Source organism: Molothrus aeneus, chromosome 4 (assembly GCF_037042795.1).
Source record: "Molothrus aeneus isolate 106 chromosome 4, BPBGC_Maene_1.0, whole genome shotgun sequence".
Classification (NCBI taxonomy): Eukaryota; Metazoa; Chordata; class Aves; order Passeriformes; family Icteridae; genus Molothrus; species Molothrus aeneus.
This window is the reverse complement of record NC_089649.1, coordinates 16093159-16164629: the sequence shown is the minus strand read 5'-3', so window position 1 is coordinate 16164629 and position 71471 is coordinate 16093159. Positions and strand designations below refer to the sequence as shown.

General features: G+C 40.0%; 3 protein-coding genes across 7 annotated transcripts in view; 1 reads left to right on the top strand and 2 right to left on the bottom strand.

Annotated features, from left to right (window-relative positions):
• Positions 1–22166, bottom strand: part of ANAPC10 (anaphase promoting complex subunit 10) — a 32245-nt gene extending 10079 nt beyond the window's left edge. For 2 of the 4 annotated variants that reach the window (XM_066547989.1, XM_066547992.1), the window contains exons 1-4: positions 22040–22166; positions 16254–16370; positions 14865–14955; positions 13972–14092 (exon numbers count right to left, since the gene is read on the bottom strand). In XM_066547989.1, the coding sequence (XP_066404086.1) occupies positions 13972–14092; positions 14865–14955; positions 16254–16368 (327 nt within the window). In that variant the 5' untranslated portion in view covers positions 16369–16370; positions 22040–22166. Of the gene's footprint in view, positions 1–13971; positions 14093–14864; positions 14956–16253; positions 16371–18386; positions 18550–21788; positions 21994–22039 lie in introns of those variants that run through there. The other 2 variants (XM_066547991.1, XM_066547990.1) reach the window with 2 other exon arrangements.
• Positions 22167–22174: 8 nt separating this feature from the next.
• ABCE1 (ATP binding cassette subfamily E member 1) lies at positions 22175–40165 on the top strand. 2 transcript variants are annotated; one of them, XM_066547988.1, is made up of 18 exons: positions 22175–22335; positions 29252–29419; positions 29731–29816; positions 30328–30425; positions 30806–30923; positions 32757–32894; positions 33039–33108; positions 34149–34245; positions 35216–35305; positions 35908–36029; positions 36690–36911; positions 37351–37410; positions 37495–37553; positions 37727–37837; positions 37927–38069; positions 38166–38288; positions 39277–39388; positions 39632–40165. In XM_066547988.1, exons 2-18 carry the CDS (start codon positions 29317–29319, stop codon positions 39677–39679), a joined length of 1800 nt encoding a protein of 599 aa, XP_066404085.1. In that variant the 5' UTR covers positions 22175–22335; positions 29252–29316; the 3' UTR covers positions 39680–40165. The 2 variants fall into 2 exon arrangements, with proteins under 2 accessions (XP_066404085.1, XP_066404084.1); XM_066547987.1 differs by lacking the exon at positions 22175–22335 and adding an exon at positions 23029–23149.
• Positions 40166–41801: 1636 nt separating this feature from the next.
• Positions 41802–70748, bottom strand: OTUD4 (OTU deubiquitinase 4). The gene is made up of 23 exons (XM_066547986.1): positions 70637–70748; positions 67183–67658; positions 65569–65652; positions 62646–62696; positions 62293–62339; positions 60512–60584; positions 59974–60055; positions 59598–59742; positions 57645–57702; positions 57140–57257; positions 56847–56911; positions 55054–55154; positions 53520–53644; positions 53222–53402; positions 52295–52463; positions 51354–51474; positions 49525–49580; positions 48816–48974; positions 48178–48316; positions 47099–47178; positions 46909–47023; positions 46171–46211; positions 41802–44437 (listed from the first exon to the last, which is right to left on the bottom strand). Exons 2-23 carry the CDS (start codon positions 67345–67347, stop codon positions 43214–43216), a joined length of 3399 nt encoding a protein of 1132 aa, XP_066404083.1. The 5' UTR covers positions 67348–67658; positions 70637–70748; the 3' UTR covers positions 41802–43213.
• Positions 70749–71471: the final 723 nt, after the last annotated feature.

Here is a 71471-nt window from a genome sequence, read left to right as displayed (position 1 = left end):
AGCTACACAAAGAGAACAGAATCAGATTGAACTGGGGTAGTGGAACATTCTACCGCAAAGTCTGAACATATATTTAAAAAAACATTCTGAAGCTCAGGTGAATTTGCATTACAAATGGAACTGCTGACTGAAGAATAGGACAAAGCAGCTGCCTTTTATGAAAGGCAACAGAACAGGCTCAACTTGATGATTTTGGGGTCTTTTCCAACTTAAATGATTCTATGTTTAACACCACAGAATCTTCCAAGAAAGGGAGTATAGACAGAATTTTCTAGGAGCAAGAAACAAATGCTTTGAACAATGGCCTTATACAAGAGGACCTTAAGGCAAATAGAATGAACACATTAAAACCTAGAAGATAGCAAAGCATAAAGGGAGAAGTCCTATGAATTTTTTTCAGATTAGAACAGCAGGGTACAAGTAGGAACAAAATAAATGTATTCTATGGGTGCACTGCACAAATTGTTTGAAAATGGAAGTAAAGGCTGGAAAACATTTCTGGGAAATAACAAATTTTACAAAGGGGCAGAAGTTTGCAAATTCAATGAAAACTGTATTGCAGATGTCTGCAGTTCCCATTTCTCCTACCTACATAATGGAATGATACTATGTTTGTGTGAAAGTGCAAAAAAAAAAAAAAACCCAGGTCATAATTTACCTTGAAAATTGTTTAGCCATATCCAGGAAATATGTCTAGACATAGCTACAGTTAAATTATACAAAGAAAGTATTTGAAAAAAAAAAATGTGCAAGGAATATTAAAGATGTAAGTGCCTGAAAAGAGGCCACACTGAGTTAATTCTCTATCAAACCATCTCAAATAACTTAGCGGCAATAACCTAGTGACCACATTTCATGCACTTTGCCTCACAGAGAATGCAGAAAATTAATATGGGAAATGAACAAATGTAAAAAAAATGGGAATATCATGATATTTACAGAAAGTCCACAGTAGCAGCAGCCAGCTGCTAGCCCTCAAGCACCCTTTATAGGTGAGGGGAAGAAAGTACATCAAAACCAAAAAAAAACCCCTCATTCCACTCATTGAGAAGGGCTATTACTACACACTGAAGAGAACTAGATTTCTTATCTTCTACTAGAAGACAGGCCCATAAAACTGCATGCTCTAACTTTTTACCTGTTACACAAGACTGTAGTTCCTGAGCTACTTCATTTGTCAGGAAAAGACTGGAACATATTATATACCTGACTGCTACCAAATTAAAAAAAAAAAAAACCCTACTCATTCTTTACTGGCAGGAGGACAAGTTGTTGATTTAAGACACAAAAAGCACTGGGGTTAAGAGAAAGCATTTCTCCTGGTTTCAAAGGAGTGGCTTGTTTCTGAGAATTACAGAGGGTTACCTCTCCCAAAAATCAAGGAATTTAAAGATCCTAAACGTTTGTAAATAATCCCCAAATCCTGCAGAAGTACAGTATGCAAACATTTCTGTGTCTGAATAAAGAGTCCATGGATGCTCAGTAAAGGCAAGTGGGGCAAAACCTGATGAACTTCAAGATTACTCAAGTGTGTTGTAGCACACAATAAGCAAATGCAGAGTAGCATTTCACAGGACCCAGAGAGTAATGCTCAGCTCAAGGAATATTTACTCATTGGAAACAAATCAAAAAGACTGTTGTGAAAACTATTTTGTGCAAATTTAAAACGCAATGCAGAGTCTCATCTCAGAAAGATCCTAAATTCATAAACATGTCTCACTGGAGATATATTTTCATACAAATGAACTTTAAAAGAGAAGAAATATATCTGTCAGAGGTTCAGCTGGATAGTTTTATGTGAGCCAGAATACACTTCCATAAATTTGCAAAGCTGGAATCAGAACTGCTGCCCAATGGAAGCATTTAATTTTACATCTAAACAGAATTTCTTTAATGTACTGGAACAAATGCCATAGAGCTTTTATTTTTGCTTGTGTTTTCTTACAAATCAATAAGAAGGTGTGTCCAAAAAAAACCCAGGAGGCTTTTATCTGTTATTTTATGTGGAGGTCAGACTTGAGACTCTGCTTCTTTCAATTTATGTGAATTTTATTTCTTGACTTCTTTCTGGGAGCCAAAGGTCCCTCAAGTCACCATTCACTCAAAAAATATACAATTTAAAAAGGTATTCAGTGGTGCTATGCACTGTCCCTTGCTGCAACAGCATTTCTGCTACAAACAGCATCTGGAACAGCCTCAGTGCTATATCATACAGATCAAGAACATGAGCTCTGCACCATGACCTGTGTAAGAATCAAAATAAAATTACATCCTAAGTAGGCTTCTAAAAAATGAGGGGGCAGTGGAAAACAAAGCATGAGAATGAGTTAATTAAAAACTTGTTTACCAGCAGGCCTGCTGTGTCCTCTAGAGCTACTGTGGGGTGTCATCTTACTGCTTAGCAAAGTGCAGTCAACAACAAGCAGATGGAACTGGATTGCACATCTATGTGACTTACTGTACATCTACTGTGGCTACATATGCTCCTCTGCTTCATTTATTTCTGCTATGCAAGTAAATCTTTTAACTCCTCATGACAGTATAAAGAAATAGAAGAAAGCCCAGTAATTCCACAATAGAAGTTCCTACCCCACCAGTGCCAGACTTACCAAGAGCTGATTTATGAAAACCTCTTTTACAAATGGTGACCATCATAATCACAACAGAGACCTGGTCAAGGAGAGGGAAGCCTACTTCGAATTTTCACTACATCATTTCTTCTGATACTGAATTGCAACTCTTTTTGAAACAATGAAAAAATAAAACATGATTTGATTTTTACCTTACCAAGGTAAAAATTATGTGCAGCAATACCATCTTGCTAAGTAACAGATTAATCTCAACTAAGAAAAACAAATTACAGTTTTCTGCATTGGCTAGTAGAAATAATCCAAAATATCCTTCATACTCACAGTTGAATTTGACCTCTGACAAATACAGAGTGGGGGAAATAATAATTTAAAAAGACATATTAGGGGCTACGCCACATGATTCACTCAAAAACTGTGACTGAAAACAGTATTCATAAAAAGCTTCAATAAAAACTGTATTTGATAATATTCCTTTGACATGAGACATAAAACACTCCAGAATTCATTCTGAAATAAAAAAGGACTGTTAGATAAACCTACTTTAGGGATTGGATGAAGGCAGATAGAGAGCACAGGCCCTCAAGCCAGACACATATGATACATTACTATTCTCACTCCACCCTCTCCTGCGTGTTTGCATGGAAAATGGAAAAAGTCTGGGAAAGGTTTTTCCGATTCAAACACATGATCTTGGTTATCTTATGACAGATTAAGACAGAGAACAGCCCTCAGAAAGAAATAAATTTATACTTCATATCTCTAGAAACATTTCCATGCACTACTTGAGATAAGGAACAGGATAACAGCACATTCAATCCCTTCCCACCCAATAAAACTCAGCAAAGAATTGAATGTAGACCCTGTGTAGCAGTGTTCTCATCAAAGCTACACACAGACATGTGATCCCTGAGCAAAATAACATTTCAGTAATCACAGGAGCAGCTCTGAAGCAGCAGAGTCTTACAGACCAGAACCCCGGATTTGTTCTAGATCTCTCCCACCTGCCAGGTAGCATTTTCTCCTGAACACTGAGGATTGCTTTAATTTACCACATCAACAGAATTCCTTTCAGCACTACTTTCCTAGTGACACTGTGAATAATCTCAGCTTTCCATTAGAATGTTAGGCTTCAGAATGAAAAAAACAAAAAAGGAAAAACAAAAAAACCAAAAGGCTGATGGTAATTATAAAATGCTCCCATATACCTACACAGAATACACTTGTTCCTTTATTTCTACCTGAATTTATGGAAATTTTTGGTTGTTTCTTTTTAGTGCTGACCTGACAAAGCATCCCGTGCATTTAATGGATTGGGTTTGGATTTTTTTTTTAATCCTAATTAATAGCAATACCTAATAACTTTGCCACAAGGCAGTATGTACTATAAATAGCCAAGTGTGACTGCATTTGTACAGATGCAAATAAAGGTATTATAACATGGAAGCCACACATACAGAGAATAATAAGTGGTGGGCAAATTGGCTCCTATATTCTTCTAAATTGGGGCCACTTCCTCCCCCCACCCTGCTGCCAAACTGCTGGTTTGGCAAAGGGTGGTGAACACAGTCACAGGAGGTTTCCAGCTGCTGGTGCCTACAAGTTGTTCAAGTGAAACAGAAAATGAGGTGTGCTCTGCCAGCTGACCAACACCAGCTGAGATGACAGCATAAAACTTTCTTAGGTATCCAAGAAAATTCCCACTCCTTTCATATCTTTTCTTCTGCTTAAACCAAATTAAATGTTGACTGCTGGCTTTACTCTTTGGAGGATTTTAATACTATGTTAGTAGGAGCACCCAGAAGGATCAGAATCAGTCTTGGATTTGACCTTACTGGATGTATTTAGCACTTCTTAATTTCTGAAAATATCTAGTGCTCCCTCCAAGGATTACTCTCCACAGTTAAGTCTATGAAGGCAATCAGGTAAATCAAAGATGATTGTTTATAATTCACTGACTTTATCCTCCCAATCCTATTTCACAGTGTAGAAAAAATTGCTTAAAGGCAAGAAGTTTCCCAATGGTGAGCAACCTCTCAGAGAGAGGAAAGCAGGAGTGAGTGAGTAGCATCTTACTGTCAGCTTTGACACAAATTTAAGGATATTTTTTACATCCTTTAAGCAAAAGATGGTGGTGTGACTCCCACAATGTTTTCACATTTGGAATCCAAAACCAGAGGAGATAATTTTGGATTACTCAGGCCTTGGGAACTGATAGAATGGGAAAGAGCACGACTATAGAATGCGGTAGGGTAGAAGAAGAAGAAAAATGAGACTGAGAAACAGCTCTTTATTTAACAATTCCAATGCAGGGCCCTTTACTACAGAAGAATATAATTTCCCTTCCAAATACAGGTCTTCTGCACTTTTCCAAGATCTCCTTCCTAACATGCTGCCTTCCTGAGATCAAACAAGCATCCCTTGTTTCACACAGTTTCTTCAATGGTCCCCACCTCCTTGCTCTGCTAAGTAACTGCAAGGTCAGATGTCTAGAGTCCACTTCCCCAAAAGCAAATAAATGATACAGCCAGCCAAAGATTTTCATTTTCCCTAGTTCAAACCTTGAAACCTTATGAAGGAACTCCTTGAAGGAACTCCTTCAAACACCCAAGTAAAAAGCTGCATTAAACAGCTAGCAGGATCTCCATCCTTCTATCCAGGTGCAGAGAGATCAAGCACAAGAGATAAAGTAGATGTTGCTACATGCTCCAGTTTGCAAGTGCACGGTGTCACATGTTTTGTAAACCACAGTTCAAATTAGTTTTGATCAGCTGAGGGGGTTCACCTGACTGAGCACCATAAAGATGTTCTAGATGAGCATCACACTGACACCCACCATAAGCTGTAATGCTGGAGCACTTGTATGTTTGAAAATGCCAACTAGACACCACACTTGCTTTAAAAAAGGAGTGGGGAGGAAGGGAAGGGGTTAAATATTGAATACCAATTGATACCAAGTATGTAAGTGTCTTCTGTCATGCTGTCACCTCCCCCTCCATCCACCTACCTTATTCCTCACTCCCATGTTCAGTCTCAGAGAGAATGCTTAAAGGAAGAGAAGAGCACCCAGATCTTTCTTGTTACAATTTTTATGTTGCCAAATCCCTGCTTGTCTCTCTTTCTTCTGAAACATTAATGATTATCTGCAAGAAGTATCTAGTGAGCGTACACTGGTAAACTGTAATTAGAAATCCCTACCAACTTTGAAAAACCATTGACCAACAAGTATCCCAGTGCACTCTCCAAACACAGAACCTTTATTCCAACAGGAACTTCCAGTAAAAAATGATGTGTGAACAGAGGACACTGATGTTCACACAAGCTTACTGCATACAACCCAGCAGGCAATTTTTCTGGTTTTTTTGGATTATGCCCCAGAGGTGCTGGCACAATGGAATTTCAATACCATAACTGCTTATTTCTCTGTGTGCCAGCCTCTGAAATAACAGGTAAAAAGAAAAAAAAAATACACATAAAACAAACATTCTCTTTTTTAAAATTACAGGAATCACAAAATGAAATGTTTTTAATTCTCTAGTTCAAACGATGTAATTTATAACCATGACACAAATAGAGAAGAAGCACAAAAGAAGGGAAAATACAGAAATAACATAACGTTCCCAAGGTTCAGTTTACAAGGACCTCACACAAAGTTTTTTTTTTGCAACTCTTACTAGAAACAGTATTATTTGCTAAAAATGCAGTAGCTGCCAAAAGCTATGATCCATCTAAAGCAAACACGTTTAAGATGGAAATAGAGTGTTAATGCTGAAGAAAGACAGAATTGAGTATACAAGTTTTCTTTTTAAATTGTGGAAGCAACTGCAGTACAAAGTTAAGTTTGTTTTTCATCTTCCTGAGCAAAAATTGATTGCATTTGCAGATAAGCACCTAAATTAGAGAGAAGTGCATTAAGACAATAACAGAAGTAATCAAATTTCAAACTTTCTAATTAAACCTCTTTTTCCTGCAGAAGGTTATTGGGAATTCAACACTAGCCTTGGTTCACATGATAGAACAATGGGAAAATTTTCCGAATGGTTGAACGCTAACCCTGACAAGTGTGGAGAGCCAACTACAATACATTATATGGTAGCATAACCTGCCACCCACGTTGCTGAGAGAACAGCTTTCAAACACATGCACCGAGCTGTAAAACCACAAAATCCCTTATTACACATTGTCCCTTACTTAAGGTGAAATACACTATTCCCCCCCGCCTCCTTTTACAAATCTTGGTGCGTTTTTTTAAACCTTCATCTCTGAAGTTTATTTAGCAGCTAACTGGACCATTTTTCAGACTTTATTTTCCAAATGCCATTTTTCCTGTTTTGTTTTCTAACCAAAATAAAATCATGTTTTTATAGTACACAGTGAAGCCTGTTGTGTCTTTTACTGTTGTTTTTTTTTTAATACTACTTCCACCTGGGTGACATTATCCAAACTTTTAAAAGGAAATGTCTGATATATGACTAATTCACTTGTGAAGACTTATTTCTGGAGTGAAATATTTTCCTTTTTTTAATGGGAAGATACATGACTCATCACTGGGTAAAGTAAAAAAAAATGGTTCCATCGTGCTTTTTATTGGAAGATCAGATATTCTAATATTTACTGCGATTCTTTTCCACTGTTATGCAATCCGAATATATTCAAAAAGATAAACTGCCACAGCCTGTGTGGTTATAGACCCTGGCATTTATGGAAGTCAACCATTGCTGCAGAATGACAAACACACTCCACCCTCATTACAACATGCTGTAGTTACCAGCCAAACACCTTTGCCTTTTCTGAAAAGGCTACATTATAATAAAAGCAGACCAGCAAAACAAATCATACAGGGGGACCCAAGGGATGGTAAAAGTAGTAACAACTGGTAGAAAGCATAACTCTGAATATGGAAAGTGAGCTACTTAATGACTTGAGGAATGCATACAGCCTCATGCTGCAAAAGGAGCCCACTGAAAACTGCTGGTATGTACAACTTTCTTGGTTAATGATTCCCCCCTCCTGCCCCCTCCCGCTGCACATGTCTGCTGCCTGAATCATTGCATTCCAAGATAGTTAGAGGATATACACAGTTTCTTCAGGGGTTTTCAGTTGCAACTTTGCTGGCAATGGGAATTTTATTTGCAAGTGTTTCTATTCTACTGACAAGGTCAATTAGTCCAAGGAACTATTGGTTGTTCTGTCTGATAGCTCTGTGTATTTATTCAAGCAAGCACTTTTATAACCCACAATTGAATGCAGACAGTTACCCTTGTAAACACAACTGTCCACTGGGATTTTCACTACATTTTGAGCATGTAAAAGAAAAACACGCTTTTCTTCCCTCAGCCTGATAGCATATAAGTTTGATTACAACTTGGAAATTTCAGGCACTGAAGGGCATGAGGGCTACTGTTTTAAATAGATATGATCTACAATCATATCTACATATCATCAATATACATATTTGGACCAATTCCTAGAAGCTAAAGAACACAGAAATCTGACTGATCACTCTAAGAGCTCTAAAAATTTGGTAATGCCATCAAAAGGGAGAAAGATCAGCATCTCTGCTGTATCCAGGCATTAAAAAGCCATGGTTTAAAAGAAACAAAGCTATATGTAGCACTAAGGGCTAAAGGCTACAAAAAGTGTTTTCACAAAAGCCAGAAGCATAATGTGTGTATGTGTGTGTGTGTGTGTGTAAATCAGCTGCAGAAGCTGGTAGAGTTAAAAATAAAATTAGGAAAAAAAACCAAGACTATTCCACAGCTCTAGCTAGAACTTTTGTACATGAGCAGCATGGCCATGCCACTGGCAAAATGTGCAAAGAGGAAAAATGACGGACCCTACTCTCACAGAACTTTTATTAACATATACATGTGCTCCCTTCACCATACAGGTACTCCCTTCATAACAGGATCTTCTTGTGAAAAAGAGATTCTTCATTTATACTAATTAGGAATGGTAAAGGGGTTGGCCTATTGGTACACTGCTCTCCATCATTGAAGACTTCCCTGCATAAATCTTTCAGGCATATAAAGTAGGTAAGAAACTATCACAGAAAACCAGCAATTTTTCCCCTAACTAATACAGTTACTACTCTACAACAGTATTACTACAGTACATACTTCAAAAGAGTGCTAGAGAACATGTTCACCAAAATTTGCAGTTGGTTTTCAATATAAAAAGTTCAAGCATCTGGCTCCTTCCCCTCACACACACTATGTGCAACCTGTTCATGTCCACTAGAGAATTTGTTTAAAGTATTGTCATTAGAATACAATAGTGAAAGCTTGCATCAAAGCCAATGAAAAATTCCCCCATTATGCTGGAGGACAGTTTATCTGCACTGACAACACACAGTTTTAAAAAAATCTGAATTTTTAAGCCACTAGTACCAGAAAGATTTTTACAGAAGTAAAATATTTAAAAAACAAAGATTTAGGGGAAATCTTCGTAAATCCTCCTACAAGAACTTCATGCACAGAAAAGAGATGAAACAAGGTAATCAAACACTTGCTACAGGAAGAGAAGGTGGTGGTGTGACCTAATTGTGGCCTTCCAGTACCTAAGGGAGCCTACAAAAAAGAGGAACAGAGGCATTTTACAAGGGCATGTAACGATAGGACAAGGGGGAATGGCCTTAAACTAAGGTTTAGATTAGATGTTAGCAAGAAATTCTTTACTGTGAGGGTGTTGATTTTCCAATTTCTTTTCCATAGTGGAATTTAAATGAATAATCATGAAAAAGGTTGTAAGTGCAGGAGAGGTTTTCACACATATGTAACACTCAGTGCTTCCATCAGTTCCTAGGCTCTCTGTACTTGAGTTCCCTCGAGGAAAGCTCTGTACTTCATCAACTTCCTGCCTTCCATAGAGCTGTTGCCACATTTTTTCACATGGCTTTTTCTCTGCTTCAGAGAGTAAAGTCAGATTGACAGAATTAAAAATACAGGACCTCTTTAAGGTACCCTTGCCTAATTGAGCCCTTCGAGGGCAAGAAAAGGTTCCTTCATAGATTTGATTCTGAATGCTCAGACACAAAAGAAAAAATATCTTTTATATGTACCACAGCATAAAAGCCATGTTCAGTTTTCCTCTGTAGAAGAGATGCTTATTTCTCTTAAAATACACCTTCATAACAAGGTAAGAAAAATGCTTAACAATTTTATAGTGTCAGGGCCAAAATAATCTTCCAGTGTTCTACTAGCTCTCATGTGGGCCTCCCTATTTGTATACACACATCTCATATGCAGAAAAGGCTATTTCAATACCAGCACTTTTCATGACTGCACAGTAAGCTCTGATCTGATGTCTCACCATTCCACAGTATCAAAGGGCAGGAAAATTGTAATCCTGTTCATAATTTCCACAGTCTGAAGCATATATTAGTTATTTCCACAAACGCATGATGAAAAGGTCATATCACCTACAGTGATGATGATATTGGCAGGGAACAGTGATGTTACATCATTTAATTTGCCTTCTTTTTGTAAAGATGAGTTCATATGAACATCTCAGCTGGGGATCTACAAAATATCCTCTGCTGGGAGGTGGAAATTTGCACAGAGTACAAATGGAAATAACCTTTTTTCTGAAATTTGATTCCTACCCATGACAAGGCTTAATAAGTAACCAATACCAGTGGAGCATTCTACTCCCCTGCTTTGCAGATTTCCACCACCAGTAAACTTTAGATGTACAGAACAGTGCATCTGTGTGCATCCTGATGAAACAAATCCATACTCAGCCAGCATTAACAGCAAGATAACAATCAAAATGAACAACTGGTGTGATGATTGTGCCTACATCCTAGAGACAGACAGGAAAGATTGAAATTCTATAAAATTAAAGTTTACTCAGTCTTTTCTTAGCATCAAGAGTACTTTGCAGAAAGCAGACTGACTATTTTTAATTGACATTCTGAACCCAAGGGTCAGAATTAAGGGTCAGAAATGCCTCTTTTCTTGAGTGGAACATAGAACACAGAGAAATGGTTTCTAACCAAAGTACCTGAAGCTTAGTCAGGAATCTAAAGTAGTAACAGCTCCTTTAGAGTTGTTCCACCTTCAATGGAAAGCAGTTTAAAATGCACCTTAGAGATGTTTGAATAAAGACTCACAAGAATTCATTTCCTTGGCTGATTACCTTGCAGCAGCCCTATGACAAGCCAGGATATCCTCACTCCTCAGGATCTCAGTCTACTCCATGTACAGAAAACAGGTGAAGATTGCTCACTGCTGCATTTCACAACATGTCTGGCTAAGTCCAACCTCTTCACTACAGTCACTGGACAGTAGAGGAGTAAAGGCATTACACTGAGGTCACTTTCTTAACTACCTCTTGGAAAAGCCTCCCAGTTTGGGCATCCCTCCAGTTGGTAATCCCCTCTCTAGTGCAGAATCTCTTCAAACAGTGAAGAAGGAGCCCTGTCCGTGGTGCTCAGGCACAACCCCATGCCACCAGGGAGGCTGCTGTGCTTGCACCTGGTTACACAAACACCAGGCAAGGCCAAAAGGGATAAAAGAGAAACTGAAAACAAACCAGACAGCAGTCCAAAGGAAAAGCAAACAAACAAACAAAAAACTCCAACAAAAACCTAAAACAAAGGCCTCATACTGTTGCCAACAAAGGTGTATTAAGATTAAAGGGCTTTTACCTGAGTCTATGTAAAGATCCTACTTTATAGGCTGACAGCAGAAAGCACTATTAACTACAACATATGTGTATATATATATTATATATGGATTGAGACTATACCATGAAATACCACCTGCACTTAGCATCAAAACACTTTATCTCCTTACAGCAAAATGAACTACTGAACATCTAAGTGTTCTGGAGAGGTAAAATGCAATAGACAGGCGAGCATCACTTGACAAGACCAGAGATCTCTCACAGACAGCATTTCACTCATATCCTTCGCAGTGAGTTATTTTCATATCATGAAAAAGTGTAATAACTTATGTCCTGAGGAGTCTGGATGCTGTTCCAAAAATGTCTCTAGAGACTATCTGGTCCATCCAGACTGTCTGTACCATCATGTGGGAAAACTCCATGACTGCAAATGAGAAAATATTTGCTCTCCAAGCTTGATGGCTGTGATACAATGGCACTTAAGTGCCAGAGGAGAAGGCTGGGTGCACACACCTTAACTGCTGTGAGCAAGGGAATAATCCTGCCAGATTGCAAGGGCTGTTTTCACTCTTACAATGGGGTACAAACGAGGGGGAAGAAACCTCTTATTCTGAAAATAAATTCATTTTAGATTCCAAACAAGATATGCCTACATACTAGAATACAAACTAAAGCTGATCTTATATTTGTGACAAAGTTTAGCTCAACAGCATATTGCATTGTGTTGAAAATAAGACCATTAGGAAAGAAAACACATTCATTACACACTATGAGTTGGGCAAGCATCCATGGAAAAATATAAAATGCTTTAGCCTGATTTTCCACCCAGTTAATCAGTACTGAAGCCAATGGAATCACTGTATAATTAAGCAGATTTCTGTAAAGAGCTCATAACAGTTCACACTGCTTTAATAACCTCCCCATGTGTCAGAGAAGCTGAAGAAAGTTTCGAGACTGAAGGAAAATTCAAGAAACAGTATCAAGCAGTTTAGAATATATGAAAATTGACAGCAACATGTAACATCATGGTGATGACAGTCACAAGCATTTTACAGCATCAGAATATTGTATCTCATTAATAAGAAGCGTGACCATATTTTCTCCTCGGTTTGGAAGTAAAAAAAGCACAAGAGCATGTGTTATGCATAAGAATTACTCTGTCATGCATCATGTTATAGTCACATTCATATACCATAAAAAATGCTAGTAACTTGTTTCATATAGAAGCACCATTTTTAACTACATACATTATGCATAGAATCCCGTGTTTGGCAAGAAAAGAGCTAAAGAAATACTGCCTGATACACTGGAGAAAACTAATACACTTGTTACACATTTTATTGCTTTACAGATCTTTAATACATTAATCACACACATACTCTCAAGAGCAGGAGTTTACCACTGTATGAGAAACTTAAGTTAGGCAGCAAGATGTACAGTGCTGTACTAAGCATGACTACAAAAAGGACAATAATCATTTAGTTATCGAAAGGGCAGATAAAAGTGCAAAAATCAAAGTGATCATTAAGGACAACAATGACATCTAGTGGATACTCGGGAAACTGACCCACAGCCTAACAGGTGAAAGGATCCAGCTGCCCTTCCTCAGATACTGTGCAGCTCCCAAATTGCTATGATACAATTAGGAAGATGGAGAGAATTTACAGCTGATGAAAGTCAAAATAACGTGATGATTTATTTCTTCCAAAAGAATATTTAATTAATTAAAGAAAAATAAAACATGTCAAGAGCCTTCCATTTGATATTTAGGATAAAAGTGTAAGTCAAAACTTGAGAGAACATCACAAATCATCAAAAGGATATAGACAGATACATAATGCTAACAGACATCTCTACTACACTATTTTTTTACTCCCACAGCATCTACAGCTTTGTACTTACAACTTCCTCTTGGGACTTTGGTTTTCAGTCCCAACAATCCAAAGTGAAAAAAATAAAAATCCCAGAAGTAAAGCTTCAAGCCACCATTTAGCACCACCCTTTTCTCATCATCCCAATCCTTCTGTTATTGTAATACTTGCCATATAAGGCTGCTAAGTTAAACCTTCCCAAAATACCAGCCAGTAACTGCTGAGCTCCAGAGAAGAGGAATTTGAAACATGAGGCTACCCTGACCCAGAATGAGCAAAGATACCTGCTTATAAGTAACCCGATCAGTTTCCAAGGTGGACGTCTACCAAGATCATGGATTATTTCAAATCTGCTTTTACTGTTAACCAGAAGGTAGGCAAAACTAAGCACTTAAAGCAATTCAAATCTTACCACAGTTCTGACTAGAAGCATCACCATAAAAATACTGGATTTGATCTTTTTAAAAATAAAACACTAACAAAACACTACAACTCTGTCTCATTCAAAATCTTAAGCCGATCTGAAGAACAGAAAATTGGATTTTGCTTCATATTGTTAAAAAACCCCATCCCATCCAAAATTTTTGCATCTCAATAACTGTTGAGCATTAATAAGAAAAATAATAGAAACAATACTCAAAAGTAAAAATTTATGAACATATTCAATTATAATGATGTTTGGTAAAAAGAATATGATAAAAAATAACAGAAACCAATCTACTAAATTTAAAGATAAAAACTAAAAGCACATATCAAAATAAACCCAGACATTTTCCCCCTACAACACAATGCCATATTTTACCACCAAAAACTGCTTTATTATATCAGATGTCCTAACAAGAGAGAATTGTTTTAAGATAGAACGCAAAGCATCATTGACCTACCCGGATTTCCTGGAGATTATGAAAATTATTTCCTACTCTGACAGAGATCTTGCTTGGAGTGTAACTTTCATCAGATTTGTAGTCTGCATAAATACATAAGGTCTTCACTGTTGTTTTTCTTCTGCAAGAAGCAACACAAGCTATGTAAGCACCATAAAGAAAAATATTTGGGATGAGTTTGGATTTTATATATATATATATATATATATATATATATAATATATATATATATAATCCACAGGTATATTCATTTTCAGAACATTTAAATCCTTAGTTATATATATATATAACTAAGGATTTAAATGTTCTGAAAATGAATATACCTGTGCCTAGTGATTCATAAGAAACTTGCTGTTGAAGAACTAGGTGATTTTCCACATTACATTATGCACACAGTTGATTTTCACCATTCTCCTTTGCTTGCCTTCAGAAATGTCAGTATACCAAGAAACAGATGCCAAATAAGCACTTGTACATAATGAAGCTTAAGTTAGGCTTTTCAAATATGGGCTCTCTTATTACACCAAAGCCTTTTAAAAAAAGTAAATAAAGAAGGGGGACAAACATCTCTTCTCAAGTTTTGTTAAAGAAAAAATACTGAAAGCATCCTACACAGGATGGAATAAAAAAAGGTTTCTCAAACTCAATTGTTAGGTTATGTCACCTTACATGAGTAAATGTGATGTTGTCACAACTGACATACCATTACACATTCATTTTCATTGGTTATTTAGATATTTCGTGATCATAACATTTGAATATCTCATTTTTAGAAATGCTATCTGACTTCCTACCAGTTGGGTAACAGAATCCAGGAATTCTTGCACTTCCTGAATTCCTATCTTATTGAGCAGTACAAAGCACCCTAACCCAGAGGGAGTATATTTTAATACCTAAATTGGATGTTCACCAAATGAGGCTGTGATCCATCTGACTGCCAGTAAGTTTCTAGATTATCATCTCGTAACTGATCCACTCCAAACCCTAAGAAAAAGAAAATGTGATAATCTTGAACATCCCATTTCTGTGATGCAAATGTAGCTCTTCTTCAACTGTTACAAATTAATGTCTCCCAAGTTATAACATATTAGGAAATATGTCTAGACATCCAAGGTGCACCTATGCTTTTCTGACACAAAACTGAAATAGGGGAATCTGCAGAGGTTCAATACTGTTGAGGTCTGTGGGGTGCAAATCCATGTCAACATGTCCTGGAATTTCAAGTGGTTAAGTAGTAATTCATGTTGGTTGCCAAAGAAATAATTAACAGTTAGACTTTTCCACATCTTCTGTAACTTAACTGCTGAACTAATACAAAATCATTAGCAGAGACCACTATAACATTTTAGCCAAATGTAACATTTTCTTTTCAAGTCATGTCCTGAAATATTTTTGCTTTTTCAAGTACTAGCTAGAACAGGCAATAGATGGCAAAACCAGTATTCCTAAAGGTTAATGCCATCACATTTGAAGAACCAACTCCAGCTTTGTATTTTCTAGTCCCTCATTATCCTTTTACTAATTACATCCTTTTATTGATTGTCCAAACTAGCTACAGTTCCAATATAGCAGCAGAAGTTTAATAAAAAATTTCCTTCAGTCTGTTTAAGCAACAAAACCACGAGACTTTTCTTTTCCAATATTCCAGGATTTCAGACCAAAGTCATTCAGCCTGAGCACAATATTGTGACATAAAGGGATCACTAACCCTAGGGTGCAGCAAGACAGCTGATCAATTCCCAACAGATATTTCTGAAATAGCAACTCAAGCACCCCAAAGGGAAAGAATACAGATTTTCAGATATTTTGAGCAGGTATCACTAACTGCCCCTCAGGACCACATGTTTATTTTACTTGCAGGGTTTTAGGGCCACCCTGTAACAGCTGAGCCCACACCAAGTTTCAAAGTTCAAGCAGAACATCTCCCAGCTGCACAGTCATCCTTAGTTAAAAATGGAAGACACCCAGAAAAAATGCCAAAGCATAGAAACAATTTTACTGTACTGGGTGTGATCCTGCTCACATGGCTTAGTTTGTTCACCATGGAAATGAAAAAAAAGATCAATATAAAATATATAAGAGTTCTGTTTAGTTCATATTAGATAGTTCCTCATAGAAGAATTTCTGATACAGTTATAACTTTCATTTTGTAACACATATAGAGAAGGCCACCATTATTTCTAGTAACTACAGCCTACACTACAGCATTTTTACTGCTGTGGATGTCTTTCTTTCAAAACATAAATGTACATTCAACTTTTTACATCATTGTTGTGATTTACCTGGCTTACAGGATGAAAGAGACCAAACTGCTTGTGAGCCTATTTCTCTAACAGTACCAGTCCTCTCTAACTGCTTTGGATCAGCACCAGGTGGGGTCTTGTTTGGGGTGGTCATTTCTAGTGAGAGAAAACAAGTGAGTTAGTTGACATATTTTTAGCTTGATGGGAAAATTAAAGGATTTTGTTCACACAGTCAGTTTAATTCTTTGGCTTCACACTTTTATAACAGCCTACAGAATTTATACATATTCACACATACATTTTTGCATGTCTGTTGAACATTTCATTATATACATAAAGTAATATGTATAAATATCTAGAATATATATGTGCAATCTATGTAAGAGGCTCCACATATGTGTAAATTTTGTGTCCTTAAGAACGCAATACATGCCTGCAACATTCATAAGACATACTTTACTTTATCATTCTCATTTATGCATATAGAGTTAGGGTTTCAGAATTTGGTTTTTACAGTTCTGTTTTTTAAGAAATTAAAATTGCAAATGTCAATTTTAAGGCTAGCAGTACAACTTCATTTTCTCCCACAGATACACTTAAAAGTTCTTTTAATCTACAAATTCAGAAACTAGAGCAAGAGATACTTCTCCCCTAAAATAGGAAATGGGAGCTTAAACAAATTGTATAATTTTTAGTAATTGGTTATAGCCACATTTATTTATGGACCATTTCCTGAACTTTACAACTTCATCTGGAATCATTAACTTGTGACTTGCATTGTTCAAGTAATCACACTCAGCCTCAACACCCAGACTATCACCACATATACAACAACTTAATTAAGCTGGGTTTTGTAAAGTACAGAGCACTTGACTATTTCCTAGGAAGTAGCTTAAAATATTTTTTAAAAATTCCAAAGAAACATAAGTTCTATGAAAAGAACTACATTAAAGCTTAAAATTAACACAGAGCACTAAAGAGTCAGAGAATTAGAGCTGACCTCCCATCCTTTGCTTACATGCATGACACCACATCATGCTCTGCTAATCTCAGAAAAAGTCTTCCAGTGCCTCTCCCAGACAGCAAATAAGGGACTGAGTTAGGCTGGGACCCACAAGATCCACGCCTTACCCACTACAGAACTGAAACCAGGCAGAGACAACATTTTCTATGTATCAGTGAATCTGCAGCTAAAATGTCCCACAGGACATCTGACTTCTCTAGTGCACCAAACACCTTCTATTGGCCCTGGAGTATTTTCTTTAAATTTTGCAAACATAAGGCTTGACACAGATATTTTACCTGCTTTCTCATATACAAGATTGCAGTCCTAACTACCATAAACAAAATCTACAGAAATAATTGCATGTGTAGAAAAATCTAAATACTGACAACAGCAACTGTCACAAAAGGCTTCAGACAAAATCCTTGTTCAAACACCATCCTCTCAAAAGAGATGTTGGACACCACACAGCTAATCCTACAGATATCATATATATATTCACAGACAGATTAATTCTAATGCCATGTAAATAAAAAAAACTTGGAAAAAATTTACAAACATTTAGTTCATAGCTACTTGAAAAACAAACATTCTTCACAAAATGGTTTGGAGTGGTGGAAGGGACCTTCAAAAATCAACTAGTCCACCCCCCATGGTGCACCAAAATTCAAACTATGTTTATTGGGCATTGGGGAGACTATTATCCCAGACTTGTGAATTTTAAAGCTCAATTGACCTTCTAATCCAAACTCTGAGCAATTTTTTTTTACTTTTGTGACAGCGAACTAAAAGAGGTTGAGTTCACTCATTTTAATTCTCAGATTTGCACAGACACCAAAAATACTGTTCTTCCAAAATTTCAACCTCACAAAGCAAAGCTAGATTGTTCACTTGTAATTCAAGTGATCATATCTCAAAAACATCATAGAAAACATCTTTTGAATATTATCACCAGCAAGACTTGACACTCTTTTGACTTCAAGAGAAAATGAATGAAAAACTCCAAATCCCACCCTTAAGGCACGAGGACTATACAAACATTCCATCAAAACCCACCAAAACAAGGTAAATCACAGAAAGTACATTGTTCACTCAGATTACATCACAAACTTGACTATATATGCTTTTAGAAAAAAAAATTACTGGAATTTTCAAAGTATGCAGAATACCTTAAGGCAATGATGTTGAGCTTTCTTATAAGCTTCAGCACACAGAGCAAAGTTCTAAATAGCTTAATAATGCAAGACTTGTATTGCACTGGTTCTCAAAAGTTGGAGGCATTACATTTTGGAGGTCTGAAATACACAGCAAGAAACATCATTCAAGTTCCCTATTGTTTTAAACTGAGCTTATTTTTTTAATCCAACAGGAAAAGATTCTCAAACCCCAAAATTTCAACTCCAAACCACTGCTAGCAAATAAATCAGCCACATATTGTGTACTAGTGATGAGAAAGACTGAACATTTTCAATGGCTGAACTAAATGAGTCAGATTTTCATGAGGGAAGTTCTGCTCAAGAACAATACATTCTTGAGAGAATGTAGCTCCCCAACACTCAGAACTCTAAAACCTGAAAGATGATAGAAGTACTAAGGAAAAATGATGTAGCAACAGGCCTGCTCACTCAAGTAACGCTTCTGGACATTTTACTAGCAGAAGTAAAAGTAACTCATTTTAAATGAGACATCAATACTTAGCTCTAAAAGGAATTTAAGTCACCTAATAAATTTTTTCTTTGCTTTTTTAAGCTGCATAAAAATAAGTAATTTTTTTAGAAGGCCTTCTCCTTGACATGTGCTGAAAAATGGAAAGACACACTGCACCTTTAGAAGCATTGGCTGGAAACCTCTCTGATTTTCAATTCAGTTATTCCAAAAGATCATTAACAGGCTGCTGTTTCCTTATTAACAGCATGAATATATGAACGTCTTCACAACGTGATCAAGGCCACACTTTCATTTTGCCATTTTCACCGCTGTGGTTTGCACATCCTTTGGTCAAGACAAAGCAGCAGCTTTTCCCCCCCTCCTTGAACTCCTCATCCCTCAATCCCTCATCTTTCTCACAGAAGTTCTCTCCTCTCCAGAAAACATTCCAGCCCTGTAACAGCCAACTGAAGATGTTTTAGCAAGCACAGTTTATCAAGAGAGTGAAGTGGATTTAAATGGTTGGACAGTCTGCCTTCCCCAGCCAAACCAGCAGGAGCCACCTGTAAAAGCTGCACACCTGGAAGCAAACCCTTGTGTAAGCACACAACACACCCAAGAGGAGATACTGGAGGATACATCATGGGCCTTTCCTATTGAAGCTCCATAAAAATCCCAGCTCAAGGAAACTTGCAGATTTCAAAGCAGTTTTCCCCTATTAAAACTTGCAATTCCACCACACTGTGTACACAGAACTATTTAAATACACACCTGAAAGGGCCCTTGAGAGACCTGACTGTGCCTGAGAGATGTCTGTCCAGACATTTACTTCTCCCGCAACAGATCTGTGGACAGCCAGCTTCAGGTTTCATCAAACTGAAAGCTAAAGCTTTTCCTTTAGCATCCAAATCAAGAATCACCACCTAAAAACAAGCATCTCTTGATCTACAGAGAACTCAAAGACTTGTTAATCACTGGCCTTTACACAGCAACCCTTCTATTGATGTGAAGGCACTTATCAAATTTGCTCTCAGTTTCCTCTTTCCTAGAGTGTCTATGCCTTTCAAGTTCCCCTCATAAAGTTTAATAAACCTAATATTCTTGCAGAGTCTAGATATCACTGTTATTTAAAAAAATAACCAGACCATTTTAGCTAAGGTCCTTTATCATCTGAGTAATCACTTCCTTTGTCTTTATATTTACTCACACTAGTTAATGTGACAAAGCAACACCTGGGCAGTTGAAACCACATAATTCTCAATTAATATTGGTTTTACTGTGCATTATAGTGCTCAAATGCAGTATAAATGCCCAGTGTTTTCTGGGATACTGTTTGCTGTTCATTGACACCACTTCCACTAACCAGGCCTTTGATTTTTTAATTCCTGTGTTCTCTTCCTCCCTCAGTTCCTGTGAACTGAGCTTAGTTACACTGATTTCCAACCTGCTACCAAGCTTCTCAAGGTGGCTTTTAATTCCAACCCTTAGCTGTACAGTGCTTGCAATCTTTTCAACTTTGTATTCCACATTCCAGGGAACAGTGGAAATACACTCAAAACTGAACTCTCCAGGAGCACATTTCATGACACCACTGTTTAAAAGTGAGTCATTTACAAGTCAGATTCAAAAGCTCTTAAAAAAATCTTTAAATATAATTATTTTCAGAGCACACTTTAAAACCTTGAACAATGGCAGAAATCCTGTAAAACTCAAGGCAGACTCCTCACATTCCCTCCTTATTAAGAGCATTGACTACTGTAAAAACAAAAAAAGTTTAATCCAGACTACTCTCAGCAAGCCAGACTAGAATATTTCCTGGGTGCACGCTGATGTTAATTGTCCTCTATTTACTGACAAATTCCCTTCCCAAACCACCTCCTCAGAATCATTCAGGAGATCAGAGGTCATCTGGCTTTTCTCTCTTTTTTTATTCTTTTAAGAAGTAATACTCTGATTGCATTCCAATCATATAATTTTATTTAGTTTTAGCAAATATCTGACTATAGCCTTTCCAGGAAAATGGAACAAAGGCTGCACTGACTGCTTCAGCATTTTTACAACATCCATAAGACTGTTTTTCTTGTTCTTAACAGAAGGGAATTTCATACCTAAGATTCCCTGATTTTCTTAACTGCACTACTGATTTACAAGCTCTTGTCCCTGCTCTCACTGTCTTTGGCTGGACCCTTGCTCTTCTAAGGCCTTTAAAGATCCGAAGATATATCTGAAGACCACCCTCTCACCATGCTTCCTATTTTTTAATTAGATGGAAGATTAAACATTAAATATTAAAAATATTAATGTTTAATTAATATTTAAAAATCATAGTAACTGCTCAGCAGCACCCTATTTTAACTAGCTCACCTGTACATTTGATCCCTCAGATTATTCTCTCAATCCAACTTTAATAAACTTATTATTTTTACCCTGCCTCCAGTGCATTGCTTTAAGCCTATTAGTGAAAATTACCAGACTTTCATCGTCAAAAATAATTCCATTATAAGGAAAGATAACTAAAAGAATTAAATTAGCAGTTTTACACATATATTTCTAATCAATCTAAAAAAATAATTTTTAATATGTTTTTGGGAAAGCCCAGACTTTCCAAAGTTACCTAGTAAGGCTACAAGCAGTTCCTTAAATGAGGCAAGCACATCTTTACAAGGAGTGTAAAGTGTAAATATTAGGTGGAAGCTGTGGTGAAAACCAAGAGCAACCAGAGGATGAAGCCGCTTTGAAAAACCAACCGGTAGCCATCCCCTCACGACTTGTTTGCAGAACTTTCAATCAATTATATTAGTTATAATTGTAACAATTATGAATAAACATAATGAAAAGTAACCAGGTTTACAACACTGTACTGGGGCCATGGGCCTCAGGCCTAGAAACCGCTTTAGTATCGGAAATGAAGCAGCAGCACCTACTCACGGCACGGGCCCGCCGGATCCCGGCCCGGCTCCGCTCCCCGGCCGCGGGGGCGACGCGAGAGCCCCGCACGCACGGCGGGAGGCGCCCGGCCGGGCATCCCCCACACCCGGCATGAACACGCCGCCTCAGCCAGTCCCGCTTCTACCCGGGCTGCACCTTCTTCTTCTTCTTCTTCTTCTTCTTCTTCTTCCTCCTCCTCCTCCTCCCCTCACGGCCCCGGTAGAGCCACAGCTCCCACCTTTCTCACCTGATCCCGCCGGGAGCGGCCACAGCCGCCGCCGCAGTGGAGGGAACGCAATGCGCGCGCGCCGCCCCGCCCCGCCCGCTCCCCCTCAGGCGCCGGGGCCGCCCCTCACACGGCGCCATGGGCGGGGCGGGGCCGGCGGAGCGCCGCGTCCCGGCTCCTCCGGTGTGGGAGCGAGCCTGGGACGTGCTCGGTATGGAACCCGAGCTCCCGAGGTGGCTTCTAGAGATGCTTCCCCACGGGAAGGAAAGCGCGTAGTCGCAGTGTTTCAGGTGCAGATGACGCGCTGCTCAGGGCAGGTAAAGGCCAGCAAGACCCGGGTGTCGTGGCACCCCTTCTTTAGGAGCAATCCGTGGGCACGATCATTGTTGGGGGTGGTGTCCTAAGTGAGGTGATGGGCTCCCAAAGAGAGTGACAGTTCTGCCCGATGGGAATGAAAGCACGTAGCCCCAGTGTTCCAGGTGCAGAAGACACGCTGCCCAGAGCAGGTAAAGGCTAGCGGGACCATTCTATCTTGGTACCTTTCGCGTTGTATCAATCCCCGGGCGCATCCGATATTAGAGCTCGCTTCCTAATGCCGAAACCGCGGTCGTGAAAGGGAATGGAACACCCTTCCTTGAGAAGAGAAGCACCGGTCTAACTGTTGCTGCTGCCCGTCACAACCTACGCGGCAGAAGCAGAGGCCAGCGAGACCTTTCCGTGCCGGCCCGGGAGCTCCCCTCAGAGCGCGGCCGCCGCTCGCAGGGCGGGCTCGGGGAGCTCGGGAGCCCCGACCCGCCCTGGGAGGCTGCGCTCCCTACGCACGGCCACGCTCTAGGTCTACCGTGGTGAGGAGTACCATCCTTCCCTCCCCTGCTGTCCCTGGAGAGGGCCGCCCTTCCTTCCCTTCTCTTCCTTCCCTTCCCACCCCTCCTCTCCGTGGCGCGGGCCAGGCCCCGCCCCCCGGGCCCGACGGCCATCTTGGCCGGGTGGCGGCGGCGGCGCGAGCACGTTGCGCGCGCGGGCCCGCGCGCGGGATCACCGGACGCCGTTTCCCGGCCGCGGCGCGAGGGCGCCGCGCGCGCTCCTACCCCTCCTGCCCCTGGCCCCGCCGCACCCCCCTCACAGCTCCCGGTAAGCAGCGCCGGGGGGGAATCCCCACCTTCCCGCACGGGAATGGAGGTGGTGGGGAAGGGGCCCCGCTCCTCATGGTGTGCTGCCGGCCTGGGCTCGGCCTGGGCGGCGGCCTCGCCCGTAGCACCGTGGGAGAAGGGTCGGCTCGACCGCGCCCCGCCCGGGCCTCAGGGCCGGAGGCTCCCGGGGATCGGGGCTCGCTGCCGGCGTGAGCACGGCCCGGGCCGGCACTGCCTGCACACGCGGCACGTCATCCCCGACGCCTCGGGTTTTGTGGCAGCCGGGGTCAGAGCGCCGGCCCTGCTGCTGTTCCCGGCCGCGGGTATGGCTCCCTGTGGATGCAGCGCGGGATCCTCGCCTGGCGGCGGTGGCCTGGCTCTGGGAAAGGGAACGCCGGCATTTTGCTCCTATGAAAACTGGGAACTTCCTGCTCGGGCTTGGGGGGAAGGCCGAATTTTGCCTTCTTTTGAGGGAAGCTGATATCCACGTGGGTACTTGTGGGGCGGTGAGGAGATCAAGCCTTCCTGCAGGTGCGATAAGATAACGGAGTAAGGCCGTTTTCTGCGAGGTATGTGTAAAAACAAAAGAAGTCGGCAGAGCTTTTCTTAAGGACCATGGTAGTGTTTCCTGCCTGGAATGCATTTAGATACTTCACCTGCAAGTTCCTGTGACAGTTTTCACGTCCTAATTTAAGTTTCCCTGCTGTGGTTCCTTCCATAAACTGCAGTCCTAAACCAGTGGTCATGAAATACTTTCCTTAGTTTCATTAGATTGCTAATTTACGGGTTCGTTCTCACGCATTTCACTTCATGTTAAGGGGAAATGTTAAAGATTGAGTGATAATTAATACTGCTCAGCACAAGCTAAACACACCCACTCGTTCTGCAGCGTCAGTATACTTGACCATATGCTTTCATGTTAACATATTTTCTTATTCATGACGTGTCTTATGAGTAACATAATGATTTAATACAGTAGGGAAATCTGGGGCATGTCTGAACTTCTTTTTTTACATTGCCTCAGTTTCTTAAATATGAAAACCTTAAGTATGGACTAGTTCTTGTATCATTTACTGTTGCTTCTGCTTTGATACTTACAGATGTAGTGATCTCCCATATGCAGTTGAAAATCTCTTTTACTTTAAATTTCAAATTTTTTTGGGTATTCTAGTTCTTGGCTTTATGTGACTGTATGTAGTCCATTGGCAGTGGAGTTGAGAGGCAGTTCTCAATTGCTTGTTTTCAGTGGCAGCTGCAAATGCTGCTCATCCTCACTTAATTCCACAGCACTTCTCTCTGACGTCTCATGCACTGTAATTTTATGAAGTGTTCACTGGTTTTGTGCAAAGTAACCGAAGATGGCACAATTCTGAACCCAGGCCTTGCCTTCACATCTTTCAATGAATGGTCTCTGGTTCTGTTTCAGTCTTCATTTACTTTTAATGTTTAAATTTTTCTTTGTTTAAGCCTGAAAAATTTAGTGCAATTACAAATTCTTCTCCGTCATAATTGCCTTGACTTAGTAAATTACAATTTTGCTCTAATGCATGAGAAAGAAATAAATATTATTAATGCAAGCACATTGCACATGTTCTATAGATTGTACATTGCTGTTGCCTTCTGTGGCAGATAGCAAGGTCTGCACGTGGACAACTTTTTTTATTTTTGTAATCTGGTGTGTCAGGGTGTGCAGCAGCTGTAGCAGACAGCCTAAGAATGCTGACTTAGAAGGCTTGTGATAACATGTTTGGTGTCTTATTTTTAGACATGTTTCATTTTTTGTATTAAATTACATAATTGAATGTAATGGGCAGTTTTTGGCTTTAATGAATGATACTGACAGGGCCTTTACAACATTTCCTTTTTCTCTAGCCAGCAGTTTTTAGTCATTCTCTCCTTCCTTCACCTGTGTTGTCTGTCCATGCTGGGAATATTTTCTGCTGCCACACCATCATCATTCAATAACTCAAATAGCTCTTTACCCTAGTAGTTAGTTGCAAATTAGTATTTTCATACTCTGTTTTTTATTCTGTTCTTGATATGGAAAGGACAAGCACAGTCATGAAGTCAAATGCTTCTGAGTACCAGTTTCTCCTGCCCCTGAAGTGCTGACTGCACTGCTCGGTTACTGGTGTGCTGTACTGTAACATTGCTGATCTGTGTTCAGTCTCCTGAGAGTTCTACATCTGTTCCTTGCAGTCAGACCATCCTATTCCATATGTTCATTTCAATGCCACTCAGCTAACTGGATGTAAATATGTAACTTGAGTTCAGTCTGGTTTTGGACAGTTTGTTTATTTGTTTCTGAGTTCTAAGTAGATATTATTATTTTCTTTTGTGGACAGCTGTCATTGTAGATGTCAGCACAGTCCTGGAAATATTACAGAAGTTCCCTTTTTTTGTTTCTGAAAATGGTTAAGACCGCTAGAGAGTTTTGGATAAACTGACACCTCTGTCACATAGATGGGAGCAGAGTGGGAGGAGTGTGTGATGTGTGTCTCCATCCTGCTTCATGACTTCTATTCCCCCCACCATGTACTCTAAATGCTTAGTGTACATACTTAATTCACTGACCCCTTCAAAACTGTTCACCACAGATTGGGCATTTTTGTGTAAGTTAGAATTAACTGTAAGTTAGAATGGAACTTACATGGGCATTTTCCCTAGGAAGTTAGAATTAGAAAAATACCCAAACTCGGGCTGTTTCATTGCTTACCAGCCACAGTCTGATTCAGCAGCGAGTGTAAACTTCAGTCTGATTATCCCACCAAGACTGTGGAAAGCTTGCTGAGGAGCTTGGCAAGAATTGCTTGTTTCAAGCCGTGTTTGCCTTGGTGTCTTGGAGCAGCCCCATCCCACTCTCCTGCTGTGGAGCTGCAGGCTAAACCCCGGCTGGAGGGTGGGTGGCTGAGGGGGGGGGCCGGGCTGAGCTTCGAGCAGGGTTTGGGGGGCTGGGGAGGGAGGTTTGGTCCTGGAGCAACCCACCAGGACTGGTTCACTGCTGCCTACAGCTCAGGTGGGAGATCCACAGTGCCCTGTCTGCTCAGGCCATGGAGAAAGGGCCACTTGGCACTTCCCTTGGGAAAACAGAGAGGGAATCATTCACCCCCAAATACTCTTTGTAAACTGCAGGATTTTAGTGAAAGGCATTGGGATGTCTTCCCAAAGAATGTATCTGTATTTGAAGTAATGACAACATCCAGTATCTGTCCCCAAGAAAATTACCCTGACTAAAGCACCTTTATAGCCTTCAAAAATAAGGCTTTCAGTTTGTTGTTTCCTGATGTATTAAAGTGGGAACTGCAGACTCATTATTCCAGGCCTGTTTGCCTGGTCTACAGATGCAATTTCAATGTTCAGCCCTACTTTGTCAATCTGGTCTGACAACACAGAACTGTTGAATCACTTTTAATTTTTTTTTCTTATATTCAGTCATTTATTTGAAAACATCAGCTGTGTTAATAAGACTTTCTGGCTTAGGAAATTTAAAATAGTAAAGGGAAAAAAAGAAACGTAAGTAGAAACCTCCACAATATGGTTGGCAGTGTGAGTGATAGTTACATTCATTTATAGGTGATGAAGAATATCTTTTGACATTAGTTTTAAAATACTTTGGAAACTGAATAAAGGAATAAGACTACCACTTTTTAAAGGAACCACTTAAAATGTTGGTACCTATGGCAGTAATGGATTTAAGGATGCAATAACATCAGCTTTTCTGACTTTTGCTGTTGGGTGTCCATCTTCCAGATATTGCAGTAGTAGCTGGAGGATTCCTTCCAATTGAAGTTTATAGAAGGGTAGAATTTAACATGATGTGTGCCATACACCCATTTTATTCTTCTTCCTTCATGAGTCTGCAAGTCACAACCTTTCTTCCTCCAATAGCCATATGTAGTAAATATAGTCTGTGAACCACTGCAGGATGCTTTGGTTTGGTGAAGCAGAGATGAGCTGGGCATCCAAAAAAAACCTTCCCTTAATTAGACATGTTGGAATCCTTTGGATGCAGCTGCACCTTTGCACTGTATGGAAGCCTGAAGTATTTCCAGACTCCTTCCCAGTTTTATCATTGTACTACTGATACTGCATTGAAATGATTTTGAGCATGCATCATCTGTAGGGCTGCCATCCCTTTGTTTAGTGAGATGGAAATGTTTTGTACTTTATGGCATTTATTTTTACAACAACAAAAAAAAAAGTCATTTGCAATATCTTAAAATCTTCCAAGGGCCTCATAAGTCAGTCGTCTTTGTTCTGGAGCTGGAGGGAGAGTTGCCCTTAGGTGTGTCTTGTTCATAGGAAGATAAAAGTCATTATTATTTTCATTATTTTGAGTGAATATAGTAAAGGAAATAGAAATATACTTTAAAACACATTCCACCTTTTTTTGGCTATCAAGACTTAAATTTAAAATTCTCTGCCCTCCCTCCATTTGCTGCAGCTGTACAAAGTCCCATTGCAATCCAGTACTTGTCGATGTACATTACAAAGAACAAAGAGTGGCTTATAGAGAGGAATACAAGTCATAATTTCAGTTCTTTGCATGCATTTGTTTGTGATTTCAGGAATATTTAATCATCTTGTCCTCCACAGAATTATAGAGTTTTTTAGGTTGGAAAAGACCTCTAAGATTATTGAGTCCAACCATTAACCCAGCTCTGGCTCCTACCCTGTGTCCCTGAGGGCTACATCTACATGTCTTTTAAATACCTCCAGGGATGGTGACTCAGCCACTTCCCTGAGCTGCCTGTTGCAATGCTTGTCCACCTTTCAGCAGAGAAGACAGCTTCCCTGACATCCAGTCTAAACCTCCCCTGCTGAGATCTGAGGCTGTTTCCTCTTGTCCTGTGTCCTCTTATTTTGAAGAAGAGCCTGACTCCCCTCCTTGCTATACCCTCCTTTCAGACAGGTGTAGAGAGTGAGAGGGGCTCTCTTGAGCCTCCCTTCCTGGACTAAACATCCACAGCTCCCCCAGCTGTTCCTCAGAGCGGTGCTCCAGACCCTTCCCCAGCTCCACTGCCCTTCCTGGGCTCGCTCCAGCCCCTCAGTGACTTTCTTTAGTGAGGGGCCCAGAGCAGGACACAGCACCCAAGGAGTGGCCCCCCCAAGTCCAGGGGGACAATCCCTGCCCTGGTCCTGCTGGCCACACTGCTGCTGATCCAGGCCAGGATGCCGCTGGCCTTCTTGGCCACCTGGGCACAGCTGGCTTGTGTTCAGTCACTGTCACCGGCCATGCCCAGGTCCTTTTCCACCAGGCAGTTTTCCTTACACTCTTCCCCAGCCTGTGGCACTGCCTGGGGTGGCTGTGACCCAAGGGCAGGACCCAGCGCTTGGCCTTACTGATCCTCATGATCCCCATGGATCCAGCTTGGCTAGATCCCTTTGTGGAGCCTTTCTATGTTCTTTATAAAGAATTTTACTTACTTTTATTTAAATCTATTATAGGCATTGATACCATATTAGGAAATTAAGAAGGTAACTGTAGTTATTCAGATACTAATGAAACTCAAGATTAAATAATCAAACATCATCATGAATGGCTGCTCATATTGCCTGGTTTACTTTTTATACTCAGTTAAAAATTTTCACTTTGAAAACTGGTTTACATTTTACACTGTTTTAATCCTTTAATACAGAATATTGGCATACAGTTGGTAAATGTATATTCAATCATATCCTTAGAGTAGTAGTTGTAGTCACAATTTGTCAATGTGAACAAGGGTGCTTTATAGTAGGTAACTTGTAAAACTAAAATTTGGAGCTGTATAGATCCTTATGTCCTTACTACAGTGTGCTTTTTTGGAAACAAATCCATTTTAAGATAAATCGCAATTTTATTTCTACACTGGAAAAATAGTAATGGGACAGAAAGATGATGTTAAAAAATTTGTGCAGTTATCTACACATCAGTATCCTTGTTATTTGTATCTCTAGCTCTGCTGTTTGCCATGTTGCATAAAGGAGGAAAAGAAATAATTTTGCATTTTTCATCTCTCCACTCCACTAGCAATAACTTAGGTTAGATATGTCTGTTACCTGTGCTGTCAGTAACCTGATCTCTTACGGGTTTTTTTTCTTTTGTTTTTTTCTTTTCTTTAAGGTCTGGAAGACTCCCACTACTCCTTCTTATAATTGGTGTATGTGTTTAACCCTAAATTGTGCATTATGGCCGACAAATTAACAAGAATTGCTATAGTCAACCATGACAAATGTAAGCCAAAGAAATGTCGTCAGGAATGCAAGAAGAGTTGTCCTGTGGTTCGAATGGGTAAGAGATACAATGTAACAAAGTGTTGAAGCAATTGGATTTTAAACTTTTAAATCAGTTCTACTCTGTAGAATGAGCTTTTTATAACTGATAGATTTTTGTATATCATTCAAGCTTTTTTTTTCATAAAGCTTTTAGAAATATCACTAAAAGCATGAACAATTCCTAGTAATAATGACACTTTTCAAGCCTTTGGATAATCTGAATCTTCAGTGAACGTTCATCAGTTACAAGGTCCTCTGAAATTTAGTAGGCAGGAATTTGGATTCACCAGAAACTGGACTGATCTTATCTTAATTTTTTTTCACCAGGAAAACTTTGCATAGAAGTCACATCACAGAACAAAATAGCATGGATTTCAGAAACACTTTGTATTGGTTGTGGTATTTGCATCAAGGTAAAAATAAAACTGCTTTATTTAAAGTGCTAAATTTTCCTTATTTTGTTATTACATTTAGCAATGCATACTGTAACTTCAAAAAGCAGTTTTCTTTCCTGGATTAATCAGACCAAGTTGACTTACTGTTTATAGAAAGTGAAGAACTGTGTCACTTGACTGAACTGGTTGGGTTGCAAGGTGTGGGTTTTATTTGTGGCTTTGTTTTTTGCTTGGCCTTGTTTGGGTTTTTTGTTTGTGTCTGTAGACACCTAGCAGCAGAAAGATGTTTTTTGTGAAAGGTGTAGAATACATGTGCTGTGCCTTATTTGTATTGTAGACTGACAGTCTAAACTGCAGACTACTAATTTGAAAAATGTGGCACAGAACTTCCTTGGCAGGTCGACCATGTAAAGGAAATTTGGTAGAGGTCCATTTAAAAATACAAATGCACAGCTGGGTGCAGTACAAAACATAGGCTTTTGTTAATAAATTGTGTGCACTAATAATCTATAATTTATTTCAATTCCAGAAATGTCCTTTTGGAGCCTTGTCAATTGTTAACTTACCTAGCAACCTGGAGAAAGAAACAACACATAGATACTGTGCCAATGCCTTCAAACTTCACAGGTATTTTATTTTTCAAATATCAAAGAGACAAAAAAATTGATAGTGTAAACATAGTGCACGTCAAAGTGTTCTTGGTTCTTACCCCAGTAGCTTCCTTTTAGAATGTTAGTTAAATTGTTCTTATTAAAAAGTATTATAATTAAATAAATTAGTGTTAGGGATTATTTTACAGAGCCCCTATTTAAAAACAGACTGTCCTTAAGTATTTCTTATGCTCTTCAATTTTTAAGGAACTTGATATGATTTGGGTTAGATATTTGCAAATTAACAAAGGCTGTAGTAATCAGAAGGTCTGAAAATGGGTTGCAGCATTTACTTGCCCACTAAGTGTTGGTGTGTGATGGATAAATGTAACACAAACTTATCAATGTTTTGTACAGGTTGCCTATCCCTCGTCCAGGTGAAGTACTGGGATTGGTTGGAACCAATGGTATTGGAAAATCAACTGCCTTGAAAATTTTAGCAGGAAAACAGAAGCCAAATCTTGGAAAATATGATGTATGTATCAGCAATAAAAAAGAGTTAGCATTTTAGGTAGCTGTTTATTTTTTTGGACTGAATGTTTGTATCTGTGAATGGGATAGATTTGTGGGGTTGTTGGCACTTTGATATTGACAGCCAGTGACCTACTCCACACAGCACCAGTAGTAGACGGTTATTGCTAACAATTTGCCTTCTTGCAAATTGTGTATATCTCTCAAGAAAGATAAGGGAACTAATTGTGATTGTAATTCACAAAAGATAAAAATCAGAGGTTGGTTTCTTGAAGTCATACTTATGGGCTTGGGGTTTTTTTAATACCAGTCTTTAAAAAACATCACGTTTTTCTCCCTGCATAATTTACCTGTTCCCATCAGAAATTTCCATAGCCCAAGTACTGGAGTTTCTTCTAAGTTTCCTTTGTTTTTATCTGAACAGCTCAAGTGTCTATGAGCACTTACTGTGTATCCTTGGGACCTCTTAGGCATTTTTATCTTTGATTCTTCTTTGATTCTTTTGAGGAAGATTTCTCATAGAGTATGTTGTTATTGTAAGTTGTGGTTGAAGGTATATCCCACTGTACACTTGAATACCGAGCTCTGAAAAATCCTTAGTTTCTTCACGTTGCTAGTTATGTAGAAATAAGACTTTTTGAGAATGAGACTTAAAACTTGTAGTCTGCTGGTATTCATAGGAGTTCATAATCCATTTTCCTATGTGTTTCCTCCAAGTCAAACTGCAGCCAGTGAGCAAAATATTTTACAAGGGCTTCTTTACCTAGCACCACTCCAAAGAGTGAATACATTAGAGAAAGGGCATAAATAATGACTATTAGGACTCCTTTTATCAGTATTTCAGATGTTACAGATGGCATGGGGACAATTGAATTCTGGTGAACACTTTTGTCCTTCAGGAAGCGTTTGTAAGAACAAGTGTGTTGGTACTTTCTTCAGCAGTTTCTTTACCTGAAAGAGTAATGTTTTAATAAACTGCTCAGTCATGGCTGCTACCTAAAGGTGCAAAGAAATAGTCATTCTCTTTCAAGTTTGGTTTATATTATTTTGTGGACTTCTTGTTTCAGGTGGTAGTATTGCAGAAATAGCAAAACTTTTGACTTTCTGAATGTGTACTTAATTGAATTACCATGCTTCCAAAATCAGACTTTGCTGTGAAGGAGCCATATCAGTATGACCACAGAAACACGTGGTATGAATTGAATCTTCCATGTTGCTTCTGCTCTAAAACTGATGAAGCATTTCCTCTGTGTATTTGCTTGGTTTGGAAATATGACTGTGTCAGTCTGATCCATACTGTTTATCATCAAAGTAATTAACTCAGCACCCCTCAGAGTAGTACAGTGTGCAAGGGGGAACTTTTTCCTGGGTGATTGCTCTGAACAGTTCCTTTATTTTCAATTTGTCATTTTTCCTTTCTTTTTTTTTTCCTTCTATTTCCTTGAAAATGTTTGCTAGAAGCAGAGAAAATTACCAGTTTTGTTGCATCTTCTGTGCTAGTTCGTGCTTTTATCATTCCAGTCCTTTTCCTTTGGATTAGCTGTATCAGATAGCTAACAAGTGTGGTTACATTAATCCATGCTGTCATTTACCCCATGAAGTTGTTTCAGTTCAGTAGCTTCTTAGCTGTGCAAATTTTAATTTTTTTTGGAAGAGTAGTGAAACCTGGAAAAAGAAGGTCTCTCTAAACTTTGTTTTTGGAATGCTTTTGCAGATTTTTTTGGTTTGTTCTCTTACAAGCATATTCTATTTGCCTTATTGATTGGAATTTGAAATTAGGGCTCCTCACTATGTTTTTAAATGGTATAAGTAAACCCAGGCTTTAATTTTGTCACAGGATCCACCTGACTGGCAAGAAATTTTGACTTACTTCCGAGGATCTGAATTACAGAACTATTTTACCAAGATCCTGGAAGATGACCTTAAAGCTATCATTAAACCTCAGTACGTGGACCAGATCCCTAAAGCTGCAAAGGTGAGACATTTCATGAGTTAATAGAAAGCTGGGAGCTTCTTCTGTAGTACTTCTTATGTGTTTAAAGGTTTTATTTAGCAGCATAACTCAGAACTGTTTGAAATTTTTAATGTTGGTTGGGGTTTTTTATTATTTATCATACAGGGAACAGTGGGATCAATTCTGGATAGGAAGGATGAAACCAAGACACAAACTGTTGTGTGTCAGCAGCTTGGTAAGTAATTTTGTACAGTCAAAATTTGAGAAGTTCATATTTACTGAAACAATCAAGTTACCACAATATGATAGAGCATGTAAATTATGCCAACTCAAAGAGAGAAAAAGTGCTTTAGTGTAAATCCCAGGGCATGCTGTAATATAAATAACACAAATAATACTTTCTGGTGGCAAACTAGTTGATACATTCTAGTTAACAGAATTTAATGCAGTTTCTGTTTCATAGTAGAAAGTGCTTATTTTTAAATCCGGAAAAATCCCACTTAACATCTGCTGCTCTTGCTTGCTCACAAATATGGCAAAATCTGAGCATCCTCCCTTCTACACTGCATGTAAAAAATGTTATCTTAATATTCCACACTCCCCCCAAAGCTTGTATGTATCTAATTTTAGGGGGAGTAACACTGACTTCTGAGATTAATACAATTAATAAGAACATCTGCATAGTCCAGCCCTAGTAATGTTTTGTAGGTGTTTTGTATTTAGTTGTTACTAAATTCACTATGGGATTGTTTTTGGTAGAACTGGGTAGTGAAGGTGAGGCTGCCATTGTGCCACCAAGAATGTGGTCTTTGAGTCCCACTTAATTTATTAATGACACAACCTATTCTTGAAATGTGTACATTAAGCTGCTTAGAAAATACCTGCTTCACCCATCTCCTGTAGGGTTTGAGGGACTTGATTTTCCTGAAAATCAGAACTCTCCAGGCAAGCCTGACAAGAAGCACTTTCAGAACTGGTATAGTTTCTTTTTAGGGCCAGAATCTTCACCAGTGTGGTGGAGAAAGAATAGAAATATAATTCTTCCGCACAACAGGAAGCAGCCATGCAGCTAATGCTGCAGAGAAGCCAGAGCTTGCTGTGACTTAGTATTAGCAGTATGATACTGGTGCTGTATAAAGTGAAAGCTTATTGTCCTTCTGTTCTCTTTCCCTCTCTCTAGGATGTTTGCTATGTTATTACATGTTTCTGTAGGTAATCAAAACATGGATTGTTCTGTTGGTTATCACATACCTAAAATTAATCACTTATTTGCAGACTTAACACATCTGAAAGAAAGAAATGTTGAGGACCTTTCAGGAGGAGAACTTCAGAGATTTGCTTGTGCAGTTGTTTGCATTCAGAAGGCTGATATGTATGTTAAATTTACTTCTGTTACACATTGCTTCTAATAATCTGTCTCAGAATATGGTCCTCAAATTTACACTTATTCTTAACAATAATCTTTTGTATGAAATATTGAAGAATATTTAAAAATTATTAAATAATGTTTTAAATTATTTTTTAAAAATTTCCAGCTCATCAGCTGAAAGCCATTTTTACTTCATGTTTAATCTCTGGATTCTGTATACTTTCATTTATTGAGTGGAAATAGCTGATTTCAGAAGGCAGTGTTAGATTTCAGCATCCCACCCTCATAACCTCTCCCTAATGCAATCTAAATGTATCCTGTTGGACAGCACACCTCCCTTAGCTTCTCAGAATGAGAACGGTACAGCTGCTTCCCCACCTCTTAGAACTTTTAGTCCCTCCTCTCCTGTCTTTGCAAGCAGGAAATTACTGTCTAATCTTTGTTATTTCCTGACTCCTTGGGACCAACAAAGCAAGACCAGAAGAGTTACAGGGTTTTGGATTTCTTTTTCATGAATTTTTGGTTGGTTGGTTTTGTTCACTTGGGCTGCTGTTTTTTGTTTGGTTGGTGGGAATTTCAAGTGGATTTCCTTGTTCAGTGTGCTCTTTTTGGAAAATGTCCTTTTTCCAGTCTTCTGAAGTATTTTTGCACTTTTTAGTTCATTTAGTTAAATTTAAGGTAATTTAAATTTAAGTTAGTGGATGGGAATCCTAACTACTGATTCTTGTAACTTTTGATAACTTTGATAACTTTGTCAGAACTTTTGGGAAAGTAATACTTAACTCACTTTCACATGGCAGTCTACAGAGAATAAAGGCAGGTGTGCACAATTCTCATTTTTTGTCTCCCTTTCTCAGTATAAATAATGATTCTTTTTTATTTCCATTTACTTAATGGTTGTAATGTTAATATTATGTTTGAGTAAATAGAAAGCTTGCATTCACTAAGACTTCACTCTTCCTTTTGGGATTAGCTTCATGTTTGATGAACCTTCCAGCTACTTGGATGTCAAGCAGCGCTTGAAGGCTGCCATTACCATCCGGTCCCTCATAAACCCTGACAGGTAAATACAAGCTTCAGCTGTTTCACCAGACTGTAGTAATGCATGACTGCTTACAGAGGGAAGAAGCATCCAGTCCATCCCCTCAGAAGTGCTCACTCCTCAGTATGGCACACTAACAGATGTTTCAGATATTCCATGTCTGTAATATTCTATTCTTTTGCATTTTGGAAACTTATTTCCTGTAGTTTCTGGTCCCATTTCAAAATTCTGTAATAAGGATAGGAAAACATTGGTGGTTACTTTTCACCTGAATATTGCTGTTTCATCCCTTTCTCACAAAGATTTTTTTCTTAAAATGTGCTAAATATTTTTCACTCAAATCAATCAACATCCTTCCACTTAATGTACATAAAGAATCTGCCAGTTCATGCTGAAGATGGACTTTAAATTTATCATTCACGAGTTTTTGGACAGTTTAAAAAATGCTGGTGAGGGATAGAGGGATATGAACTCTCTCCTTCTTTAGTATAAAGTGAAGAAATCATATTAACTAAAAATCATGTTGATAGCTCTTGTTTATGCAAGACTAGATTAAGAAAAAAAGAAAGAAAAAATATTTTGCATTGAGATAAAAAAAGCATCTCTCTGGCTTTGTTTTTCAGGTACATTATTGTTGTAGAGCATGATCTAAGTGTATTAGATTATCTCTCTGACTTTATCTGCTGCCTGTATGGAGTGCCAAGTGCTTATGGTGTTGTTACCATGCCTTTCAGCGTAAGAGAAGGTAATTCTTGCCATATTGCTCTTTTTAAACTTTCCCCAAAAAAAGACAGCAAAATGCCAGTTATCTGCTATATAAACATGTCCTCATCCCGTCACAGTTCAGCAATGAAAAAACTGTTTGATTTTTTGCAGAATTTCTGTGTAAAATGATACTTAATTTGTAACTCAACCCAAAAGCCTTCATTTTCACTTGCTGTGGACATAATTTTGATACTTGCAGGTGTTTTGTAAACAGTGGAGTTACACAAAAGACCCTGTAAGTAGTAAAGGGCAGGAGAGAAGTTGAACACTACATACCTCTGTGCTGTGCAACCACACAGTAGTGTTCAACTGAATTGACCCCACTTGTAGTACTGAGACTCAGTAAAAACTAGCTTTGAGAGAGTGGGCCCAACAGCAGGAGTTCCTTTAAACTCCACACACATCACTAACAGTGGCTTTTCAGAAAGAGCTGCTCCAGCCATTCTGTAGTTTAGTAAGGCTCTTCTTCATTCAGTTTGCAATGTGCACACCTTAAAAGAGGAGGTCTTGTTGCTTCTTTTAAAGCATTAAAAATCCAGTATTCTCATTATCAGAATGGAATTTGCAGCCAGGAATTGAAATTCGTCTTGTTTTACTTTGTTGCAGACCTTTCTAATGATCTTTTTTCCTCCCATCATAGGCATAAACATCTTCCTAGATGGCTATGTTCCAACAGAAAATCTAAGGTTTCGAGATGCATCTCTGGTATTTAAGGTAGCCGAGACAGCTAATGAAGAAGAGGTTAAAAAGATGTGTATGTACAAATATCCAGGAATGAAGAAAAAGATGGGAGAGTTTGAACTATCCATAGTAGCTGGAGAATTCACCGATTCTGAAATTATGGTGATGTTAGGGGAAAATGGTAAGTGCAATTTTTGTTGGAAACTACTTCTCCAGCCCTGAATATGCTCCTAAAGCCCTTCTTCACTTTGGGAGGAGCCAGGCTTCACAATTACTGGGTTTGAGTCAGGTTGAGCTGCTTGTTGCCTGGTGAAGATATCACAGCATGAGCCCCCTGAGTAGGAAGAATGTAAAGTTACTGAGTGTTAACAGTGCCACCGTGTTGTGTTTGTTACCTACCCTGTTTTAAAAACTTAGGTGTCAGTTTTAAGCTGTCTCTTCCATTTGGAAAAGCAAGTAGTAGCAAGTGCTGGAAGATAATATAGGAATTCTCAAAGCAGTATAATTTTAAAACATATTCTTTATTAAATAGTCTTAGTTGTTGTTGTATCAGTGATTTGTTAGGGGTCTAAATTACTAAAAAGTGATTAATGTGTAACTTGTATTTTATTGTATTTCAGGAACTGGCAAAACAACATTTATCCGAATGCTTGCAGGAAGACTTACACCTGATGAAGGAGGTAATGTGTTACACCCAAGATAAAACCTATTTTAAGGATACTGGAAATTCTCTTGTTTACATTATTAATTTTGTCTTTTTATAGGTGAGGTCCCAGTCCTAAATGTCAGCTACAAACCACAGAAAATCAGCCCTAAATCTACGGTACATTTCAGCCTTATTTATTAAGTATCATGTTTGCTACAAAACACAAGTATAGAAATTATTTTATGCCTATTTTGTAGCTGTATCTATTTAGATAGATTTTTTTATTACTCTGTTCCTGCTTGTTTTCTTGTGGTGCATAAAACTGAATGGCAACATTTTCCTTTTGCTAGGGAAGTGTCCGTCAGCTGCTGCACGAGAAGATCAGAGATGCCTATACACACCCCCAGTTTGTAACTGACGTGATGAAACCTCTTCAGATAGAAAACATCATTGACCAGGAGGTACTAATTGCTTAAATCAACATCCTCATTGTCTTAACTCTCAGCCTGTACCTGAACTAAGCCTGGCCTTGTTTCCCCCGCCCCACCAGGTTCAGACGCTGTCTGGTGGTGAGCTGCAGCGTGTAGCGTTAGCCCTTTGTCTGGGTAAACCTGCAGATGTGTATCTGATTGATGAGCCCTCAGCTTACCTGGACTCTGAACAGCGTCTGATGGCTGCCAGAGTCATTAAACGGTGAGTGCATGTGCTGGGCAAGGAGCCAAAATTTGCAGTACTATTACAATGAGTTCACATTACTCTCTCTTCTTTTCTTCTTTTCCCTCATTTCAGTTTCATTCTCCATGCTAAAAAAACAGCTTTTGTGGTAGAACATGATTTTATCATGGCTACATATCTTGCTGATCGTGTGATTGTTTTTGATGGCATTCCTTCCAAGAACACACTGGCAAACAGGTAAGAGATTCATTGGGATTGCTAAGCAAGATTGTCATCCCTGCCTGTGGAAATTAAAGCTGCATCCAGGACTGTCCTGAGGGTTCTGACTTTTGTTTTGAATCATGGAACAGCAAATGGGATTGATCCTTACCTACAGGCTACCTAAACCACAGTTGGGGCAGGGTTGAGGAACATAACCAAACCCTCAAAAACTAGACCAGCCTTAAGCAATTGCATGATGGCTAAATAACAATAATCACAAGAGATCAAGGAATGAAAAAAGTACCAACTGTAAACTACCCTTCTGAAAATAACTTCCAGCTGCCGTAGACGAAAGCAGTGTACTAATGGTACTTGTATGCAGATGTAGTGAAGGACAAGTCTCAATGCCAGCATCAGTGTGCATTGCTTTACTCTTTCAGAGGTGTCCCTTTTGATGTCTACTTTTGTTCCTGTTAGTAATTTCATGTAGATTACAGAGACTTTTTGATGAGCAGCCTTATCAGAAAACAGGCTTTTAGAACACTGAGTGCTTGGCACAAGCTAGATGAAATAATAAACACACTGTCTGCCATGGCAATCCCCTGCTACCCTGGCTGGGGTAGCCAGGTGGTATTCCCTTCCAAGAACACACATGTTGGAATGCAAAAATCACACTCATTCATGGATATTGAGAAAGTTATGTTTTGGGTTGGGTTTTTGTTTCCTTGAATGTAAGCACACACATGTGCTTGTAATGCACATGTTTCCTTGAATGTAAGCACACATACAAAATAAAAAGAAAGAAAAGGTCACAGCTGGAAGCCACAATGAGACACTACTCTCATCTTTCAGCAGCATCTGAGGTAGGGTTTGACTAAAAATGTAGCATGTCATGGTATGTCAAATACAGCTTACATTTGCATTTCCAGACCTGAGTGAGCTCAGGATGGAGATCAAAGTTGCCTGTAATCATATGATATTAAACTTCTGAAAATATGACTAAAATATTCTTCTGTCTCAACAGTCCACAGACTCTCTTGGCTGGAATGAATAAGTTTTTATCTCAGCTTGAAATCACTTTTAGAAGAGACCCCAACAATTACAGACCAAGAATAAATAAACTCAATTCCATCAAGGTAAGAGAGGACCACCTTTGCAGTACAGGAGCTATGATTGTTTGATAGGAAGCCAGATTTTAAAATATGGAACAAAAGGAAGATTGACAGGGTAGTTCTACTGTGCTGGAAAAACAGCATGTGAAACTAGTAAGAGTAATAAGGGAAGCAGAAAGGATTTTAGATAAGTGTCTTTTATTTCAGTTATGTTCAAGTCTGCCAAAGACTGCTTCAAGTAATGGTGACCTTTTTTCTCTTCCCAAGGATGTGGAACAGAAGAAGAGTGGAAACTACTTCTTCCTGGATGACTAAATATTGAATCCCAGCATCTTTTTAACTGGCATCTAGACATGCGTATTGGAATCTAAACAGCTGTGATGAGATGGCTCAGATCAGGTTTTAGAACAATTAATCTTTTGGAGCTTAAAATCTCTTGCTGCATTTAACATCTGAGATAGTAGCAGTAAACATCCTAGTCTGAGTAAAACTGCCACTTTCTATATTTTGGTGACTCAGCCCTATTTTCAGTGTAATAATTTCAAAATAGACCACCTTGAAATTGTGCAAATGGGTCTCCTGATTTTTCAAAATTTAAGGGAGGTTTTCCATTCAATATATCCTACTCATGTACCAAGTACTGACTGAACTTCCTCATTTTAAAATAAATCTTTGAAGCTGTTTTCTGTATAAGAGGGAAGTTTACTAAGAATGTCATGCTACAAGACCGACTCCTCTTTTAAAAAGTTTGAATCTCTCTGGCTGAGGGTTTAAAAAATAAAATACCCACGTAACTTGTGACACTGCAGAATTTCTTCAATTACTAATTCAGAAGTGTGTATAATTATTAATGTCACACACCCTTTTCTCACACTACGCCTTTTTTTAATCATCCGTCCCTGTGCATGTTCTCAGATCTAGGGATATGAAAATAATCAGTGAAATAATCCTAAAGAGAATATAAACATTCTTTCCATCTATCCAACTCACTCTTCCATTAAGTTTTCATAAGACTAAGATGCAGGAATCACTTTTCCCTAAAGTAAAAAGCTTTGATCCTTACTATAACAAAAAAGAAAAAAAATTGAATAAACATTGTTTAAAAACTTCCCTATGCAATAAGGTCCTTTGGGAACTAGAAGGAAAATTTAAATATTCCTGCTTACTTAAGCAGACATACAAAAAACAACTTTCAGCTATGTGTCATAAAGGAAGGAAGGGTATTTTCTTTTAAACAGTTCTCTGCCTTCACTGGCATGTGAAAAACATGATGAGAAAACATGGCTTTGTTCCTTGTTTACATTTTTGCCTCAGAAGCTACAGAAAGGAGTGGAGGTAATTTGTGGGTTTTTGCCATTCTGTGTGTTAGCAACATGGTTATTTCATAACCTTGGTGGTACTGAGCATTATATCCACACTGCCTCTCTCTGTCTGTAACAGCAGCGCACCTGTACTACAGCAGCAGAGGGACTCTGAAGAAGTGCAGGTACTGAGTACAGCCCTACACAACCATGCTGGTCAGACAAAACTTCCAAAGGCTGTCTAAACTTGTTCTCCTCTGCACAGCTTAACTCCCTTTGGACTGGAGTTGTGCAATCTTCTCTGAATCAGTTGTGATAAGGATAAGGTAAAGATGTGGTTCAGCTGTGTGTCATGCAGCTGAATATTACATATATTAACAGGAGGATCCTGCAATTAAAACATCCTGCCACAGGCCAGAGGTTGGCCAATCAGTCTACTACTACTCCTTCAGCAAGAGAGGAAACCAGACTTACTTGATCAGCGTTGGAGAAAATACACCTACACCTTCCAGTCCTTCACTGTCCTAGAGTAGCAAGGCAGTGTAGGGCCCAGGCGAAAGTTGTTTTTTAAATGCAACTTCTAAAAGCACATCCCTCCCAGTTACTGCCATGCCTCTCTTCCCCAGTGTTTCCCAACAGCTTTCTGTAAGGAAGTGTTACTGGCTTCATTCTTGCAACAAAGCTTGTGCTGAACTACCTGCTCTAGGTCAGAATGAGTAGTTCAGTGACTGCTGCACAAATTTAGGGTAGAGCTAGAGTTTCAAATTCACCAGTAAACTCAACATGCAGCCTTCTTTATGATTTTGAAAGGAGTTGAAATAAACAGAGAATCTCAATGGTAGCAACAGTTAAATGCTTCAGTGCTTACTTCGTTCTCCACCTGAAAAAGTGAAGATTGCCTCTTTTGAAATCCTGAATGAAAAAGTATTTAGATTAAAAAAAGAAAAACCAAAAAGCCTCCAGCATGACTCCTACAAACAAAAACTCCAAAATCAGTTTATGGCTTCTTTTTGTTTGCTGCCTGCCATATGCTGGTCATCATTCTACTGCCTACTACAATTGGCCCTGTAAGAACAACATTTCATTTAATGCCATTGCAACAGGTTTAAATACATACATATAATTTAGAAAGCAAGTGAAAAGACAAAACATTTATTTTAATTAGGGTTTTATACATAGCATGCATCTGAAAACAAACTCTTTATCATGTAACTATCACTCTGGTATCTGCACCAAGGGTGTACAATCTCAGACACAATGAATGGGTACCGTCACCTACACTACTGTATACAGAGATATAAAAATATACACAACAGTTCAATTTTACAGAGCAACAGAGCTGAGTGAATACTGTGCACACTGCACTCTCCGAGCCTGGACAGCTGAACATCCAGACTGCAAAGGCAACAGGAACACTGCGGAGATCGTAACTGGGCTCAGAAGAAACAGCATCAGAACTCTGACACAGTGTAAAAATATAAGGCAGAAGCCACTTTCTTCTGAATTGTAGGGAAGAGCAGAGCACACTGAGACTCTCCATTCTTGCTTTTAAAAGTAGTTCCAGCAAGGAGTTGTACATGCAAAAAACATCAACAGTGCAACAACAAAAGAATACTGAACAGTAGCTCAATCGTACAAACTTAAAAAAATGTAACATGTACTTTATGCATCTCCTCACAAAATATCTAGGATTTGTCAGTGCATTAGTGTTAAAGTGGCATTAAAAAAACTTCTGCTATTATAACAGATGCAGAATTATTTTGGAAATGCATAGCATCTACATTTTTATTGTCTTTGTAATTATTCAGTTGGCATAGGCACCATTCTAGTCACACCAGCATTAAGAAGAATTCATGGTGGAAACAGCCATTCTTATCAGTTCATACACAGGTATTCTTGACCGCTTGTCTTGATTTTGATTTCAACAAATAAATGCTTTTTAAAATTCAAAAATATACCCTATGATTATGAAAAGAACTATGTACAACATACCTAAGACACAGGGTTAGCTGGCTGCCATACGTGTAACACACAAGAGAAACATTCAAGTTTGACAGATACTTTTTTCTTTTTGAGATGAAAGGCCTTTGGGTTGGAAGCATATCAGAGACAACAGTGCAGTAGGCTGAGAATTCCTTTAGCTCAGTTCAGAACTAAGGCATTTTATGATAAAATATACATTTATATTTGGTGCAATGTTACTGTCAATTTTAGAATCTAGATCACATCAAATGCTGTCATTTGTCACTCTAGTAAACGCACATACCCATCTTCTATCACAAACGGAAACCTTTGTGGGGAAAAAAATTATCAAACACTAAACCTATTTTTTTTTCCTAATTTGACATTGAAGAAAAACTGCTAAGCCAAACAAATTCTAGAATCCCCCCCCAAGAACCCTATGGTAGGACTTGACATCCTCCTAGTCTTTACTTGCCAAAAATTAGCCCAAAATTAAACATCATTGAACTTCACTAAAAAGAAATTAAGATTTTAAACTGCTACTTCAAATTACTTTTTGCTTTAATTTTCCAATTATCCACTCATTTTATGCTTGCTGCCCCCTCTGATTATCTCCCAGTGCTGCCCTTCTCCTGTCGTTCCTATATGGCTGCCCTCTAAAGTTTCTCTGATACTGGTAGCCGTCATCTCTGCTTCTGCTGGGTGGTCCTTTCCAGGCCTCCTCATTTCTTTGGAACTGGTATCCTCCCCTGCTGGAATAACCCCTGTCAGGTCTGGGCCTTCTGCCTCCTCCGTAAGTCTGGTTATAGAACTGCTTGGACCTGCCACTCCTCAGCATGTCGGAAACCTCAGTGTCATCTTCAGAGCTCTCCTCCCTCGTTCTCTGGGCCCTGCTTTCCGGCTGCACGTTCCCAGCGCCCTTGGACTCTCTCCCTTTAGCAGGCCTCTCCTTCCGGCCGGGAGTGCCGGGTTTCAGTTCGTTTTTGGGAGGTTCTGCCAGCAGTGCCTGTGTGCTGGGCCCTGCCGTCGGCCTCTCTGGGCCCTGTGTCTGTGGAGGGCGATGCTGCTGCCCGGCTGCTTTCTGCTTAGGAGCAGCAGGACAGGTTTGCTCCAGCTGAGGTGCCCTGGCTGAAGTGTCTTTTGGGGTCCCTGCAGCAGCCACTGGGAATGGGACGGTATTGGAGACGCTGCCACTGTTGGTCTTCTGGAGCTGCTCTGCACAGTTCACTCCAGGAACTGGAGGGCTGCATTCTTTGCCCACGTACATGCTGGCAGAGGTGCCAGCTGCTGCCTCTTTGTCCTCAGGAGACAAGACAAGGTTAGGTCTTGCTACTGAATTCTCAATGAAACCCTGAACTGGGTACCCATACCAGAAGTGAGGAAAGAAAGGAGGCGCTATTGGAACAGCTCCTAGGAAGTGATTGTGTCCAAAGGGAGGCTGCGGGAACATATTTTTCCCTCTCAGGGACTCCTCATAGTTGGCATGAAGAGCCTGCGCTGGATTCTCCGGTTCGACACAGACCTGTCCTTGACTTTCCGTCACCTGAGCTGAAGGTATGATCAGAGGCAGTGATGGAGATCTGTCAACCTGTGGAATCTGACCATTGGACCTGGCCTCGGTCTGGACAGCAAAGTGCCTGTTTGGTCGTGCAGTTTCGTTTTCGTTCTGAGCAGGAGCAGCCTCCTGGAACCATGGGTTGTGCGGATACACAGGAAGGGACACGTTTGGGTACATTCTACAAGCAGCTAAATAGGCCTGGTGCAGGGGGTACAGGTAAGAATGGGGCGCCCACATGGGACAACTGTATGCCTGCAAGACAGCAGGGAAAAAAAGATTTAAATCAGTTATTTGGTCTTTTGAATGTTCAGAGAGACATAAAAGCACATCAGTCATTTACCATTTCAAAACAATATAGGAGATAAAAGTGAATTTTCTTTACAGTGACTGCCCTCCAATCTAAATCATACGACTCTAGGATGGTGTTCTTGTTTTTTGTTTTCCTTCCAAATTCAGTTGAAATGGGCAACAGTTATGACCAGTAAGAAAACTTATAGTATAGATAAGTATAGATATAGAAATCTACTATATCTATACTTATCTATATCTATATCTTATACTATATCTATTACTATATATAGTATAGATTTCTATATGGTTAAAGACATAAAGCTTGACTTAGTAAGTCATACTCTAGCTATGTTTTTGAAGAGAAACATTTCAAACTCATTTTCCAGAATCACACTTACTAATTGGCAATTTTTTCTACTAGACCTCACTTTGCAAAGGCCACTACACTGAAGTTGTCCACCTCAGGTGGTGACCCTTTCCCTTTTCTCTACCTCCATGTTAATGAACTGGACTCTGTAGAGACAGTTCCTGGAGCAAACCACCCTGGAAAGCCTATGCAGACCTCCTCTGCAGGAGCCCCTTCCCTCTCAATGTGCAGGGGAAGGGTGCGGGCAGGGCAGGGGCTGGAGCAGAGCAGCAGACAATGCTGAGGGCATTTCCCGGGCCTGCTGTGCCCTGTGACACCAGCAGGGCAGCACAGCCACTAGAACCTGGGCTGGGACCAGCAGATGGTGCTGAAGCACCAAACGACAGGCGAGAACCTAAATTATCCACAGCAGCAGTAAGGAGAGTCCCAGGCATGTCAGCTTAGGAAACTCAGGCTGTTTGAATGCAATGGAGTGACAACTTGCTAATTAACGACTTAGGCATTTCCTATTAACCACAGAGACTTCTATTAGGCAGAGGTATCAAACTGACATTGGAAACTTCCAATGTCCCTTTCCGTGCCTAGACATGAAACAATATCGTTGCTATGGCCAAAGTCCCATGAAATAAGCCCAAGAGCTCTCAGCACCTTGCCCCAAGTGGTTTGCCTGACAGAAGGAGTAAGAAGGTAAAAAAAGAACATTATTTTGTGCAGAAGGGAGAAAGAAAGCAAACAACTTTGCCTTGCCAAGCAATGGAAAATGCTGGGTTTTGGCTAAGCCTCTTCCCCAACCTCACCAAAGATGTGCACCACATTTACACATACACACTACTATAATTACTCAAAGGATAGAATACTATTATCATTAACCTGAGCAGAAAGAACAGACATGCAGGGTACTTAAGGGAGTGGCTCCAGGGAAAGATTTTGGGATCTGCACTGCAGTGGCTTTGCCAGTACACAGCCATGGTTGAAGTCTGAGGGCATTTTCTCATTCCCTATGTGTGTCATCCAAAAGAACCATCTTCACATTCACAATTTATCTGTGACTTTGCAATGCACAATTTGCTGGCTGTGCAGCCACAGTTGGAAGCCAGGTCTCACTATGCTACTGATATGAATTTGAATTCTGCTGACTTGAAGTGCACTGTGGACAACTGCTGGAATCCCAGTTAACAGAACACAAAATAAGGAAGTATTTCAATCTGAAAGATGGACTTGAAATGTACACCTGCAGCAACAAATTTTCTGCACTCTGAGTGCCAGCAATTATTCACAAGCGGTTTTTGTAACAAAAATGAAAGCATAAGGAAGTTTGAAGAGTTACCTTCACACCAAGATTGAAGAAAAATCTAAGAATATTCTTATCTAAAAAAAAAAAAAGGAAGAATATTTATAAGGACCTAAAATATTTCATCTGATTTAAAAACTGCATGAAGTTCCATTTCAGTAGAGAACACCAATATTAAGTTACTACTTGCATGTCTTCAACTGATTAAGTTCGGGTTTTTTGCCACAGTAAGGTATCTAGAACACAACAGCAGTTTAAATTTCAGTTTTAACAGTCTGTGAACTTCTAATTGTTAAAGAAACCCTTCACTAAACAAACACCACTGTGCAGTCAGACATGAGATGTTCTTTAGGGACATATCTTGCATTCATAGTATGCCAAAACCTGTATTTTCCCAGATCAGTAAGGAAATGCTCAACAGCTTCCAAGCTTTTAAAAGACATGAGCAAACCTATTACTCTGACAGGAGCAGTTCTCCAAAGATAATTCTTTACATGCACAAAACCTCAAGTTATGATGGGGCAAGCTAAGAGGTACAAAGTGATCCTACCAGATTTCCAGGTGTAACCACCTGAAACAGTCACAATCGTTGGCAACACAAACTATAGAGTTACAACTCTATTCAATATTCCCTCCCACATCTTAAATCATGGAATGACAACTATTGGATCTTTGGACAAAGAATGACAACAGGACCAAAAAAAGTTGTATTTATCTACATTTTAAGAAAAGAAGACCTATTAGAAAAAATGGTGTCAAATTCAGACTTCTCACCTTTAGGTAAGTCATCCCCAGTACTGCACAGGGAGTAAGGAGGTGCAACAGCTCTTTCTCCCTTTTCATTAAAAGGGAATCCTGGGTAGAGCGGATCCTGGTAGGGATTCAGAGTCTGAGGCAAAGGCATTAAAGGCTGATTAACTGCTTGTAGCCACACAGGAACTCCAGCACCTGAAGCAGATGTTACCTGAGCCTGTGATACAATAGAGTCAGGTCCCGTGGCTGGTCCTGGCATCAGTGAAGAAGCAGGTATTTGGGTTGGAATACCTAGAGGGAAAAAAATCCCAAAATAGATAACATATATATGTATAGAAAGAGAACAGGTATCAATGCATATCTATAGGTATGTATATATAGATAAATAATCACAAACCAAAAGACATCAGAAAAGCAGGATTCAAAATGCAGAGAATAGTTTTCAGAAAGATTGAAACAATTTAGCTAAGCGTTCCAGAAATAGCTAAACTGATCCCATGTTTCTTTTTTAAAATTATGAATGCCAGAAGGAAATAGGAAGGAGGAAAAAATGGGTGAACTGAAACTTTCATGTGAATCCCTGAAGTTCTCATTCTGACTAGTCATTTAGAGTCAACTCTGAATCTGAGCTTAGATCAACTGGGCTGCACATCTTCTGTCACAGACACAGTCAAGTGAGATAGGATTGTGACTGTCTCATGTGAACAGCAGGCTGATCTGAAAGCTGGTTCTTGTTCAGAAGCAGCAGTGTGAGAGAAAATGCAGCACCTGATCTAATGAGCACTACTGATTCTAAGCTAACTCCACAGACAAGATGCACACAGCACTCCAAAACCCATTACACTGGCTTTGCAGCTCAGGTCCAAATGGAGCTCATTAGTTTCAGACATACAAGTCCCAGGCTGAGTCCTCAGGAGTAAACCAAGGAGCCTGCTGTTACATGGGACACAGAGCACAAACACTTACCAGGTTTCAACATGCTGACAATATGTTCTACCTTAAGCAGACCCTCAAAACTCAATGCTATCCCACTCAAGAGAAAAAAGGCCAATTAAGTACACAACCCTCTTGTACCTTTCAGGTTGGAAGTCAAGCAAACTGTACATAAAGGCAATCAAAGATCTGTTAGAACTCTCACTAGCTTTCAGCAGTGAGAAACTATGAATGCCTGCCTTTGGAATGTGAAATTATACAAGACACTGTCTCCTGGGTCTATTTTCAACTTAGTAAGAGAGTTAAAGTATTTTCCAGGGTTAGTAATTTCTGATTTATGTTAGTATTTCTGCAAACCTGCTGGTCCATATGTTGCTGGCTCACTTGGCCAAGCTGGCACAATGGCTGGTACAGAAGGCACTGCTGGAGGTAAATGCACCTCAGAGAAGACTGGAGAGGGTGTCGGAGTTACGCTGGGCAAGCACTCGGTCAGGTTCTGGAAAAACAAACAAATCTGAATCCCATCACGGCTGGTGACCCTGACAAACTCACAGCCTTATCTGGACTACCACCATGCCCACAGGGAAGTACTAACTAGGAACATACCCAAAGAGACCTGAGCTGCATCACTGTGTGGAGATCTCTGAGCTCTGTCCAGCCATGCCTGTACCACAGAGCCATCAGTGCTAGAACCACCTCCTCAAGCTTTACATTTAAGTATCTCCCACCCAAAATAAAAGCCACCCTCACAAGCAATTACCAGTAACCTCAGAGAAATGTGAAAAGGAAAAGCTAAAGAATTTAAATTTCTACCTTGGTAGAAAGATATGAAATAACCCCTCTCTCAGAAAATAACAGATTTACTTTTCTATCAAGGGTTGTCCTTTTACAATCTATACGCTGGATATAACAGATTCCTAACTGTAAATATGAAATTTTAGCATTATCACCATAGAAATGACTGTGTAATTAAAAGCCAGTATTGTGATACATACGTGGCTGTGATGAAGCTCCCCTTTGTCTGAAGTCTCCTGACTGGAAAACTTTGAAATCAAACAAACATTTCTTACTTGCTCAGCAAGAATCGGAGAATCTGTTTTTACTTGTTCCAAAGGAGATGAAGCTTTTGGATAACTCTCATCTTGACTATTCTTCTAAAGCAAAGTTAGAAACAACATACACAGCTAGTCTAATAGCAAGATTAACTTTACAAAGAGTTATTCACAAACAGTAAACCACATTCCATACAAAGTGGGCTAAGCACCCATCACATATTATACTAGTGTGACATTTTTGCTCATTGAAAGGACAGCAAAGGTTAAAAGCCAACAAGAGGCCATAAATCTTCACTGAACTTCAGAGCTCATGGTCTGTTAGCACAATAGCTATTAGCAAACATCAAATCTTCTGTGGTCCCATTATACTGGAAGTACAGACTGTACTAAGCAATTACAAATCCCGATTTGTAAGTGCTCTCAATAGCCCAGGTTTGAGAACTCTGATTGCAGAGAAAGACTAAGTATAGGTTACAGGGCTGAGGAAAGCTGACAGAAATACAAGCCTCCAGCCTTAGGAGTATTTCACTAAAAGCTGTAAAGCAGCAGCAGCAGCAATCACAGCTCTAAAGACAGCTATTGCTCTGCTAATCATGTATCAGAGAAGCAATAACATTAAAAAAAAATTTGGTCTTTTCTTTAAGATTACCTCAGATGAATTTGGCTCAAGCTTCTGACTTAAGTGGATCTGCCTGGAATTTGACTCTGCAACACCAAGACATAACCTAGTAAATGAACCATTACACCACTTATGGCTATCAAAACTTAAGCCAGTTAGTTTGTCTTTCCAAAATTAAACTTTCAAAACTAAACCTATACCTTAGTATATAATTACTTCAGAAAACTTAAATTTCTAATTTTACCAAAGATCAAAGCATCCTAAAACAAACAGTTATTTGGGCAGTAACAGAGCAGCTACTTCAGTCTGGGTTTTGCAACTCTACAGGAGTTCTTTAGTGATGTTTGGAAACCATTTCAGTGATGCTTGGGGAAAGCAGGAATGAAATGCAGCTGTCCCTTTAAATATATTCATCCTAAAGTGCTCCTAATGAAACAAAAGTTTGTACTTTTCTTAAAGGGAAAGTGCTCTGATTGGCATTTTCATATTCAAGTGTTAAGATAAAAGAAGCTCAAAGTCTTGTCTACTTTTGACTGATTAAAAAAAAAGTTTAGAATGTTACAGTGGATTAAAAGATCAAAAAAAGTTTTCAGACTGCTGCACAAAGTTTCATTCCTCAAGCACCAGCAAACACTTTGGTGGGGAAGACAGTTAAAAAACAGTTGTGACACAATAAGATCTGAATAAGCTCTTCACATTCTGGCTTATGTTCAGACCTGGCTATCACTGCTTGTCAATCAAACTCATGCCCAGATTATTCAGTAGTAGATAAAGACTTTTAAAAAGCTTGTTATATACTCTGTCACAACTAGACAGCGGTATAAATGGAAACAGTATTGATTTTGAGAATTACTGCCAAATCCCCAAGCAGCAATAGGAATCCCTAAACACTCAGAAGGAAGTATACTTGATTCCCATAGGATTGTTAACCTAGTTTCACAAGAGGCAATGCAAATCTGAGTGTCACAAAAAGCAGAGAAAGCTGGACATGCCATGCCCTTCAGCCAAATTCATCACGACAGTGGAGTCTTTACTTTCTCTCCAGCTTTCTCTACATGAACATTTCTTAAAAAATGTGAACGTTCCTTAAAAAATTCCTTTGCAATTAGCAGAGATTTACTAACTACCTCCTCCTGGCACCTACAGCTTTCTTCTATTACTGCCATGTTCCACTTCCTCACAGAGGAGGAAAAGCTTTAAGTCCATGAAGAGAAGCTGAAGTGTTGTAACCGACTGGGGGGAGAGAGAAAACCCAAACAAAATTTGGCCACGTGACAGAGCTTTTTACTGTAAACAGGTTTGTTTTCCCAACCCTTCTGTACCCTTCTTCTCCACCTCCTGTACCAAGGTATGCTAATTCTTAACCATGCCACAGTAAATACTTTTACCTGCTTCATAAATTACTCTTAAGGCTCTTCCCACTGGCACTTTCTGCCACACACTCTAAAATTTCAAAAGGATCTAATTTAGGGCAGCTTTGATAAGTCTTTTAGTTTTTCTCATTTCTCTTTCCATTTACTACAAAAATGCCAGCCAGGAGTCTACTCTCTCAGCCACATTCACAAAGCAGGGAAATGTACTTTCTTCACAAACCACACCCTTGCTACCCTCCAGCCCAGTTTAGTTTGGCACTGCTACTTAGGATAACTTTTCCCTCATTGCCTAAACAGATGCCCCACCTTGAATAAATTCAATTGCAATTCAACAACACTAAGCAAATTAAAAAAAAAAACAGCCATTATCTAAAACCATTTAGTTTTAGATAATAAATAAATGAATTGAATAAATTCAATTCAATTCAACAACACTAAGCAAATTAAAAAAAAAAACAGCCATTATCTAAAACCATTTAGTTTTACCTTTCTCCTTCTGCTCTTCCACCTCTGCGGTCCACTTGCTGTTTCTTCTTTCACTATTGGAGAACTTTTTCTGGTTTACATTATCCACAGTTTGTGTAGCAGCCTGACAGACTAACTGGTTCTGAAGAAGTTGACAAAAGCAGAAATATCACTTCATGTAATCAGTCCAGTGACACTTTACCATCATCTGCTATGATACTATTATGCCTTCATGACAAATAATATTTATGTCTGTAATAGGCAGAAAGAGGAAGGGGAGGGGGGGGGAGTCTCTGCAGGATACTGAGCCATTCATCTCCTCTTTCACATTCATTGCTACATTTTGCCAAGTGCCCTTTAAGAGCATTCATGACACTAGCTGACATGACAAAATCTGTTTCACTCAGACAATAAATCACATCCTCCTCCTGCAGGTGAGCAAATACAGCGAACTGTTACTGCCCAGGAGAGAGACACCTCTGTCCCTTTCACTAGGAGAAAGACTGAAGCCTTTCTTCCCATCCTTGTTCTTGTTTCTGTTTGCCCTAGGATTTACACCCCAAAAGCCCTACACATCTCCAGAAGAAACCTATCTGGAGAGTAGCTCTTTACCCACAGGATCTGCTCGCTTCCCTGGATGTACTGGGACTCCCACCTACTTTCATTAAAGTTGCATCAGTAGAATGATCTCTCCAAAATCCTACAAATACAGATGCTCATGTGTCTCCCATATTTACACACCTAAAGCACTGTGTGGTGGATGTTCAATTATTCCCAGGACAAACTACTAGGTGTATTTTCTTATCTTTAACATATAAAGCACTGTAGATACCAGCGAGTGCAAAACAAATATCCCTAATTTCTGAATTGCAGTGTGATTCAAGGACAGCAAACCAATGGCTAATGAAAGTTCACAGGCAAGTATGGAAAGTGCCCTGTTAATGACAAGGAACGCAGCATACATTGCAAAGAGCAGGAAAAGCTTGCTCATCCCTCTGCTGGATCTCATAGAGGGAGCGGGACTCCTCTATGGCCTGCTTCTCCCTGCGCTCCTCGGGGGACAGCCCAAAGTAGTGACAGTCCCGGCTGCCGTGGTGGCTCAGCTCCTCGCCGCGCTCGCGCTCCGCCTTCCTGCACACGGGGAACAGAGGGGATCGCTCAGACTAAAATTCTGCATCAAACCCACACAAACTCCTGCCTTAGGAGAAAGGAAGATGCAAGTATGAAATAGAAACTCTGCTGCAGCAGCCCAAGGAACCAAAAAGTCACTACTGACAAATGCAGGTAAAACACCGTTTTAATACTCCTTTCAAATGTTAAGTCAGAACACAAAGCAGTCCCCTATGACAGGTTCAGCAGAAGCTGAGGGAAGACCTTAGCCATGCCCAAGAAGCACTTGCAGCATTATTTCAGCCCCAACCAAAACACCCCAACAAACAAAAAACCCCACCCCACACAACCAAAACCATCAAATCCACAACCCACAACAACAACTTCAAACACTTTTTTGCCCCAGGTGGGGCAAAGATGATGCTGATCTGAAGATCAACAACTTGGCACTCTTTGTATGAAATCAGGCAGAGCTACTCAAGCACCAGAGGAGCTCGGTGCTTTAATGGACCTTTCAAGAAAAACAACTACAACATAATATAACCTCCATTTTCCAAGAAAAAAAAAATGTGGCTTTGTAGGCAGTTTCTGCCATGCACAAAAAAAAATATTATTCTTCCCATGCTTGTGTGTATTCTCAAGGACTTGGGACACTTCCTAAGCATTCAATGGCAATGTATTTCAAAAGAGTATGCTGGAAGCATCTGAAGCAGGTACCTGGGCTTCCAGAAGCTCAGTTAAAGAGTTCAAGCCAGGGAAGATGCTGTTTGCAGTTTTACCTTGCAGGCTGGGAAGGATTCCTGCTCGGAGCTTTTTGCTCAGTTGAGGTCTGATGAGGTTGGGGCCCAGAACACAAGAACTGGTGCTGCCTGGTTCCCACAGTATGCTGAAGTCGAGGAGGTAGTGCTGACTGGGGTTTGATTGACTTGCTCTGATTCTTTGGCCCTCTGCACTCTGCATCTGGGATAACAACATGAAAACAGGTAAGACTTCTGTTTTAATCATTTCTTTTAAGCTCTTTGGGACAAAACATCTGACAAAGAAGGTTCTGCCACACAAAGACAGGTACAGTCCTACCAGGCTGAGCATTCTGCCCCCATGTTGGGTAAAACTTTTTTATCTTCTTCCCTGGCACAGTGTTCCAGCCCTCCATAGGAGAGGTCTGTGGAAGAGGTTTAAGGCTCTTCAGTGAGACAGCATGCCTACAAAACAAGGAATTATGGAGGGAATAATATCTTAAAAGACCAGACTGGGGCTTGCATAAATTAATACCACATGTTCACTAATACTGACAGATCTTTCCATATTTGAGAACATTGTTTTCAAAGTTCTTTGCCTTTATGATTACACTCAAGCAATGTGTAGAACAGCAAACCCTTTTTTATTCCTTTTTACATAAAACTAGCAAGTTGATACAAACTTAGTAAAGAATGATCAGCCATTTGTGAAGTGCCTGCAGGGCAGACAGAAAAAGAGAATGATCCCAAAAAGCAATATAATTAGATAAAAGCAATATACTTAGATAAATTTATTACCAACGTTGCAATAGATGCCAAGATTAAAAGATGTTACATTGATGGTGTATATCCCAGAACAATTACTGCCTTTTTAATTGAGAATGCTAGAGATGATCCAAGCAACTGTTTGCATTATTTGAAAGGTTATTTATTTATATATTTATTATATAGTAATATAATAGCATATAGTATAGTATACTATACTATATAGTAATATAGTAATATAATATATAACTATAATGTAATATATTCTATATTAATAGATTAATGTAAATATATAACTAGTATAATATATTTGTTATATATTTACATTATTCAAACAGGTTAAATTTCAATTTAAAAAGGATTCAAACTGCAAGATAATCTTCAGATCTCATAATTATTGTTTTAATGGTGACCAAATGAGATAAATGGGAATCTTTCTCATTTACCTTGACTGAAAGTGTTTCCTCTTCCCAAACTACAATCAGTGTGGGGTTTTTTGACCCATAAATCACAGGACTTATAGCAGAGCTCAAGATGTCTCAAACTGTTCTCTCCCTGCCCCCTCCCCACGAAAACACCCCAACAAACAAAAACCCCACACAACCAAAACCATCAAATCCACAACCCACAACATCAACTTCAAACACTTTTTTACCCCAGGTAGGGCAAAGATGATGCTGATCTAAAGAGCAACTTGGCACCCTGTATGAAATCAGGCAAAGGTACTCAACCACCAGAGGAGCTCTAATGGACCTTTCAATATGAAAAGCCTGTCACAAATCCAGCATCTAATTATTAAGTCCAAGCAACACCTTATTAGCCTGGTGTCAATCTGTTTAGGAATGAACCTTGTGCACGAAAATTAAAATACTATTGATGTAATTACTATTCTACTCTGCAAGTAATACCCAGACTACTTGGCACTACAGAAAGAGTATGAAATAAGAAATTTTTCCTTTTTGAAATAGTATGCTGCTTTCATAACAAATTTGTGGGAGTACTGCTCCAAGTAAAGAAACAGATACATTTCAGGGGCTGAAGTTAACTCTGAACCAAAGTAATGCTTTCTTCAGTTTGTTGCTCCCTTCCAAAAGAGATTAAGCACTCACTTTGCTCCAAGCTCTTCTACAAATACAACAACTGGCCCATTCTCTGAAAAAACTTCTTGAATATGGGCATTATAAAATTTCCCATTATGGTCTAAGCGCACCTGCAAAGAACAAGAGCAAGAAAAAAAAGTGGATTAGCTCCAAAGATGACTGTGAGAGGAGTTAACTCTTTAAAATATAAACAATAAGAAACAGAAATTTTCTTTCTGGGCAACAGAAGACCTAAAAATACACATCACAGTTCAATAAATGAATCAAAAGCCAATCTTCAACCCCCATTGCTTCTTCAAAACAAAATAAAAATACTATTAGAACAAACACACACACACATAACACTAAACAAACAGCCCACAAACAAACAGCTTGCTGAGGAACCCTACTTAATGAAATATGCTTTTCAAAACCACATGAGAAAGTTAAAAGTAATCAGTGCAGCCAGGCTTTTCAGCTTTACTGAAAACACTCTCTCACACAATAAAACTCAAAGCTTTTCCCTATTAAAATCCACTTCACTTCAGTGAAATGTAGTCTAATTAGGAACATAATGAATATCAATTACTTCAGGAGTTATTCTTCAGAAGTTTTTTTTAAGAACAATCAAAAAAAGTTCTTTAGACATGATCATAGAGTTAGTTGTCTGACTGACATTCTATGTTCTTAAAACTCTTCTGTTGTATAAAAAATAAATTTGTTAATGTTTCACTACAGTATTTGGCTTTAAAGTTGTATTAATTTGGTCAACTCTAATTTTCACTATTCACTTCATGTTTTCTTCCCATGTTTTTATACTATATATTTACTGTCTTGCCACATACACAGAAAATTTGACAGATAGAGTATGTAATTACCAGAGTGTTTTCTCCTAATAATATCTGTAAATAAATACCACACAAGACAGCCTTAGGTCTTAAATGCACATTTTTAAGACTGTACTATTAAGCAATAAATAATCAACTCAGCATTAGGTTGGTTTGGTTTGGGGGCCAGGGGGTTTGAGGGCTTGTGGCTTTGTGGAGTATTTTGTGGCTGGGGTTTTTCTTAGGTTTGGAGATTTGTTTTCCCTGCAGTTTAGTCACTATGGTTGACTCCATTACACAAATAAAAAAGTACAAACTGAAAGAGCCCCTGTGCTGCATGATTAACCCAACTGAATATTTTGTCATTAATATTAATAGCTTTAATAGATGGTCAAATGTCCTAGAAAGGAACATGTTTAGCTGAGTACCACCAGTTTAATTAACACACTTAAGGAGACTAATCTACAAATTCAGAATTTAATGGCAAACCTTGATTGTTTTTAAGCAGCAACACTTAATACAAATCTTAATAGAATTTGAAGATCAATTGTGTAACACACTTGCAACACCCTGAGAGGAAGAACTGCCCAACACTTTGGAATCTGCAATAACTAAAGCAAGCTGTACTTCATTACTTGGAAGTGCTGAGATTTTTATCAAAGCCAATATACACAGAGTAATCACGATTTCCAGTGTCAAACATAAACACATGGATATACAGTTCCATGCTTAACGTTGAGGCTCCCAGATACCTTACCACATACACTCTCAGAGTTAACCTTGTGATTTTTTTAATGGAGCAAAATTGCACTGATCAGTTGTACATCATGCTGTAAGTCATGAACACTGCCAACAATTAAAGGACAAGTACATCCTCAGCTGAAGACACAAGAGTATTTATAAAGTAGCAATATCAAAATAGTTAACAAAGAGGGAAAATTGACATCTTGAGCAAAATGTTAATGTGTCTGTAAACTACAATTCAATGTTACTTACTTTACATTTATCTCCAATGGAGTATTGCATGCCAGCAGCAATAGAAAAATCTTGTTTTTGCTGATCTGTAAACACAGAAGCAGTAATATACTGTTAGTTTAAATATACCAAAAGGATTACTTTCCTGATGCAGTAAAAATGCAAACCAGGTGTTCAGGCCCCAAATCTGCCCAGTGACCCATGTGAGGAAAACCAAACTAAAACCCCAAACTGCCATTTGCATCAGTTCTTCAGGAGGGCTTCACTTCCCACAGCTTGCAAAAGCTGCAACTTTGAAGTATTCTGTTACTCACCCCATCTGGATCGGAGCCAAACATCGTATTCAATGTTTCTGTAAACCAAGGGATCAAGTGATTTCAGAACCTTTTTAGGCAACACCAACGAGGTGGGATTTCCATTGCTCTCAAGGTGCTGCGTGGAACAGAACAAAGTGCTGAAAGGTCAACTACACAGACATGTCCAGCTTGGCATATTTCAATCACAGTGCTCAAGCCTTGTACTGACACATAGAAATGCTGAAAATATATAAAGCATAAAGGGCTTTGAAAAAAAAATAATTAAACTGTGTTCTTGTAACCATGCCAGAACAAATCTAAGAACTAAGCAGCACTAAAAAGGACACTTATTCACCTCTGAGCACATCAAAAATACCCATTACTTTCCAAAGAAACAGGTCGTTTTTAGGATATTAAATGTTAGGAAAGTTATTAACTCAAGAGTCTCTCATGAACATTAAATACCAAAAATATAGCCGAGTACAAGTTATTGGAAAGAAAATAATTCTCAATGGATAAATACCTTGTTGCCAGAAAGAGACTTCATTCCATTCATATCACTAACTGTTGTAGCTTTACTTCTGTAATAGGACAGAGGCAAGTTATGTTTTCATAATGAATTACAGCATTACTAAGCCCTGAAAATCAGGTAAGACATCTGAAGAGAATAAAAAAAGTGACACTACCATTCTCTATATATTTTCCTGACAATAAGCATATCACAGAATATCTTCATCTCTTGAAGTGAAAAAGCTGTCTAAAACAGAAACTGTAGCTTTCTTTGATAAAGAGGTAAGATTTTGGGTTTAAGTACAAATTTTAGGAAGTCTATCTTATGTGTGCTTTGCTGACACTTAAGGGAAAAAAAAGCAAGGGGTGGATGACAAGGGAAACAAAAGTCCTCTTAAAATTTTTGCAACTACATGAGGAAAACCTTGCAAATGTAGACATAAAAAAAACCCTCAAAACCAACCTACTGTGTTAGTCAACTTCCATCAAGCATTCTAATTTACTCTTATTTTCTACACCTGACATCACCAGAAAAAAACTTTCCACTGAGAAAGTTCCAAGTATTTTTTCTACAACAGTTGTGGGCAACTGTCAGCATTAACTTCTCCCAAAACTATTACACTTAATAACAACATAATTGAAAAGTTTGTATTTATAAAATGAAAAGAATATTCTGGAAAACTAGCTTATGAAACATGCTGAAGTCAACTTTAGGATAAGCAAAAGATTTAGGACTTCATAAACTCAGCAAAGTGTCTGTAATTTGAGTTAACTGGGTCAAGAGTCGCATACACACACGCCAGCCCCTGCATTATAGGACATGTGGTTTAAATCAAAAACATCGAGTTCCACAGTCTCCAGAGAGCACATGACCTTATTTCCAAAGGTGCTAAGGAGGTTAGCAGGATATTTTCTTAGGAATCCCAAAGATACAGGGTAAGGCTACTGCATTTGAATCCCAGGAAAGCTTCAAGAACAGAAAGGAAGAAAGATTTCCATTAGCTGACATTTAGCTATAATAATTGTTTCCTCAGGCAGAAATACTTTGTATTTTAATTGGCAACATTCCCTAGTATTTTTTTTTCCAAACACAAAAATAAGCTAATCCCTTTCCCAGAACTTTTTTTTTTTTTGTGTGATGATTTCCATTATCTTCCTTTCTGTTGTTTTCAACCTGTGGGAGAAACCAGCTCCCAACAGCTCAAAGAACTTCTCCTGCCACATGCCACACAGCAGAGCCCTAGGGAAGGACTGTGCCAATCAGTGGGAGCAGGGGATGTGATCCACTGATGCAGCACCAACTCTGCAGTTTCAGTGGAATTTCACACAAGCCAGAGTTAAGGATCTTATTAAACAGAAGAAAAACTGTCAATATGTAAGACTGCAAAAATGACACTGTGAAGGACTGACCGTGCAAAAGGAGTCAGGTTGAAATCTCAAAGCTTGCTAGAGCATCCAGCAAAAGAATATAAACCCACTTCTTTATGATGCAGATCAAAATGGAGCAAGCTGTATCTGTATGTCTCCATCAGCTTCACCTCAAGCAGGTATTCCAGCCCCCAGATGTGGAAGGCACACAAGTTGGATCAGATTCCTGTAACTCTACTCAGCTGCAGAGTAAGCCAAGTCATTCTCAGAGAGACTGGCACCCTGACAGTTCTCCCAGGGAATTCTGCTACTCTAAACAGGAAGAGGCACATGTTGCAATGGCAAGAATCCATTATGTAAAGAGACTCAAAGCTAGACTCCAGGAAGAACAGAAGAAGGCCAGAAGCCTGTCCTTGGGTAAGTGAAGACATACATCCCATTCTTTCACGCTTCTAACCCTACCTCTTCCTGCTTCGTTTCTTAGTAATTTTAAATGGTTTCAACCCTGACTATTGGATTCTACTACCCATCAGAAATTCAGAAAATTCATTTAATGTGTGTTCACTGCTTTTCAAGGCTACTTTTCAATTTCATTTACCTGTAGTTGTCATCTTCCGAATCCGAAGCCGACACCTCACTGCTCCCATTACTTTCCTCTGCCACACCAACAGCACTAAGTTCTGCCATGATTTTCTTTACATCCATATCAAACACTTTCTCGTAGAGCAACTCATACAGCAGAGCTGGGGAAGGGAAGGAGAAAGTGGAAGAGCAAAATCAGTTACCAGCTAAATCAGTTTTTATTCCACCTTTTCAGATGGCAATCATACAGTAATTGACAACTCAAACAGAAAACCAAGCCACTGAAAATGACTACAATAAACTGCCATACAAAGCCTTTTCCTGAAACCTAACAATGATAGCTTCAATATTTTTGGTAAAAAGATGTTTTTAACTAACAGCTTGATACTTACACTGGCACAGAGCAGCCTTCTCTGCATACTCTATGGGATACACAATATCATAGTGGTTTCCATTTGAGAAGCACAGCAATACCTATTAAAAAAATCACACTTCAGGCATCTCAATTTTTCATAAGTGCTACCTTTAAATTCAATTTAAGGCACCCATGTGCTTTGTTATCTTTCAGGATCTCAATGTGTCAATAAAACAATCAAAATGTTTGGTGGATGTCCTTTAAACCAAACAGAATTTGAACAAAAGCAAAAAAAAAAAAAAATAGAGATTAGTGCATGAAAATTGATTTTTTAAAAAAATTTACAGAATTTTATATTAGTAGGAAGATATGCCACACCCTAAATACATCACATTTATTTAAAAAGAAGATTAACAGCACAACTGCCTTAAACATGTACAAAATAAACTGCTAAAACTGAATTCTCAGAACTTTTCATTGTGCTAAATAATGAAAGTCACACTCAACTACTTGCTGTTTATAAAGTAGTCTTACTTCAGCCTGTCCCAATAGCCATGATTTTTTTTTTCTTTTACCTTATCAGAAAAGCCATTTTCAGTTACACGTGAAGGAGAAGCATTTGGCTCCTGGTATATTATGAAATCTTTCCTGGAAAAAAAAATAGCAACAGTGAAGAATTTATTTTAAAAGTAGTATCAATCAAAATTTGAGCATTGAAGTCAAATTCAAAGGAGATACATAACCAGAGACACCTAGTGGTTTCTCTGCTATAACTAATCTCTATTGTGATTTTAAACTTAAATGTTTTCTCTCTCTCCCTTTCATCCATAATGTTCTCTCAGAGCTCTTTGCTTAACAGACTGTCACCTCCTTCAAATTCTTTCTCACATAGGCAAAAACGTTATCAGTCTTGCAAAATAATTGAGTATATTCACAGTTTCTGGATTAAAAAAAAAAAAAAGTGTGCAACTACTCAGAAAAAGCAATTCTGAAAGGAAAAGAAGACCCACCTACTTCAGAAAGCAAAGCAAAATTTACTAGATAACCAACCTATATTTGTGAGAGGTCTGAGAAGTGAAAGGGAAATCAAACCTATTTGTACAGAATTTCTATCCTATGCCTGAAAAGTCTGAAAGTCACTTACTGGAACAGAACAGGAAATTCTTACTTCCCCTGAGTCTGCCAGCACACAGGAAAGGGAGCAGCTCTTTCCCCCTACCTCCAACACTATTCCTACTTTCCCTGAGACTCTCAATTGCCTTTTCAATAGAAGGCTGTCTTCAAGCTCAGCAATAACTACTCCAGTGTGCTCACCTCTGCAGTGAAATACTTGATAATAAGAGTTGCATCTGTGCCATAAAACCCTCCTGATGCTTTCAATGGCTATTTTTAAAACCCACTGTTATTAACCAGGATTTGTCTCTATTCATTTATCAGCTGTGGCCCTGGACACCAGTGTGGCACGACTGCAAAATAAACTGCTCCTGCTTATGAGAATACATTTCTCATAGCCAGAAATACAACAGGTCATGACCATCCAGTTTCTGATCTGATTAGGCATCCAGTTGTGCTGACTTAAATTGAGTTATATCCCTCCACAACCTGGCTCAGTGTAACCATCAGCCCTTCTCACTAAGCCCCTTGAGCCAAGCTTGGCTCTGACTTTCAGCTCAGTCCTCCCCCATCCACGCAGGACAGGCAACTCTGAGCTGGCCCATTCACCTCAAAAATGCAAAGATAGAATGCCATACAGTTTCCCACACACAGCACTCAAAGTGCCCAAAGGTAATATTTAACTAGTCTGATTCTTTCCTCTTATCAGCTGTCTCATCAATAGACAAAGCCATGAATTTACAGTAAACATTTTGAAATTCTGAATTTTTAATGAGTTTATAAACAGCAGACAGTGAAGATGCTGTGGATTACTCACTCCCTTGCACAATAATTAGAAAGCAGTTATAAATACTCAGCATATTGTTTCTCACTACTTTGTTAAGAAAGATTTAGTATATAGGAAATGGGTACAGCTCACATATGAGCAATAGGGTTAGTACTAAAGCCTTGGTGAGTAACAGGAAGAAAAGCAATCTTCACAGAAAAACCAGGATATTGAAATTAACAAAGTACAGCTGTATGAAATTACCCACAACTGGCTCTGCAGGTAAGATATATGCCATTATTTCAAATTCACTTTTCTATTTTTATTTAATCTATTGACAGCTGCAATTCTCAAATATATTTATAATTTTACAGATTTTAGTATGGTATAACATAATTCTATCTTTGCTGTTCCAACTGATTTACTAACAAAACAACAGAAATTATCTCAGCAAAACACATTGAAAGGTTTTCTTACTTGTACATAAGAGAAAGAGCACTTATTTCTACTTGTCCAACCCATTCCTGTATTGAAAGCAAAAGAAAATTAAGTTCAAACAAACATACAATTATACCTCCTCATAAGCAGATCAAGAGATGCAAGAAATCATTGTTGAAAATAAATATATGAACACTGAATCTGGAGTTCAGCAAGACATAAAAACACAATTCCCCAAATCATTTTACAGTAGAGAGTAAATACATAAAACTACAATTCACGTAATTCAAAGACCTAAGTTCAATCAAAAACACTTCAGAGGAAAAAAATCCAATTAGCCATCAACTTCAACAAAAGTACTTGCTTTCTATCATAAATCAGGTCTAACATACCTGTGGATTTTCCAAACTTTTTAAATAATCTTCAAATGGCCCCTCTATGAACTGTATTTAAAAAAGAAAAAACAACCATCAGTAATTAGTGATTTTTAATAGTGCAGCATATGGAATCCCCAACCTGTGGCCCACTGTACCAATGGGAATGTACCACTGGAAATGGAAGTCTCCCCTGCCCTCACAAAGCTCACAATGTAAATATGAAGGGGTGTTGAGATGAAGGAATGAACAGTCACACACACAGATCTGCCTTGCAGAAAATAACCACATAAACAGCTGTAAAATAAACCAAACAAAACCCCCCCAAAAAGAAACTCAAATGGGGAATCTGGAAGAAAGCAGAGATGATGGGATGTAGATGTTTATGGGCAATTCCCCTAAGGCATGCAGAGCATCACTGAAGAGAGAATTGTGGACTTGAACTCAAACACCTTGTTAAATAAACAGCAATGGACTAACAGAAACAGGAGTTCCATTTCTGTAGTACAGAAGCAGTGGTAGGATCTAGTACAGGCACCTCATACAGCACTTTTTCCTCTGTTCTGTATCACCTCAAACTGCTTTTACTTTCAGCAAAGGATGCAAACAATCAGGCTACACTTCAAGTGCCAGCCCAAGAAAGTGATCCTTCAACTGCACTCCCTACCACACATGAAGAGGCCAAATTCACATCTGCCAAGAGCAGAGAAAGAAAGATGCTGCAGTAGTTGAGACATCTTAACTGCAAAGTGCTTCAGCCACACAGGCCACAGAGAGGCTGCTTTTAAAAATTGCTCTTTAGTCTCTATCTGCTTGATTTACCTGAAATAAAGACGCACAGAGGTGCAAACCAAGAATGAAATCTCTTCATGAACCTGAGCTACAAGTTGGATGGCCTCTTTACCCATAGTGATTAAGAAACAAATAATAAGGAGAACTGAGTGGAGCAGTGAGATTCAAAGTTCTGCTTTAGCCATTTGGAAGTGAGAAGAACTAACAAGCCTGGCCCCAAGTTTTAATTTAGATAGAAACAATCAGGTGTGAAGTTAAAAAAGGTGGATCAGCCAAATACGATCACAGACAGCAGTTACTTTTTGTGTCAAAATTAAATGACATGAAGATAATGCACAGAGGAAGAAAGGAAGGACACCAGGAAGTTCCCATAGGAAACTGAAGAGTTAGAGAATGAATGTAACACAGCAGCAATTCAAGATAACACTGCAAAAAAGGCTGAGGATGGAAATGAAGATGGTGGCTACACTCCTGAAATCTTGGTTATAACAGTATCAGTGGAAAGAAAGACACAAATTTAAGGTGTAATTATAACAACAGGCAGAGAGTAAAGGAACTCCAGGAAGCACCACCATGTCAATAGAGCATAACTACTGAGGAGGCAGCAAGTAAACAGCTGAAGCAGGAGATTAGGGAAAGAGGCATTTGTTGTTTGTGCTGTTTGGGTTTTTTAAAGAGAGATAACTGGTATATTCCAGACACAAAACACAAAGCAGAGTGAGAGACAGAGGCAGCAAAGGAGATCAGCAGGGCTGAAGCAAGGTACCCGTGGGAGGAAGAACACTGGGAAATGAGAACAAAAATGAAACACCTACTCTCACAAGAAACTTTTTAAAAGGAGACTTTTCAGATGGATAGCAAAGATGGACAGAGGACAGGTCATACCTTGGGATAATGTCTGAGAGGGGAAAAAAGAATACTGGGAGCAGAAGTTTGGATGAGAGAGACCAAAACAATACTAAAACCATAATAAAACCAGCTAGGGCTAATAAAGCAGTGATGGGAAACAGCAACATGGGAACAACACACACTTAAGAGTCAAAAAGGGCATGGAATTTCAAAATTTCAACACTACACAATCGATAAAGAGAACAGAAGTAGAGAAGCAGATATTGGAATGAGCAGGGTAATTCTGGAAAAAAAGGGATTAAAAAGTCAGCAGTGAAAAAATGAAGTAAGAAGAGAGACATCCAAGAGTTAGAAACAACCAGAAGGAGTCAAGTCAGAGCAGCATTGTCCCAGAGAGATCTGCTGTATTTTATATCATTAATTTCTAGTAACTTCCACATTTATGTGATCACTCACATTAGAGCTGACGGTACTATGTCAGAAATTACAGCACAAAGACACACCCTTATTCCTGCTTTCCTTCTCTTCCCTATGCCAGTGCATACCTAAAACAGTCTTTGTATTTTGGGTCTGGGTAAATTTAGAACAGAAAAATAGAGTAATAATCTTCTAGTAGCAAATCCTTACACATACTCACTCCCCTTCTGTCTGTCCTGGAAATCAGGTAACAGTATATACACTAGAACCTATACAAACAGAGGCACCATTATTGATTAGTGATCTTTTAAAAGGAAGGAAAAAAAATGGAATTTGTAATGTTACACCAACAGCACTGACCAAGTATAATGAATATCAAAATATTTTACATCTATGGTTGATGAAAAGCTTAGTTACTGATGCTTAGGGGAAAAAAACCTACAGTGCCAATGCATAATAATCTGCAGACCCTGAAAAAAATTCACTAATCTGATCAGTCAAATCCCTTATATACTGGAAAAGCTATTAATTAGCACAACAAGAACATTTTACAACTTTTATTAAAGTAGGCATTATACCAAACTAAAATCCCAATTATAGTAGCTTCCCTAAAGACTATTGAAGATTAAGTTTGCTGTTCTTCCTTCATGAGCATTAAAAACTTCTCCCACGCCACATCACTCCAGTCCAAGGAATACATAAGTCTCTCCAGGCTTATGAAAATGAGTTACTACCACATATGTGCTAATTAACTTAAATAGCACCAACTGGCATTTAGCTATGATGAATATTGCCACAAACACAGGGAAGTGCAGAATATACCAAAGTGGAAGGAAAAAAGTAACTTTTCTTAAATGCTGGCAAAGAAAACAAAAATACTTACTGCTTCAAATTTCTCCCTATTTTTCCGAAGATAGTCTACACAAGCCATCCTAACATCAATGTGCCGAGACTGAGAGTGCAACACCTACAAAGGGAACAAGACAACAAGGTGACATTGGATCTCAGGAGTTTTGATGACAGGCCACAAATAATTAATGACTGCTGTCTAAATACAGGCTTGGAAATACTCTAGTTTTATTTTTAAGAATATTTAATATGCATACTCATTCAGCAGCAACATCTTCAGGCAAGTCAAACCTCAATTACTTAATAAAAAATTAAGTAACTGCAGAATTCACAGGTTTGCTAAATTCAAACCTTCAATTTTATGAGGATTACGAAGCAAATGAATAGCATTTATTGTTAATCTTTAACTGCCTTTGTAAAGGATTTCAGTTAATTGAAGGAAGTTACAGCAGGAATGGATGAGGAAGCCACCTACCAACATGCATTCATTCAAACAAAATCCAACCAAGTCTCACAGTGCATGTTTACCTTCTCTTCAGGGGGCCTGTTGGCCAAACACCTTTTGGGAAGCCAGGAATTCAGTTCCCTAAATATGACACCTGAATTCTACCTCCTGTTCAAATCTTTATAGGAAAACTATTACTGTCATCACATGTTACAAGTTATCTCAGTACAATGTAGGGAAGTCCCAGACAATTTAAGTTGCAGTGCCTCTTGCAGTCCTTACAAACCACCCTCAAAATAAATCAGTTCCAAATTCAGTTTTTTTGAATGAAGAGTACACAAGTGACACCAAATTTGCAGATAAACACTTAATAACTCTGAATTAAAGACCTTACTTTCTTAGAGGACATTTCCAATCTAAATTATTCCATAATAAGAATGGGATGTTAAAAGCATAACAGCTGAAAAAAAGTTCTATCAACACTGAAGTGTGAGAGAAAATTTCTATGTATTAATGAAAAAGTCAGAATAGCAATATATATTATGTATATATCTATTCCCTTGAGATAAAAAAACCCCACCCACTTCCAATCAATAGTGTTTGCTTGCCTGAACTTATCAATTCAGTGGGGAAAGGAATTTTTTTTAAAAAGTGATCTGTGTATAATTAGCACAGGAATCTGGGTTCTCACAATCAGAAGCACCAGAGCTCCCACTGCTGTTTGCTTGTACTTAAGACAAGATGACGCTGTCGCTTTTTTCCTTTAACACTAACACTGAAATGGGGGAGGGGAATTCAACAGGAAGAACAGAAAATAAATTACTCACTTTTTCTAATTTTACAGTCAAGTAATTAGCAAAACTAAGAACGTGGCTTTTCAGCTCTAAATTCCTTTTCCTAGACAATCTCATACCCAGCAGCTGTATTTCAATGTTGAGATATTAACACTGAAAAAAGCTCTGAGGAGGCGGTGGAAGGTCAAAACAGATAAGGATTTCTTGGTGGCAGGAGGCAGCTGAACACACAGAACTTCCCTCACCTCACAAGGTGGAAATTATTTTTAAAAAGTCACGTTTTTCACCAGCACATGACCGCATAACCTTAACCTATACCTGTCTGCGTTTTAACACTAATTACCACCCACTAATGAGATCCACTTCCCATGCTTTCATGAGAAGGAGCTTTGTTTATGTAACCAGTTACCTGCTCGGCCACAGCCCTGAAAAGGCAGGAGCCATCCTTGGCCACTTTCTTCCTGTACAAGCCCTGAGATCGCAGGTAGCGGTCCATGGACGTGTCCCCGGGGGCGTCCCTGCCGCTGCCGGGCTGGCTCTGCTCCCCTCCGCCGGCCCTGCCCGCCGCATCCATGTTCACCGAGGAGACCGCCGCACCCCTCCTAGTCCCACATGGCGAGGAGAAGCCGCGGCGCAGCTCCGGGGCCAGGCACAGGTGCAGCGGCCGGAGCGGGGGGCAGCGCTGCGGGAGCAGCAACGGGAGCGGCAGGAAGAGCAGCAGCCGGCTTCACGTTGTCCACTCGCATGTGGGGAGCGCGGGGAGAAGCGGCAAAGTTTCCTGCGCAGCCCGGACTCGCAGCTCCGTCACTGCCGCGCAGGGCCGGGGGCAGCTCCGGCGGGTCCCGGCGCCGGAGGGAGCGGGCGCGTCCCGGGCGCGTAGCCGGCCTGCGGGCGGAAAACAAAAGGGAAAGGAAGGACACGTGCGGCCCGCCGGGAGGGAGGGAGGGAAGGAAGGAGGGAGGGAGGGAGGGAGAGAGAGAGAGAGAGGCGGAGGGCGCAAACAGGAGCGTAACCTGGCGCTTATTTTCACTTTCAGCCCGGGCGCTGCTGGGAGCCGTAGTCCCGGAGGAGGAGGAGGAGGAAGCGGGAGGAGGCGGACACAGCGCCCGGGGCCGGGCTGTCAGCCTTGCTCCCGGCCAGGATCATTCCATTGCTTCTTAGCTTAAAACCAGCACCGGGGGGTGGCTGGTGCGAAACAGCATTAACCCGGTAGTGTGCGCTCGCAGCCCACAAAGCCAGATGTATCCTGGGCTGAATCCAGAGCAGCGTGGGCAGCAAGGCAAGCCGGGGTGGGGGGGGGATTGTCTCCTCCTCTATTCCCCTCCGCTGAAACCCCACCTGGAATATTGTGTCCAGCTCTGGTGCTCCCAGCACAAGCCGAACACGGAACTGTTGGAGCAAGTCCAGAGGAGGCCACGAAGATGATAATGGGACTGGGGCACCTCCCCTACAAAGACAGGCTGAGAAAGTTTAGGCTGCTCAGCCTGGAGAAGAGAAGGCTGCATGGAAACAAACCTCCAGTATCTGAAAGTGACCTAACAGGAAGCAGAAGAGGGACTCGGAACTGTATCGATGGGACAAGAAATAACAGGTTCAAACTCACAGGGTGGAAATTTAGGTTAGATATTAGGAAGAAATTCTCCACTGTGAGAATGGTGAGACACTGGAGCAGGTTGCCCAGAGAAGCTGTGAATGCCCCATCCCTGGAAGTGTTCAAGCCAGGTTGGATAAGGCCTTGGGCAACCTGGTCTAACGGGAGGTATCCCTGCACAGGGAAGTGGAGTTGGGACTAGATGATCTTTAAGGTCCATTCCAACCCCTTCATGTTCTATGATTTTGTCTGAAACCTAATCCACAGTATGTGGGGTATGTGTGTTTAGTAAGGCTTTGTTTGGTTTGGGGTTTCCCCCCAACAGATGAGATTATTTTAGATTTAAGATTATTTTTTAAGTCCATACACTTGCAGGAAAGAAGATGAAAATAAAACAGAGATAGTAAAAGAGGGCTTGATTGAAAATGGTATTTTAAAAAGCCACAGCCATCCAATACTTTTAATGTATTACTTTTCTTGTATGCCACTCCTAGTTGTAAGAAGCCCAAACATTCATATCACAATTGCATGATTAAATTTTGCTTGGCATTGCAAACAGGATTTAGAAGGTTTTGATGCACAAAACGTGACAAGGAAGGATGCTCTTCAAACTTGTAAGGCAGTTTGAATGGAAACCCTGATTTTTACTTTCAGCTGACAGTAATAAGCCTAGGGAGGCTGTTGACTTGAGATATCAAGGTAATAATAATAAGTAACTTATTAAATAAACACAAGTTACAAGGCAGCCTAATTCTAGTGCTCCAGCAGCATCACACCATCTTTCCTAACAGAAGCTCAGTTTTGCCAGAAAGGAACAAGATACAAATGCCAGTTCCTGATATCTCTGTATCTGTAGACAAGGAGAACAGAAAGTGAAAGAAGTAAAAGAAAAGCTCTACTATCTACATCTACTGCGGGATGGATGTTTTAGACAAGGAAGGGGATAAAAATACCAGCAAGGGGGGAGGGAAAGCTCCAGCTTCTCCCCAGAAGATGGGAAACATCATCTAGCAAGACTGAACTACAGACAGTTGCTGCCACTGACTCAGCTACCACATTCACTCAAGAAACTCAGGGTAGCAGAGTCCTGCATGTGAGAACTGCTTCTTCTGTAGATAAAAGTAATTTGGAAAGATGTTTTTGAAACTTATCAAACTGGTGTCCGGTTACAGACTTTCTTAGGAATATCCAATTTTTTACTCACTCAATTTATCATGTTTAGAGGCAGTACTATGCTCTAATATTTAACAAATCTATCTTCTCATATATTTCAGCCTTTTGTCATTGTGATTCTATAGGCTGGTGAGGGGAAGGGTAAATGCCTTTCATCACATCTGTTAGGCTCAAGAATGCCTATACATACCAGGCCATTCAGTATGTGACAGGATGTAAATGTGGTTCTGATAAGTGAATACACAGAAAATTAGAGCATTAAAGTCGTCTAGTTGTCAGTGTTCTAAAATCCTGCTCTTCCTGCAATCAGCCCCTGAAGCTGATCAAGTGATGATGACCCGCAAAGTTTTTTCCAAGTGCTGCTATACAAGAATCAATCAATTTCTAAAGAGGTTTAGTTCTCGATGAAGAAATGTACTCCGTACACATATTTGCTAAGGCTCAAGGAGAAATGCACCCACCCAAAGGCACCTGAAACACCTCAGCATTAAAATAAATGCTCCATCAGGGTAAGAATGACCAAATTATAACTCACGAGTCATTACAGATGTTCTAACTAGAGTTCCTGCAAATGCTCTAATTAGAGTTAATACAGATGTTCTAATTAGCCGGCAGCTTTATTAACACTTTCGACCAGCACTCACACCACGTGCATCAGCTCCAGCCACGAGTTTCTCCTCTCGCTGCCCCTACCCTGAATCAGCCCAGGAAGCTGACTCAAGCTGAAAACATTTTTTCAGGGGAAAAAAAAAAAAAAATCTGACTTTATCTTTAATCCAAGATTGGTTTTGTGATCCAGGTCACGGCCTGCCTGTGCCAACACCTGGGCCAGCAACCTTGGGCAGAACAGCCCGGCGTTCCCCGCCTCGCGCGCCCTTTCCCGGTTCGCCACGCGCCTTCTCCCACCCGCAGCTCGGGCACGGGCGGCTCGGCGGGGCAGGCCGGGGACGGACACCCGGGCGGGGATGGACACCCGGCCTCCCGGAGCCGCGGCCGCTGCCCCGCCGTGCCCTGCCCTGCCCGCCCCCCCCCCCCCCCCGGCACCGGCACCGCCGCCGCCGGGGCCGCACTCCCGCTGCCGCCGGCTCATGGCACTTACCGGCCCCCTCCTCCTATTCTCCTCCCCACGGGCGACGCTGGCAGTGCCGGCAACGCCTCACGCTCCTCGCCCCGCCGCGGCCCCGGCACTTCAATCTCCCGCGGCGGCCGCTCCGCCCGCTTCGCTCCCGGTGATGCGCCCGCTGCCAGCCCCGTCCCGTCCCGTCCCGCCCTCCCGCCGCGCCGATCCCCCCCCGGCCGCTGTTGGTTTGTCCCGCCGGCCACACCTGCGGCTCGCACCATTCGCCGCGCGGGGGGGTGCCGAAGGGGGGGAAGAGGCGGGTGAAGAGCGCGCCCGGGTGCCGGGGCAAGCGAGCGGGGTGTAGCGCCGGGATGCTGCGCTGGGATCCGGCCCTGGTCGGCTCGGGGGAGCCGGATGGTGCCGAGGCGAGCGGCTGTCGCCTCATGTCGTCCTCACCCGCAAGGCCCGCAGTGGTACAGCCGAGGAACCTTTCCTTCCCCTCACCCAGTAGGTCCCAGCGAGGGGCGGGAATTGCCATGTGCCATCGCTGAGGGAAGCGGTGCCGCCCGGCCCGAGCGCCCCGCTCCACCTGAGGGGCGCGACGTGAAACGTTTCTAAGCGTGTTCCTGACGGGTCCATTTTTTTCCTTAGCGAGGTAGCAGCCCGGAGAATAGGTGTGGGGCAGGACAGGGGACACCCCGCGTCACGCCGGCCGCAGGGATCACGCCACAGCCACACGGGTTTGGAGGGGACACCGCGCAGCCACACGGGTTTGGAGGGGACACCCCGCAGCCACACGGGTTTGGAGGGGGACACCCCGCAGCCACACGGGTTTGGAGGGGACATCCCACAGCCACACGGGTTGAAGGGAACA

Bases quoted from the DNA above. Each gene is read 5' to 3' on its own strand.
- ABCE1 (XM_066547988.1), top strand. From the start codon at position 29,317: ATGGCCGACAAATTAACAAGAATTGCTATAGTCAACCATGACAAATGT. The intron at 37,554-37,726 runs GTACATTTCAGC...TCCTTTTGCTAG, and splicing joins AAATCAGCCCTAAATCTACG to GGAAGTGTCCGTCAGCTGCT. The intron at 38,289-39,276 runs GTAAGAGATTCA...CTGTCTCAACAG, and splicing joins AAGAACACACTGGCAAACAG to TCCACAGACTCTCTTGGCTG.
- OTUD4 (XM_066547986.1), bottom strand. From the start codon at position 67,347: ATGGATGCGGCGGGCAGGGCCGGCGGAGGGGAGCAGAGCCAGCCCGGC. The intron at 60,056-60,511 runs GTAAAAGAAAAA...TTTTTTTAATAG, and splicing joins AAAATGGCTTTTCTGATAAG to GTATTGCTGTGCTTCTCAAA. The intron at 51,475-52,294 runs GTATGCTGCGTT...CAACTTCTTCAG, and splicing joins CTTTTCCTGCTCTTTGCAAT to AACCAGTTAGTCTGTCAGGC.